At 39.2% G+C, this 72,089-nt stretch overlaps 2 pseudogenes, besides 1 other annotated feature; both read left to right on the plus strand.

Annotated features, from left to right (window-relative positions):
• The first annotated feature begins 35,473 nt into the window (after window positions 1-35,473).
• Window positions 35,474-37,370, plus strand: CR42653 (annotated as a pseudogene).
• A 1,754-nt stretch (window positions 37,371-39,124) lies between these two features.
• On the plus strand, window positions 39,125-41,724 carry CR40190 (annotated as a pseudogene).
• Window positions 41,725-56,217: 14,493 nt separating this feature from the next.
• Window positions 56,218-57,310: a mobile genetic element.
• Between the last annotated feature and the right edge of the window lie 14,779 nt (window positions 57,311-72,089).

Genomic DNA, 72,089 nt, shown 5'->3' on the forward strand with positions numbered 1-72,089 from the left:
AACTTACCATCGAGATACCACCAATGGAACGAATAGAAAATAACAAAACATTGAAAGTCCTATCACTCGAAAAACTGCACCTGGAGGCATTGGCAACAACCGGGAAAATGGACTACATAACTCAACAATACTTTACCGCTACGTACCTTGCATTGAGCATAGTACTAATACTTGTGATCTGTCTCCGAACCTGTAAAAGGCAGAAAACGATTTTTACCCAGCAACCCACCCACACACCTCACGTTGTCGAGTCGGCTATCCCTTCGTTATGGCCATCTCTCCGCACTAGGGGGGGAGGAGTTACCATGCCCAGCATTAACCCCCCTCAACAACCACCTCCGCCTATGAAGCCCGCCCGGTAGGCGACATCAGCAAAGTGCCAACGCTGTATATATATATATTGATCACGAGCTACCATGCCAGCATAGCCTCGTCCCCCGCTACCTGAAACTCTGTTGCACCCGATGATGAAATCGGCATGAACACACACACACACACATATTCACACATACTGCGTGGTGGCGACGCTCTCGACGTTGAAATTAACATGAACCTACACACACACATACACACTGCGTAATCGCGACGTCCTCGTCTAGACTCGCTATCTAGAACTAACGGGATCAAAAGCACTGCTGCTTGCCCGTGCGTATACATTAAGAATAAAGCTTTCATCATTCTTGATCTTGACACCAAACCGAGCAGTTGATTTATTTAAACCTGGGCAGCAACTAACTAAGAGTAGAGAAAGGAGGACCCCCGATCCAACGGAGGCACCCGTAACTGGCGCAGCCGGACTAGAACTAAAAGGATTAACAACGCCTTTCACGTTCTTCGTTCCACTTCTGTAAACGGGTAAGTAAGTGAACAAGTGGCAGAAAAAAAAAAACACAAGTTTGAGGAGCCAAGTGTAAATATATGGTTCTCAAAAAAAGAGAAGAAAAGGAAAAACTTCACACAAACAAGTTCAACAGTGACATACAGTATAATTACAAACTATTGTGACCGAATATGTGCACATCAATCGCTGAAAGGGCACCGGGATCACACATAAAAAAAATGTCTTTACATTCAAAGTGACCGAATATGTGCACATCAATCGCTGAAAGGGCACCGGGATCACTTATGACATACATAAAAAGTTAACATCATTCAGTGCTATGGCCAAATATGTGTACATCAATCGCTGATGAGACACCGGGACCATACATAAATAAGCAAAACAAATAAATCTAGTGTGACCGAATATGTGCACATCAATCGCTGAAAGGGCACCGGGATCACACATAAAAAAAAAAAATGTCTTTACATTCAAAGTGACCGAATATGTGCACATCAATCGCTGAAAGGGCACCGGGATCACTTATGACATACATAAAAAGTTAACATCATTCAGTGCTATGGCCAAATATGTGTACATCAATCGCTGATGAGACACCGGGACCATACATAAATAAGCAAAACAAATAAATCTAGTTCAATGTTGTGGCCGAATATGTGTACATCAATCGCTGAAAAGGCACCGGGACCACAACATTGAAAGAAATTAAACAATAAATCAGTAATAAAATCACTATGTGTGTCAGGTTGAACCTTTCCTGAAAAGCCATATACTTGTTCGCGAATGCTCCCAATTGAGAAACATTTGTCAAATTACAAATACACTCAACTTACTACTTCGGATTGTGTTACTGCCATGTGTTCATTTACTTATACAAACTGAATATAAATTTTTTATACTTACTAATGTACATAATATATTACAGTCAAACATTGGAGCCGACACTACAGGCAAAGAAAAATGGCGGTTGGTAATAGATTTTCGAAAATTAAACGAAAAAACCATCTCCGACCGTTATCCGATACCTAACATAGCAGACATACTGGACCGAATAGGTAGAACAAAATACTTCACAACAATAGACTTGGCAAGTGGATTCCATCAAATTGAGATGAATCCACAAGACGCGAACAAAACAGCTTTCACAGTCGAAAATGGGCATTACGAATTCACAAGAATGCCCTTCGGTCTGAAGAACGCACCAGCCACTTTTCAACGTGTGATGGACAACGTTCTAGGAGACCTTATAGGTAATGTTTGTCTGGTTTACCTAGACGACATTATTATATTCTCACCCTCACTGCAGAAACACATTAGCGACATTAAACTTGTTTTCTCTAAGCTACTGAATGCGAATCTAAAAATCCAACCTGCTAAGTGTAACTTCTTAAGGAAAGAAATTGACTTTTTGGGACACATTGTTACTCAGGAGGGAGTCAAGCCCAACCCAAACAAAATACAAGCTATTAAAGACTTTCCCTGCCCCAAAACCATCAGGGAAATCAAGTCATTTTTGGGATTACTTGGGTACTATAGGAAGTTTATCAAAGATTTCGCAAAAATAACAAAACCTATAACAAGACAATTAAAAGGAAAAAAATCAATAGTAATAGACGACGAATTTAGGAAAGCAGTCGAAATTTCAAAGAATTTATTATGCAACGACCCAATACTTATATTCCCCGACTTTACAAAACCATTCACGTTGACGACCGACGCAAACAACTACGCCATAGGGTCAGTGCTATCACAAGGCCCCGATACCAACGACAGACCCATATCCTTCGCTAGTAGAACGCTATCAGACACAGAGGTTCGATATTCCACCATAGAAAAAGAAATGCTAGCTATTATTTGGTCAGTAAGTCATTTTAGGCCATACCTTTTTGGCCAGAAATTTAAAATAGTCACAGATCACAAACCATTAGTCTGGTTAGAAAGCTTTAATGGTCAAAACCCTAAACTACTTCGGTGGAAAACTACCCTAGCCGCATACGATTACGAAGTAGTGTATAAAAAAGGCAAACAAAACGTGGTCGCTGATGCGCTTAGTCGAATAGAACCAAATTTAAACATAAACGAAGACCCACAAAAAATCCCAGTTGTCCAACAACCATTAAATCATTTCAATACACAAATTGTGTTCCACATTGGGGAAAAGTCTTCAGTACAAATCACAACACCATTTACGTACAAAACAAGACAAGTCATTTCAGAACCTACATATACCTTTGACACTATTTCTAACATCTTGCAATCAATTCTTAAACCAAACAAAATGACTGCAATATTTGCCCCAGATCAAATCTTTTTGCTCATAGAGGAAGCGTATAACAACTACTTCTCGGTGAACGACTCATATAAAATCTCCCGTTGCAAACTGTTCTTACCCGAAATAACCGAAACGGAAGACCAAAAAACAAGAATACTTACATACCACTTAAAGAACAACCACAGAGGTATCGACGAAACCTTTCAACACCTAAAAAGAGATATTTATTTCCCCCCCATGAAAGATATTATTACGCAAGTAATAAAAGACTGTGACATTTGCCTTACACTTAAATACGACAGGCAACCCCATAAACCAGCTATGCAATCACCACCTGCCCCACCAGGACCTTTAGAGGTGATCCACATAGATATTTACTTCGTCAATGGTACTTATAATCTAACTGTCATTGACAAATTTTCAAAGTTCGCACAAGCATACCCGCTTGATAACAGAAACTCCATAAAAATCATTGCCGCCTTGTCTCAGTTCATGAGCAACTTTGGCATACCCAAAAAACTTGTTTTCGATCAGGGAACAGAATTTTCCGGAAACCTGTTTAACGATTTCCTTGCTCAATACGATATACTCCAACATACTACTTCATTCCAACAATCGACTGGTAATTCACCCGTCGAAAGACTTCACTCTACGTTAACAGAATTGTACAGAATAGTTATGAACCGTCGAAAAGAATTACACCTACAGTGCGAACATACCGAAATACTTAGCGAAGTATTAACAACCTACAATAACGCGAAACATTCTAGCACAAATCACACCCCTTTCGAACTCTTTCACGGCAGGACACACATATTTGGAAAAACCATAACTTATGACAATCATCATGACTACCTCTCAAAACTAAATCAATTCAGACAAACACTATACCCCCAAATACAACAACACCTACAAAACACCACCGATAAGAGATTGGCTAAGTTAAATAAGGACAGGGAACCGCCAATTCTAGTTGAGGAAAATAATACTATATATAGGAAGGAAAACAGAAGAAACAAAATAACACCTAGATTTTCTCTACACAAGGTAGAAAGAGACAGAGGGATAACACTAATAACTACCAGAGGTCAGAAATTACATAAACAAAAAATTAGGAAACACATTAAAAGAACTGTGAACACCCAGTCCCAATCAAACACTAACACTTAATGAATTCAACTAAACATGAAAATGTAACAATTAAAAGACAAATTTGATAAACAGACAGGGACATTATTATCAGGATCATATATAAAATAGAACACGTAAATAACAAACAAGTTTCGATATAGAAATTTTTCGAAAATTACCAGAACCAAATTTTTAAAGAGCAATAACGTGGCCGAAAGCTTACTTGCTAGTAAGTTAGGCCTCATTTTCAAATTTATGTTTAATACACAACAATTAGAAGACATACGAATTTTATTTAATAAGCAAAATATAACCATAGAATTGGATGAACACATTAACAACTTTTGTAACCATCCTGTTAAACTCTTACTTGCAACACCAAACTATTATTTAAGGTTAAAAATCCATTTTTCAACTAGCAAATGTATCATTTCATTCAAACAATTCCCTTACCTATACATTGTTCATACTTCATTGTCTCCCACGACAAACTTACCATCGAGATACCACCAATGGAACGAATAGAAAATAACAAAACATTGAAAGTCCTATCACTCGAAAAACTGCACCTGGAGGCATTGGCAACAACCGGGAAAATGGACTACATAACTCAACAATACTTTACCGCTACGTACCTTGCATTGAGCATAGTACTAATACTTGTGATCTGTCTCCGAACCTGTAAAAGGCAGAAAACGATTTTTACCCAGCAACCCACCCACACACCTCACGTTGTCGAGTCGGCTATCCCTTCGTTATGGCCATCTCTCCGCACTAGGGGGGGAGGAGTTACCATGCCCAGCATTAACCCCCCTCAACAACCACCTCCGCCTATGAAGCCCGCCCGGTAGGCGACATCAGCAAAGTGCCAACGCTGTATATATATATATTGATCACGAGCTACCATGCCAGCATAGCCTCGTCCCCCGCTACCTGAAACTCTGTTGCACCCGATGATGAAATCGGCATGAACACACACACACACACACACATATTCACACATACTGCGTGGTGGCGACGCTCTCGACGTTGAAATTAACATGAACCTACACACACACATACACACTGCGTAATCGCGACGTCCTCGTCTAGACTCGCTATCTAGAACTAACGGGATCAAAAGCACTGCTGCTTGCCCGTGCGTATACATTAAGAATAAAGCTTTCATCATTCTTGATCTTGACACCAAACCGAGCAGTTGATTTATTTAAACCTGGGCAGCAACTAACTAAGAGTAGAGAAAGGAGGACCCCCGATCCAACGGAGGCACCCGTAACTCGCGCATGATTCGCGCCGGGTCCGTTCGCAGAACGTGTGGTGTGTGGTCTCAATGCATCCTGTGACCGCGAAAGTGTCATCTTTACATTCATCCAGTGTGTCGTCGAGGCGTATGGGACTCGGACAGTTTTTGTGTTTCGTCTATCATGATAGCGTACTCGGAAAGGTTACTTGAATGTTTCAAAAGGTCGCTCTGTTCAAACACCAGCACATCCCCATCTAAGACGAGTGTATAACCTCAATTGCCCTCTCACGAGTGACCGAGTGCACGGTTTTGTTATATTCTACCGTTGCCCTCAGGATTCAGACATCTGGCAATTTCTGCCAGTGTGCTGTGGAACCGTTCAACTTGTCCATTGGACGAGCTGTGGAGTGGAGGCGCATGTCAATGTCGAAGCTGTTCTTGAGCATTGAGGTGAGTTTCTGAGTTGAATGCGGGTTCGTTGTCGCAATATACCGTTTTGATATTGGGAAAAAAGTTGACAACCTGCAGCAGGGGTGCTGTGATGTCCACTGTTGTTCTGGACACCACTGGTTGCACTATTGCAAATTTGGAAAATTTGTTAATGCAAGTCAGGAATAGCTTCCTGTCGGTTGAGAAAATGTCAATATGCACCATTTCACCAGTATAACTGGGGATAGGTGTTTCCCCGAGCTCTTGCTTCTTCGGGTGCCTGTAATACTTTGCTTGGGTGCAGACCCTGCAATTAGCTACCACTTCCTTTGCTAAACTGCCCATTTTAGGAAAATAATAGTCACGAAGTCGACGTCAGGGTTAACGACTTCTTTTAGGGCTTGCAATAAATGACTCTTGTCAGTGAAGCTGATCAAGTGGCGAGTTTTGCTTCGGAACAGGACTAAGTTTCGCTTGAGCGGAAACCGTGCTGCTTCCAGAATGATCTCGTTCCTGAAGCAATTCAAGAGTTTGTCAGTGGTTTCGACCGTGCAGGTCAGGGGCAGCTCGCTGTGGATGGTCGCGGCGTCTGATCGGGTTTCGTTTTGAGAGGCATTCAGATTCTGCCTAGATAGGGCATCCGCCACGAAATTTTCTTTGGCAGGTTTGTAAAAAACCTTGGCATTATGCTGCTCTATATAAGATTTCCACCTTTTAATTTTGGCATTCGTGTTTCTATCGGCAACAGCGAATGTGGGAGGTTGGTGGTCGGTAAAAATATTGATTTCCCTCGACCCATACAGGAAGTTCTGCAGCATACCTAAGGCCCATACAATCGCCAGCAATTCCCTTTCGTTTTTTGCATAGTTCTGGTCGGGCGGCTTAAGGGTACGAGAAATCATGGTGATCGGCTTGCCCTCTTGATCTGTGGTGAGGTCAAAGGGCTCCTTAAAATCGGGGTATTTGAGTATAACATCCTCGGATGCGAGAATGTTTCCTTGTAAATTAACCTTGTAGACGCTGTCTGGTTCAGGGTATTTCTGAATGGCCTTCACCTTTTCCGGATCGGATTTGGTTTCGTCCTTGCTTACTATAAAGCCGAGGTATTCTACACTTTCTTTAAATAACCTAGTCTTTTCCTGGCTTACTCTCTTATTGGCATCGATTAGGCATTTCAGCACAGTATCGATGTGGCGGACGTGGTCGAATTCGTTTTCTGAGAAGATTATTACATCATCTACATAGACGTAACATATCTTCCCAATCTGTTCTCTTAATACGTCGTCTAAGGCTCTTTGAAAAATGCTTCTTACATTTCTTAGGCCGAACGGCAAACGGCAAAATTCGTATTTGCCCCCATTAACCCAGAACGACGTCTTTTCACGGTCATTCTCCGCAAGGTATATTTGGTATTACCCTGACTTAATATCAAGGGTAGTAAAGAATTTTGTCTTGCCAGATTCGCTAGAATCATGGGAATGCTAGGCATGGGGTAACGATCCGGGATGGTTCGCTCATTGAGGTTCCTGAAATCTATGACCAACCTCTTTTTCGGGTTACCGAAGGCGTCGGTGCCCTTTTTGTCAGCAACCCACGTCGGGCTGTTGTAGGGTGACCGTGATGGGCTGATAATGCCATCCTTTAGCAGTTGTTTGATTTCGTTGTTCACGAAGTCAGAAACACCGATGGGGTTTGGGTTATCTCTCGAGTACACCGGTTCGTTGTCTACTGTACGAATTGTGTCGGTGACCGCAGTGTTCGTAAGAAGTCAATTAACATCTTTAAAGTTCTCCCAGCCAACCGTCGTTCAATGAACGGCAACCGGGAGCGTCCCCTAAAAAATTCAGGGAGTCATCGCTTAAAGCGTACTTATTGTCACTGTCGATATCCTCGACTGCAGCCTTTGCTGCATTCTCATACTCCTGCTTGGGGTCTTTTGCGTTAGGGTCTTTAGTCTTGGGGTTTTCTTGCACAACAATATTGATGCGCTGGCGTCTTAGACCTGTCGAACGGTCCGAGGAATTTCTCCTTTTATAAGTATTGGGCTCATTAGGGTTATTCCTAATGTATTCGGTTCGCTGCCTGAACCTGGAAGACGCGTCGACCTCCATAGGTTGAGGTGCTTGCGCTTGGTTGTCATTATTATAATTCATACTGGTATTACCTTTTGGTCGCCTGACAAAGTGTGGGTTTATGTCCTGGCGTTGTTCTTCTCGGTTGTCTTTTCCTTGTGAAGCGGCTCTTGCCGGGAAGACCACAGCTCTGAGGGACTTTTTGAGGCCCGAAGTAAAGGCATGCAGGGCATAGGCTCTTACTTCAGCGTTGAGTAAGTCAGCGCCCTCTTGCACGTGTGTCGTCACAATTTTGTTGGTGACGAGCGTCAATTTTTTTTCGACTTCGTCGTAGTATTGCATCAATGGCAGTTCCCCTTGCCTGACCATCTCTAACCCCTGCCTCAGTAGGCGTAGGGATGTCTTGTCTGAGTACCTGCAGTCTAACCTAGCCAAAATGGCATCGAAATTCTTACGTTTTGCCTTGCGGCGTCTAAATTGGGATGCAAACCGTATATTCAAACCTCCTTATTCCAGTAGACTACTTTTAATTAATTTACCTTCCCTAGCTAACCGTAGAACTATGCTTGGAACAGTCTTTATTTGTAAGCTTATTCGTGGGGATGTTGAGAGTCCCGACTTGATTAGTCGGCTTAACTTCTCAGTTCCAAGTAGATTCACTAGAAACTATATACCCCTTATTTTAAATCATTATAGATCTAACTAACTATATTCATTTCCTCGTTCATGTTCTCTTTTTTATATCGCGTCTATATCTTCTCGCGAATCGAGCCGTACAATACTCGGCAGCGCCCCTCAGTCGGTTGGGCGGGAGGTGTGGCCGTGGGACCCGTGCGAAAAAAAAAAATTCAACACAGTATTGTGAGATACGAGTAGGGCTCAGGCTGCGCCTCGAATTTTGTTTCGTAGGATGGCTACGGTTTGGTAATGAGCACTGCTACCGTTATAGGGCTTGAATAGGTCATAAGCGTATATGGCTGATTGCCTCCAGCCCACATACTCATCTTAGGTGCCACTAAATTCTGGCACCGACTTGATAATGTCTAATGGTAAGTCACACCTAACCTCAGGATTCACAGTAACCTTTTCGTACGTGATGATTTGCGGTGCTTCCACCTGCAAACTATGCACTCGAGCAGCTAGGGAGTTTATCTGCGTTTGAAACTGGGACTGTTGTTGTGCTAATGCCTGTCTGACGGCATTTTCTCATTCCTCACTCTCGTAATAAACTTTTATGTCTCTGTAAATACACGCCCAACTCATTGGTTGGTTGACACAACACAAATATATGCTTTCGCCGAGCACTTATTATTATTAAATATGGCAAGAAACGGTATGCAATATAATAAGTTTGTTGGGTATGCAACGAAAATTTATTTCGTCAAGGTATGCAGTATTTTTTTATGAGTTAGGCAATACAAGTTTTTTTTTTTTTTTAATTTTAATTAATTTATTTATTAAGGCATACGGGGAAATCTTAGAGCCCCTTTGTGTCCTTTTTTTTCTATTAATTCTGCCCATTTGGGCGCGCCGGCTAACTATAGTTAGCTTTTTCTAGTTTACAATAATAATACAATACATAACAATCACATATAACAAATAGGTTTTATGATAAGCGTCAGCTTCTGCTGACCCTTGTCAAAGGAGATCGGGAAATGAGATCCCTCGGTTGCCTTCTATTGAGCCTCCTTGGTGGGTGAAATCTGTTAAGAGCTCTGGCCAGCCGATTTCTGTGGCGCTCCAGCCTATCATGGTATCTGTATCTAGAGCCACGGCGAAAAAATCGTATGCCACAAAATCGTATGGCGTTACGCATCTTGTTATTCTTTGTTTGACCATTAACGAAATATTATTGTTTAGCAAAACACAATTGCTTAGCACCATTTGCTTCATTAATAAATAAGAATTCGCTTTGCAATTCAGCAACTAAAATAAATTGCTTCTCTTTGTTTTTTATAACCGCACTTTTATTTTCAAATTTCACTTGAAAACTATGTTCAATTGCTCGTGATACTTAGTGATGGCAACTCATCTTGTGTTTCTAGAGCAATCACGAAGCCTTCAAACGACTGAGGCAAACTTGACAATAGTATAAGAGTTAGGATTTCTTCTTGAACTAGAAAACCCACTTCTTTTAATTTTTCCATAATGTCATAAAATTTTATCATATGCGCCCCCACTGTTCCCGTTTTACAAATTTTAATTTGTAACAACTGCTTTAATAAGCAAGATTCATTCTCATTTCATACCTCAAACCGCTCAGTTGTTTTTTTTTGAACCTTTCCTATCTCGACCACAGGATTGTAACTCGCGCTGGCCTGGGCCCATAACCTATTCACTTGCGTACTTTATTAGAACTAAAGTTGTAGGTTACAACGTGACTGCACGCAGGCAGTTGACAGCATAAGAGATAAAATATAAGATAGTCTCGCTTCAGTGTGACTTCAAATTAAAGAGTTGTTCTCATGCTAAGAGTTTTGCCGTTGTCTTGCATAAATCATAAATAAATTTAACAAGCCTGATGTCACACCCAATCAAGTTGCGAATGCACTTTACGAAAAGGGATTTAATAACGTTAAATCAGTTCTTAATATTCTTAATAAAGATAAGAAGCCCCAACCGCTCTTCAAAGTCGAGCTAGACCCAACTAGCCAAAAACTCAAGCGAAATGAAGTGCACCCAATTTACAATCTCAAATTCGTATTACACCGCAATATTACTGTAGAATATGGACACACCAAGACATATTGTACCCTTCCTACCGTTTGCGTCGCCTGCGGGGATCTGCACGAATCTGGCACTTGCCGGCTAATAAACTTGATCCAAAAGTGTATATTGTGTGCTAATTTACGGGGATGCCCTGTTTCCAAAGATCGTAAAAATCGCATGAACAAATTAATTGCTACCCAATTGATACCCCCTTCCTCCAGTAAGCACCGTACCTGGTATTTCATTTCCTAGTGCCCTAAAATCGGGAACGTAAAGTCCTGCGTCCACAACAGAGTTCTCAAAAGCGTCGCAACCTCGAGCCGTGCCAGACGACCTGCAACAACCCATAAGTGCCATCGAAAAAATGATGCTATCATTCCAAGCAACGATGACGGAATTTATGTCGTTCATGAGAACAACAATGCAGGATCTTACACGACCCTTAGTACATGTACTTGCATCCAACATTCAAAATAAAAAAATGTCCTCCCTTCATATATGTTTATGGAATGCGAATGGCGTCTCCCGCCATAAGCTTGAACTCGCAAGGTTCTTGAAAGATAAAGAACTTGATATTATGTTATGATATGTTTGAAAAAATGCTACTCCTTCGGATTAGCCCTCATCTTAGAATAAACAACACACTTCCAACACATCAATTTGGCTTTAGAGAAAAACATGGAACCATCGAACAGGTCAACCGAATCACGTCAGAAATTCGTACTGCTTTTGAACATCGAGAATACTGCACAGCCATTTTTCTAGACGTCGCGCAGGCATTTGACAGAGTGTGGCTCGATGGACTTTTGTTTAAAATAATCAAGCTGTTGCCCCAAAACACACATAAGCTACTGAAGTCATACCTATATAACAGAGTGTTTGCAATAAGATGCGATACAAACACTTCACGCTCAAATGTTCAAAAATGCAAGCAGGTTACCTTTACCTTAAACAAACAAACATGCCCACCACTGGTCTTGAATAACATATGCATTCCACAAGCCGACGAGGTAACATATCTTGGGTGTTCATCTGGACAGGCGGCTCACTTGGCGCAAACATATAGAAGCCAAATCGAAACATCTTAAACTTAAAGCAAGGAACCTCCACTGGCTCATAAATGCTCGCTCTCCACTTAGTCTGGAGTTCAAAGCTCTTCTATACAACTCCGTCTTAAAACCTATCTGGACTTATGGCTCCGAGCTGTGGGGCAACGCATCCAGAAGTAACATAGACATTATTCAGCGAGCACAGTCAAGAATTCTGAGAATTATCACTGGAGCGCCGTGGTACCTTCGGAACGAAAACATACACAGAGACCTAAAAATCAAATTAGTAATCGAAGTAATAGCTGAGAAAAAAATGAAGTATAACGAAAAGCTGACCACCCATACAAATCCCCTCGCAAGAAAACTAATCTGAGTATGCAGTCAAAGCCGGCTGCACCGCAACGACCTCCCAGCCCAGCAATAAACTTATTAGGGCATTAATGAAAAAAAAAAAACTATCACTAAGTGAAAGTTAATTAAGTTAGATTAAGATTTGAACACTTATTGTTAGTCTCTTAACACAAAGGGAAGATTCAATAAATAATAAAAATTAAAAAAAAAAAAAAAAAGATATTATGTTGCTCTCAAAGACCCATCTAACCAGCAAGTACACTTTTCAAATAAATTGCTACATGTTCTACGCCATTAATCACCCCGATTGAAAAGCACATGGAGGAACCGGCATCTTGATCAGTAGTCGCAATAAACATAACTTCCTTGATCAATCCGATCCGATCACCTGGGAAACCCACATATTGAAAAGAAAAATTCCTTTAGTGCTTCTTGACGCTGTAACACTTGAAGATCTCTCATCTGAGAGTACTCACCCGTACTCTTCAACATTTTTCGGCAGCCAGAAATTAAAGAAAGGCCGCGTCATCTAACAACATCAGCCCCAAACTGGTTTAAGTATAAAAAATATGTCAACACACACTTAGAACTCAAACCTATGATAGACACAAATTTAGATATTGAAAGTTCTGTAAAGACATTTGAGTCGATAACAACAAATGCTGCTAGTGCTGCAACACCTCAAATGACTTTTAAGCAACACTTATGATATGGGACTACGAACAAATCGAGAACTTAGTGATAGAAAAACGACGTTTTCGACGAGAGTGGCAAACCCACAGATCACCAGCCACAAAGCAACGGCTGAAGACAGCAACACGCGCCCTAACGAAAGCTCTTAAGAATGAGACGGATACATAACATCGCCGGTATATTGAGAAACTATCGCCGAAAAACACAAGGCAGTCATTGTGGAAGCCAAATCTTTGCCTAATCATGCTTATGGAAGCAGAGAGGTATAACACTGGGAAATGGGCCAGTTGTGATGCAGAAAGGGCAAATGTATTTGCTGCACACAAAAGGTGTTTCAGCCGAACCCACCCGCTCCCGCACGTTTCCGGCGGACAACTTACTGATCCACTGAATTTTTCTCCGAACGAAATTGAAAATGTTATCAAAGAACAACTGAATCCAAAAAAGCAAAGAGTAAGTCAGCGCCCTCTTGCTCGTGTGTCATCACAATTTCGTTGGTGACGAGCGTCAATTTTTTTTCGACTTCGTCGTAGTATTGCATCAATGGCAGGTCCCCTTGCCTGACCATCTCTAATCCCTGCCTCAGTAGGCGTAGGGATGTCTTGTCTGAGTACCTGCAGTCTAACCTAGCCAAAATGGCACCGAAATTCTTACTTTTTGCCTTGCGGCGCTTAAATTGGGATGCAAACCGTATATTACCTCCTTATTCCAGTAGACTACTTTTAATTAATTTACCTTCCCTAGCTAACCGTAGAACTATGCTTGGAACAGTCTTTATTTGTAAGCTTATTCGTGGGGATGTTGAGAGTCCCGACTTGATTAGTCGGCTTAACTTCTCGGTTCCAAGTAGATTCACTAGAACCTATATACCCCTTATCTTAAATCATTATAGATCTAACTATGAGTTCCATGACCCTTACAGAAATTTATGTTCTGACTATAATAGACTTTGTCCTATTATCTGTAATCTTGACTCTCTGCCGCTCTTAAAGCAATCGATTATAACTTTTTTATTACATAATTAGATCCTACTAACAGTAGTATTTAATATAGTTATTTTACATTATATTCATTTCCTCCTGTTCTCTTTTTTATATCGCGTCTATATTTTCTCGCGAATCGAGCCGTACTATACACGGCAGCGCCCCTCAGTCGGTTGGGCGGGAGGTGTGGCCGTGGGACCCGTGCGAAAAAAAAAAATTCAACACAGTATTGTGAGATACGAGTAGGGCTCAGGCTGCGCCTCGAATTTTGTTTCGTAGGATGGCTACGGTTTGGTAATGAGCACTGCTACCGTTATAGGGCTTGAATAGGTCATAGCGTATATGGCTGATTGCCTCCAGCCCACATACTCATCTTAGGTGCCACTAAATTCTGGCACCGACTTGATAATGTCTAATGGTAAGTCACACCTAACCTCAGGATTCACAGTAACCTTTTCGTACGTGATGATTTGCGGTGCTTCCACCTGCAAACTATGCACTCGAGCAGCTAGGGAGTTTATCTGCGTTTGAAACTGGGACTGTTGTTGTGCTAATGCCTGTCTGACGGCATTTTCTCATTCCTCACTCTCGTAATAAACTTTTATGTCTCTGTAAATACACGCCCAACTCATTGGTTGGTTGACACAACACAAATATATGCTTTCGCCGAGCACTTATTATTATTATCCTGCCGGATCATCAGTTTGGCTTTCGTCAGGGACACAGTACTGTGGAGCAGGTACACAGACTGACAAAACATATCCTTCAGGCCTTTGATGATAAGGAATACTGCAATGCTGTGTTCACTGACATGCAACAGGCATTCGATAGGGTCTGGCATGACGGCCTTATCAGCAAAGTTAAAAAGTTATTCCCAGCACCATACTATGGAGTCCTAAAATCATACTTGGAAGATCGGAGATTCATGGTCAGGGTCAGAAACTCCTACTCGATTCCCCGCGTTATGAGAGCTGGAGTTCCGCAGGGCAGCGTACTGGGACCGTTGCTCTACTCAGTATTTACTGCAGATCTGCCCTGCCCAAACGCCTATCATATGGCAGATCCCAGGAAGGCCCTTCTTGCTACGTACGCTGACGATATTGCCCTGCTGTACAGCTCTAATTGTTGCAACGAGGCAGCAAGGGGTCTCCAAGAGTACCTCACCACTCTGGCTGCATGGTGCAAAAGATGGAATTTAAAGGTCAATCCGCAAAAGACCATCAATCCCTGCTTCACCTTGAAGACCTTAAGTCCCGTCACCGCACCCATAGAGCTGGAAGGTGTAATCCTAGATCAACCTTCACAGGCTAAGTACCTCGGGATTACCCTTGATAAACGGTTGACTTTCGGCCCGCACCTGAAAGCTACGACTCGGAGATGTTATCAAAGGATGCAACAACTTCGATGGCTGTTAAACAGAAAAAGCACCATGACACTGAGAGCCAAAAGAGCAGTCTACGTCCACTGCGTAGCCCCGATCTGGCTGTACGGAATACAGATCTGGGGTATTGCAGCAAAATCCAACTACAACCGCATTCAGGTATTGCAAAATCGTGCCATGCGTGCAATTACAGACTGCCCATACTATGTACGTGGCACTACCCTTCACCGTGATCTGAATCTTCATACAGTGGAAGAGCAGATCTCCAGGCACACCAGCAGATATAGTGATAGACTAAGACGACACCACAGTATACTTGCTAGACGCTTACTCCCTGCTAGGCCTCTAAGGAGATTAAAAAGGAAGGGTTTCGCCAAAACACTTGGACAACCCTAAAGACCCCCTCGAAATATGAGACATAGTTGTAAGTCCTCACATGATTAGTGAGAGGTTTGGTTTTATCTTTTATATGTTAATTGCGCTGTTATGTTACTGTTACTGCATTGTATTGATTCATCGCTTCTAAATAAATAAATATATAAAATATATAAAAAAAACTTATTATTATTAAATATGGCAAGAAACGGTATGCAATATAATAAGTTTGTTGGGTATGCAACGAAAATTTATTTCGTCAAGGTATGCAGTATTTTTTTATGAGTTAGGCAATAAAATTTTTTCTTTTTTAATTTTAATTAATTTATTTATTAAGGCATACGGGGAAATCTTAGAGCCCCTTTGTGTCCTTTTTTTCTATTAATTCTGCCCATTTGGGCGCGCCGGCTAACTATAGTTAGCTTTTTCTAGTTTACAATAATAATACAATACATAACAATCACATATAACAAATAGGTTTTATGATAAGCGTCAGCTTCTGCTGACCCTTGTCAAAGGAGATCGGGAAATGAGATCCCTCGGTTGCCTTCTATTGAGCCACCTTGGTGGGTGAAATCTGTTAAGAGCGCTGGCCAGCCGATTTCTGTGGCGCTCCAGCCTATCATGGTATCTGTATCTAGAGCCACGGCGAAAAAATCGTATGCCACAAAATCGTATGGCGTTACGCATCTTGTTATTCTTTGTTTGACCATTAACGAAATATTATTGTTTAGCAAAACACAATTGCTTAGCACCATTTGCTTCATTAATAAATAAGAATTCGCTTTGCAATTCAGCAACTAAAATAAATTGCTTCTCTTTGTTTTTTATAACCGCACTTTTATTTTCAAATTTCACTTGAAAACTATGTTCAAATGCTCGTGTTACTGACATAGAATTGCATTGCAAGTTTTTTACATACAGTACGTTAATCGGTTCTATAGTGGAATTTTTTCACTTTTAAATAACTGTTCCGCGACCATCCGCTTCAATGTAATTGTTTACAACCAAGAGAATGCGCTCTTTATATTCTCTTATATTTTTAAAGAATGATCTCTCAGAGCACAAATGAGCAGTATCACCCGAGTCCACACACCACATATTTTTCGGCAAATTGTCTAGCTGGGCGACAGAGCAGAATGCTGAATATGATTTCGGATTTGCTTTCTATCTCTCTTGCGATTTTTTATTCGCTTTGCACTCGCAGCTTTGTGGCCACTACCTCCACATTTCCAGCATGTAACTATTCTTTTACCGTTTGCTGTTTGCTTGTGTTCTTTTTGTCCGTTTCTTTTATTATCGCTCTTCTCATTTTCGTTCGCGGACCGAATTCCAAAAACCGTTTGCTTACATTTTTCTACTTGATCTTGTACTTTTCGCCTTTGTCTTTCTTGCAATTTTATTTTCAGCATACTTAGTGATGGCAACTCATCTTGTGTTTCTAGAGCAATCACGAAGCCTTCAAACGACTGAGGCAAACTTGACAATAGTATAAGAGTTAGGATTTCTTCTTGAACTATAAAACCCACTTCTTTTAATTTTTCCATAATGTCATAAAATTTTATCATATGTGCCCCCACTGTTCCCGTTTTACAAACAACTGCTTTAATAAGCAAGATTCATTCTCATTTCATACCTCAAACCGCTCAGTTGTTTTTTTTTTAACCTTTCCTATCTCGACCACAGGATTGTAACTCGCGCTGGCCTGGGCCCATAACCTATTCACTTGAGTACTTTATTAGAACTAAAGTAGTAGGTTACAACGTGACTGCACGCAGGCAGTTGACAGCATAAGAGATAAAATATAAGATAGTCTCGCTTCAGTGTGACTTCAAATTAAAGATTTGTTCTCATGCTAAGAGTTTTGCCGTTGTCTTGCATAAATCATAAATAAATTTAACAAGCCTGATGTCACACCCAATCAAGTTGCGAATGCACTTTACGAAAAGGGATTTAATAACGTTAAATCAGTTCTTAATATTCTTAATAAAGATAAGAAGCCCCAACCGCTCTTCAAAGTCGAGCTAGACCCAACTAGCCAAAAACTCAAGCGAAATGAAGTGCACCCAATTTACAATCTCAAATTCGTATTACACCGCAATATTACTGTAGAATATGGACACACCAAGACATATTGTACCCTTCCTACCGTTTGCGTCGCCTGCGGGGATCTGCACGAATCAGGCACTTGCCCGGCTAATAAACTTGATCCAAATGTGTATATTGTGTGCTAATTTTCGGGGATACCCTGTTTCCAAAGATCGTAAAAATCGCATGAACAAATTAATTGCTACCCAATTGATACCCCCTTCCTCCAGTAAGCACCATACCTGGTATTTCATTTCCTAGTGCCCTAAAATCGGGAACGTAAAGTCCTGCGTCCACAACAGAGTTCTCAAAAGCGTCGCAACCTCGAGCCGTGCCAGACGACCTGCAACAACCCATAAGTGCCATCGAAAAAATGATGCTATCATTCCAAGCAACGATGACGGAATTTATGTCGTTCATGAGAACAACAATGCAGGATCTTACACGACCCTTAGTACATGTACTTGCATCCAACATTCAAAATAAAAAAATGTCCTCCCTTCATATATGTTTATGGAATGCGAATGGCGTCTCCCGCCATAAGCTTGAACTCGCAAGGTTCTTGAAAGATAAAGAACTTGATATTATGTTATGATATGTTTGAAAAAATGCTACTCCTTCGGATTAGCCCTCATCTTAGAATAAACAACACACTTCCAACACATCAATTTGGCTTTAGAGAAAAACATGGATCCATCGAACAGGTCAACCGAATCACGTCAGAAATTCGTACTGCTTTTGAACATCGAGAATACTGCACAGCCATTTTTCTAGACGTCGCGCAGGCATTTGACAGAGTGTGGCTCGATGGACTTTTGTTTAAAATAATCAAGCTGTTGCCCCAAAACACACATAAGCTACTGAAGTCATACCTATATAACAGAGTGTTTGCAATAAGATGCGATACAAACACTTCACGCTCAAATGTTCAAAAATGCAAGCAGGTTACCTTTACCTTAAACAAACAAACATGCCCACCACTGGTCTTGAATAACATATGCATTCCACAAGCCGACGAGGTAACATATCTGGGTGTTCATCTGGACAGGCGGCTCACTTGGCGCAAACATATAGAAGCCAAATCGAAACATCTTAAACTTAAAGCAAGGAACCTCCACTGGCTCATAAATGCTCGCTCTCCACTTAGTCTGGAGTTCAAAGCTCTTCTATACAACTCCGTCTTAAAACCTATCTGGACTTATGGCTCCGAGCTGTGGGGCAACGCATCCAGAAGTAACATAGACATTATTCAGCGAGCACAGTCAAGAATTCTGAGAATTATCACTGGAGCGCCGTGGTACCTTCGGAACGAAAACATACACAGAGACCTAAAAATCAAATTAGTAATCGAAGTAATAGCTGAGAAAAAAATGAAGTATAACGAAAAGCTGACCACCCATACAAATCCCCTCGCAAGAAAACTAATCTGAGTATGCAGTCAAAGCCGGCTGCACCGCAACGACCTCCCAGCCCAGCAATAAACTTATTAGGGCATTAATGAAAAAAAAAAAACTATCACTAAGTGAAAGTTAATTAAGTTAGATTAAGATTTGAACACTTATTGTTAGTCTCTTAACACAAAGGGAAGATTCAATAAATAATAAAAATTAAAAAAAAAAAAAAAGATATTATGTTGCTCTCAAAGACCCATCTAACCAGCAAGTACACTTTTCAAATAAATTGCTACATGTTCTACGCCATTAATCACCCCGATTGAAAAGCACATGGAGGAACCGGCATCTTGATCAGTAGTCGCAATAAACATAACTTCCTTGATCAATCCGATCCGATCACCTGGGAAACCCACATATTGGCCTACAGACCCCCGAAAACTACCAGATCTGATTGATTTTGCGATGATAGACACAAATTTAGTTATTGAAAGTTCTGTAAAGACATTTGAGTCGATAATAACAAATGCTGCTAGTGCTGCAACACCTCAAATGACTTTTAAGCAACACTTATGGTATGGGACTACGAACAAATCGAGAACTTGATAGAAAAACGACGTTTTCGACGAGAGTGGCAAACCCACAGATCACCAGCCAGAAAGCAACGGCTGAAGACAGCAACACGCGCCCTAACGAAAGCTCTTAAGAATGAGAAGGATACATAACATCGCCGGTATATTGAGAATCTATCGCCGAAAAACACAAGGCAGTCATTGTGGAAGCCAAATCTTTGCCTAATCATGCTTATGGAAGCAGAGAGGGATAACACTGGGAAATGGGCCAGTTGTGATGCAGAAAGGGCAAATGTATTTACTGCTCACAAAAGGTGTTTCAGCTGAACCCACCTGCTCCCGCACGTTTCCGGCGAACAACTTACTGATCCACTGAATTTTTCTCCGAACGAAATTGAAAATGTTATCAAAGAACAACTGAATCCAAAAAAAGCAACTGGGCATGACTTACTATATCCAAAAGTGATTATGGAGCTACCAAACTGTGCTGTACGATATATCAGCACATTGTTTAATGCCACAGCTAAAAACAATTATTTTCCCATCAATGGAAAAAATCCACCATAATTATGATTTCCAAAGCCAGGAAAAGATAGAACGCAGCCATCATCCTATAGACCAATAAGTCTTCTTTCATGCATCTCTATTAAAATTACTCATCATTCGAATACAAGCACACCTGCAAACTCGTAACACAGTTCTATCGCATCAATTTGGATTCCGTCAAAAGTGAACAGAATAACAACAGAGATCAGATCATCTTTTGAGCACAAGGATATTGCACAGCCGTATTCCTAGACGTCTACTAAGCATTCGACCGAGTGTGGTTGGAAGGCCTTATGTATAAAATAAAAACACTCCTAACACCAAATACACACAAGCTGCTTGAACCTTATCTTTTCAAAAGAAAATTTGCTGTAAGGTGCACTGCGAATACCTCCGAGGACCATATCATCGAAGCGGGAACCCCTCAGGGTATCGTTCTTGGTACGACACTGTATCTCCTATACACAGCTGACATCCCTTCAAGTGATCGGTGATAGGTTCAACAAGTAGTACGGTATTTTGGTAGTTGATGAAATAGACTTGGCTCTGGAGCTCAGAGCTTCTGCTCTGCTTGAAACGGTTTATTCGAATAATCAAAGTGTGCTGAAGTTGGGTTCAGCTAACCCGCACATACATTGCTTATATTTGTGTATTCTTACTTACATTTATACATATACATATGTATGCAGAAGGCATTGACCACTTGAGCTGCAAAGTGCATGCTCAGCATTCCCACGCTCCGCGATCGGCTTATGTATAAGCGTTAGATCGTATTACTGGGGCGCTGGAGTGCTTACGTAGTTTTTGGTGGTCTTTTTGTATATTTGTATATTTATATTTATTATGACAAAGTGTCACAATGTATTGACGCTATGTTATACCCAATCATTTATTGTATTCTTAGGGTAGATTAGAAATTGATTTTTCTTATTAATTATTAGCAATGTTTTGTCTCAAAGCATTTTTGTATAATGACAGAATAATACAAAAAATGTATGTTGAATTACGATGTTTTTGGATTTATGGATTTATGGATTGGATTTATGTTTAACTTTCTCAGTCTCAATTCGATTCGAACTGAGATCGGACGTGTTCTTTCAAGCTACGAATAGCAAGTTCTAAAAACTACAACAGTATAGTGAAAGTTAAACACAAAGTGTAAAGTGCAGTTTGCACAACTAACAATTATTGACTATAGTAATTATTTACTAAAATAAATAATTATTCCATATTGTTCTGGTAATTGTTATATGTGGACTTAGAACAATGAATCAAAACGACATACGTTCTCAGCGACAATGTGAACAAGACGAGCGCCGGCTCTCTTTACAACGCAACAATGCATACTTTTCTTTCGTCTCACCGCAAATCGGTGATCGAGCACCCTCATCTTCAACTAACTCGAAACTTTTGCCCTCAGAGAACGACAGACCGCGTTCTTGCTCTCCCTCTCTGCCTGCTTCGGCTCACAAGTCGTGGAGCGAAGAGACCGCCTCTCCTACCCCGCTCCTCTCGCAGCGCCAAACGACCGTCCCGGGTAACTGTAACACTGCAATAACGAGTGCAGTGACCTCACTGGCAACTGCCACTGCTACCACAACATCAACTTCGTCAGCGGCCCAACTAATTATCGCTGTGCCAGCTGTAAATAATTCAGCAGCACTGACCGTTTGCAACAACAATAATGCACGTAAAGAAGAATCAAAACAAAAGCAGAAGTCGATTTCGACTGTGCAGACTGGCATGGATCGCTACATCCAAATCAAGAGAAAGCTCAGCCCTCAAAACAATAAGGCAGGTAATCAACCCAAAATCAATCGAACCAACAACGGCAATGAAAACTCTGCAGTAAATAATTCAAACCGATATGCTATCTTGGCTGATTTTGCGACCGAACAACCCAACGAAAAAACGGTAGGGGAACCAAAAAAGACCAGGCCTCCACCAATTTTCATACGAGAACAAAGTACAAATGCACTTGTAAATAAACTCGTTGCTTTGATTGGTGACAGCAAATTCCACATTATCCCACTTAAAAAAGGAAATATTCATGAAATAAAACTACAGATCCAAACAGAAGCAGACCACCGTATAGTGACTAAATACCTAAATGATGCTGGTAAAAACTACTACACATACCAATTAAAAAGTTGCAAAGGGCTACAGGTAGTACTTAAGGGCATTGAAGCAACAGTGACACCAGCTGAGATAATTGAGGCTCTGAAGGCCAAAAACTTTTCTGCAAAGACAGCTATTAATATTTTAAACAAAGACAAAGTTCCGCAGCCACTATTCAAAATAGAACTCGAACCAGAGCTCCAGGCACTAAAGAAAAACGAAGTGCACCCAATATACAATTTACAGTACTTGCTACATCGGAGGATCACCGTGGAGGAGCCGCACAAACGTATCAATCCAGTTCAATGTACTAATTGCCAAGAATACGGCCACACCAAGGCATACTGCACCCTTAAGTCCGTATGTGTTGTCTGTAGCGGGCATTAGCGGGCATATTAGGGCATTAATGAAAAAAAAAAAACTATCACTAAGTGAAAGTTAATTAAGTTAGATTAAGATTTGAACACTTATTGTTAGTCTCTTAACACAAAGGGAAGATTCAATAAATAATAAAAATTAAATTAAAAAAAAAAAAAAAAAAAAATGTTTAACTTTCTTAGAAGGAAAAATAATTAAATTTTTTTTTTTGTGGTTTTTTTTTTTGTTTTGAGGTTGATCAGACCTTTTCTTAAGTGAAATGAAACGTTTCATTGATTATATATTTTTAGTCTATCCTTATGTACTTTTTGCTTCTTTTGTTTTGTATCTCTAATTACTATGTTATCTCTGTCTTCTATGGTTTCTACAGTATAAGGGCCTATATATACTGGATCTAACTTATGACCCGATTCGTTCCTTAGTATAACTTTATCTTCTATTTTTAATTGAAAATCTGAAGTTTTCTTATCATAAAGTTGTTTTCTATAAGACTTAGCTTTTTCTAACAAAAGTCTAGCTCTTTTATATGCTATTTCTAATCTAAATTTTATTTCCTTTGAGTAATCTTCTATATTATACAGTGGTTCTATTCTATCTGTTTTATTAAAATTTGCTAACTGCCTTGGTAATCTTCCAAAGACTAGTTCATATGGACAGTAATTATGCATGACTGATGGTGTTGTGTTGAAACAATATGTAAAGTATTGTATCCAAACGTCCCAATCAGTTTTATCTGCAGAGATGTATGAACGAATGTATTCATTGAATGTTCTATGACTTCGTTCGATTGTCCCTAAAGTCTGGTGGTGATATGTAGTGGATGTAAGATTTTCAATTTTCATATATTTACACATATCTTGAATTACATTGTTTTTATACTCGGTACCCATGTCCGAAATGAACGTCTTCATTGGACCGTACTTTAGTATAAAATTTTCGAATATAGCTTTTGCGACAGTATTTGCGCTCTTATTCGCAACAGGTATGGTTACTAGATACTTCGTCAAATCACATATTAGTGTGACGATGTATTCGTTGCCATATTCTGATTTCGGTAGTGGACCAACAGTGTCCACTATCACTATATCAAAAGCATTTGTTGGGGTTTCTGTGTGAGTCATTGGGGTCTTTGTATGTGTCGTTGTTTTTGACATTTGGCATTTATGACATCTACGTATGTACTCTTTTATATGACGAGTCATATTTTTCCAATAATAGTGTCTTTTTATTTTCGCTAGCGTTCTTGTAATGCCTGTATGACCTCCTTGAATTGGATCGTCATGATATGTAGACAGTATCGATTGTATCTCTTTTTCAGTTTTTATAATGGTCACCGGCTGGAGTAGCGCAGCGCTACTCTTAATGATTTCAATTTTATATTGCCCATATTTTTGAAATTATCTATTGAAATGGTTTCAAAGATTTTTTCACTCGGTGCCAATTTGAGTTGGCTGATTTTTAGTATACCGGCTTGCATTTCAAGCCTTTGGAAGAACTGACCTAAATCAAAAATTCCATTGGTATATAAATCGTCAACATCAATTCTTGCAATAACTTTATTTCCTCGTTTTAGTAAACAAATAGATTCAGTTATTCGCAAGGTCACTACTTTTCGTACTTCATCATTTGTTATGACTTCGTGTACTTTGGGCTTAGATACATTTTGGATACTTTGCCTAGGCAATAGTTCCTTATTTGTTACTGTACAGTTTTCTTGTCTACTTTGTTGCCTGGTAGTGACTTTCAGGACTTTATGTTGCATGTCTTTGAGTTCCTTTATATTTATACGTGAGAGTGCGTCTGCTACAAAATTATCTTTCCCCCTTAGGTATTCTACTGTGAAGTCGTATTCTTCAAGTTCTAGCCGCATGCGAGTTAATTTAGAACTGGGATTAGTCATAGAAAATAGGTACGTTAATGGTCTGTGGTCCGTTTTAATGGTGAAATGTTTGCCATAAATGTATGGTCTAAAATGGGTAATTGCCCAATGAATTGCCGCTAGTTCTTGTTCCGTTGTACTCTTATTGCTTTCTCCTTTTGTAAATGAACGTGATGCATAAGCTATTGGGAGCTGAATCCCGTTTCGGTTCTGAGTTAGAACCGCTCCGCAAGCTTGTTTACTAGCATCCGTTATAATGCAAAATTCTTTGCGAAAATCAGGATATTGTAATAGTGTGGGGTGCATAAGATTTTCTTTTAGGTATTCGAATGCGTTCTGGCATTCGCTTGACCATTCAAAAGGGACATTCTTTTTACATAATCTAGTTATGTGCCGTGAATAGTCGGCGAAGTTCCTTATAAATCGACGATAATAGTTGCAGAATGCTACAAATCGTCTTGCACTGTCCGCATCATGAGGGACAGGATAATTTTTGATGACGTCATATTTCTTGTCATCTGGCAATACTCCTTTGTCTGTGCATTTGTGACCTAGGAATGTCACTTCGTGCATGAAAAATTAACATTTTTCTGGATGCAACTTTAGGTTATATTTCCTACATACATTAAAAACGTCAGTTAAGTTTTTAATCATGTGTTTTTCGGAACATCCTATCACCATTAAGTCATCCATGTAAAGGAATGCCTGAGAGGGTTCTAATCCCGAGAATGATATAGTCATCATCCTCTGAAATGAATTTGGTGCTATTTTAAGACCAAATGGTAATCGCGTGAAGCGATATGAGCCATTCCTCGTTGAAAAGGATGTTATATTCCTAGAGTTTTCCTCAAGTTCTATTTGATGGAAACCTGACATCAAGTCAAGGCATGAAAATTATTTAGCTCGACCTAGTTGATCTAAAATGTCATCAATTCTAGGGAGTGGAAATTTGTCAGAAAGAAGTTTTTTGTTTATTTGACGATAGTCAATTACTAATCGCCATTTTTTCTCTTGTGAATTTGGTAATGATTTTTTTGGAACTAGCAAGAGTGGGCTGTTATACTCAGATACAGACGGTTCGACGATTTTGTCGCTTATTAATTTCCCTACTTGTTTTTGAATTTCGTCAATATGGCTATGCGGGCTTCTATAGTGCAGAAGTAAAGGCTCTCGAAAATGCGTGTAAAGTTAAGGGATTTAAAGATTGGGGATTTGGACGTGATCTTGAGGGCTCATGATCTCCAAGTCAAAGGAAACAAAACGGCAAAGATCAATGAGTTGATGACGAAACTGGAAAGTGATGAAATTGAGACAGACGACTACGATATAATGGAACAAAACGCAAGTACAAGTATGCAAGCCCAAATCAACGAACTTAAGGAGATGGTGGCAAACTTGGCAACGATGGTCCAAACGGCATGATGCAGCAACAAAGTCAAGCACAAGGGACTGTGGAACAAGAAACGACACGCTTACGTCAGACGCTGAATGGATCGAGACACACACATGCGCCAAACGGGATGCAACCGGAAAATGTGCTCTCATCGCCACAGCTAGAAGCTCAAGGTCAAGGTTTTACAAGCATCAAAGAAATGATAGGAATTCTGCCGGATTTTGATCCAATCAAGGGATCTATCACATCGGAGCAATTCATCGCAAAGGTAGAGCAACTACAAAGCGTATAAATGTGGACAAGTGACGCTGTGCTGTTTGCAGTGCAGCATAAGATGCGTGGAGTAGCAAAAACATGGTTGGATGTACAGCAGGTATATCGATCATGGGATCAATTCAAATCGGCATTCGCTCTTGATTTTCCATGTTTAGTGAGTACAGCCGATGTGCACAGAGAATTGATGCGTCGCAAGCGACGCAATAGCGAGTGATTAATTGAATACTTTTATGCGATGGTAGCTATTGGACGGCGTGCGAGTGTCGATGAACCATCAATAAATTCGTATATCATCAACGGGCTTAATTCAAAAGAACTCACGAAATCATTATTAGCGATGAACATACGCACTTGTTCAGAGCTGCTAAAGTCGTTGAAAAATTTGAGATTTTCACAAGAGATACATCAACAACAATACAACGCGTCAACGATCAATGAAAAGCAATACAACGATGCTGATGGCAAGATGAAAACAGTTAAATGTTATAATTGCAATAATTTCGGGCACTTTGCAGCAACATGCACAGTGCCACAGCGAAAGGAAAGATGTTCCAAATGCTCTAAGATTGGGCATAATGAAAAGGATTGCAAGGTGAAAACATCGTCAACGGTGGCTCAAGTGAATGAGTCGCATCACAAGGAGTATCCGCCAATAATGAAAACAGTTCTCATTGGAGGCCAACAGTTTGAAGCATTCATCGACACGGGCAGTGATAACACCTAATGAAAGAAGCAGCAGTGCCAGATGGAGCAATACGGCATCCGAGAGTCAAACGTCTGAAAGGCTTTGGAGGATCTGTGGTCGAATCGAAGGAGTGCATTCTTTCAGAGTTTGCATATGGCAAACTGAGACTCCTCACGCAAATTCAGGTGGTACCAAACGAAGCCCTACCATATGATGTCCTCGTGGGCAGAGATATCATCTGCCACGATCAGGAAATGCTGGTTGCCGAAGATTCAGGATCAACGTTGACAGCAGCGGAGCAGGTCGGGTTTAATGTTAACACGGACATTGACCCCGACCACCAGGAACAGGTGAGCGATCTATTAAAGAGCTATAAAGAGTGTTTTGCCGAAGATTTGTCAAATATTGGCAGGTGCAAAACCACGAAGATGGATATAGAGGTATCCACTACGAAAGCCATCTTGGGGCGGCGATATCAAGTGCCGTTTGCCCAAAGGGAGATGATGACTACGATAATAGGTGACTTACTGAAGTACGGGATAATTGAAAGGAGCAAGTAAACGCATGCAGCATCAGCAATATTGGTGCCAAAGACAAATGGAGAACGGAGGCTATGCGTGGACTATCGGGCTCTAAACGCAGTCACTATAAAGAAGCGATATCCGATGCCGATTGTAGAGGAGCAATTGGCAAAGCTATCCGGAAATGTATACTTCACGACGCTGGATATGACATCCGGTTATTACCAGGTTCCGATGGACAAGAAAAGCAAAAATTTGACGGCATTTATGGCACCAGATGGACTGTACGAATTTAATGTCATGCCCTTTGGTCTGGTGAATGCACCGATGGTCTTCCAAGAAGTCATTACTGAGATCATACGAGAGCTGAAACACCAACGGAATATTATCAATTATGTGGACGAAGTCATAATTGCATCCAAGACGGTCGAAGAAGGACTCATTATATTAAAGGAATTCCTGGATGCTGTTAAGTTGGCGGGCTTAACGCTGCGCCCATCCAAATGCGCTTTTATGAAAACGAAGGTGACCTTTTTGGGTCATGTGATCACGGGCAACGGGATTCAGCCAGGCAATGAGAAGACTGACTGCATCAATGAATATCAAAGGCCATGTAACGAAACAGAAGTACGCAGATTCCTGGGAGTTACAGGATTCTTCAGAAAATTTGTCAAGGAGTACAGTATGATTGCGTATCCATTGAGCAAATTATTGAAAAAGGATGTGGACTTTATATGGGGAGAAGATCAGGAACAGGCATTTCAACGACTAAAGGATGCTTTAACATCGAAGCCGGTGTTGACTTTATACGACCCCACAAAATATCATGAAATATACACTGATGCTAGTAAGCTGGGAATAGCAGGAATTATGTTTCAAAGAGAAGAAGACGGAACGAAGCCTGTATTTTATTACAGCCGGCTATGCAGCGACGCAGAAAGCAGATACTCAAGCTATGCTCTAGAAATATTGGCAATTACGGAGACACTGGTTAGATTCCGGATATATTTACTAGGATCTCCATTTCTGGTGGTGACAGATTGCAACGCGGTGGCGACGCTGAAGGAATCAACAGAGCTACAACCACCAATAGCAAGATGGTGGCTCAAACTACAAGAGTTTAATTTCACATGCAAACATCGACCAGGAGCGGACATGCCACACGTGGATGGCATGAGCAGACAACCAGTGCTGCCACATGGAGAAACTTCGCACACAGTAGCAGACAATGTATTAGCGATTGTGCCTACCGACGAAGATTGGGTGTATGCAATGCAAAGGCAAGACCCAATACTGGCGCAGATATTTGAAGTATTTAGGACTAAGGAGAAGAGTTCACAATGGAGTAAAAGCAGACTACGTTGTTGAAGCGAGCAGACTTCTACGCAAAACGGCCAACGGCAACAAATTAGTTGTACCCCAAGCAATCCGCTGGCGTATAACAAAAGCAAACCACGATGACATAGGACATTACGGCACGGATAAGACAATTCAACGGATTCAACGGAACTTTTGGTTCCCACGCATGAGGAGATATGTGAAGTCGTACATATCTTCCTGCCCAGAGTGCTGCATTAACAAAGTAAAAGGAGGCAAACCTGAAGGGTCACTGCACGTATACGACACGTTACCTATACCATTCCGTACAATAAATATGGATCACATAGGCCCATTCCCAAAGAGCAAAAGTGGAAATCTTCACATTTTGGTTATTGTATGCGCATTCACCAAATACACATTTTTGGCAGCAACACGAACGACGAAGACAACACCAGTAATTAAAGCACTTCAGCAGTTGTTTGCAGTATTTGGTCAGCCGAGTCGCATAATTTCTGATCGCGGAACAGCCTTTACGTCGAAGGAATTTGAAAATTTTACAAAAGAGCAGGGTATTCAACATATCAAAACGGCAGTCAGAACACCCAGAGCTAACGGGCAAGCTGAAAGAATGAATAAAACTTTATTAAATGCTCTAAAGACCAGCACAGAAAAGACTAAAGAATGGGACCAGCAGTTATTCAAGATACAGTGGAGCATTAATTCACACATAAATGCCACCACTAAATTTTCTCCAAACGATTTAGTCTTCAACTTTAACCCAAGAGACGTGACGAACAACCGTCTAATACAGGCACTATCAGACAATTCCATTTCAGAATCGGATATTGAAATGAAAAGACAGCAAGCAGCAGCAAATATTACAAACGAGCAGAAGAAATGGAAAATTAGGTTCGACGCAAAACACGCACAACCAACAAAATACGAAGTTAACGATTTAGTCGTCATTACCTTCGTACCATCGGCTACAGGAGAGTCACATAAATTGGATGCTGCTTATAAGGGACCTTATATAGTAACAAAGGTCCTCAACAACGATCGGTATATGGTGGAAGATCTGCCAGACCACAATGTTACTCAGCGACGCTATTGTAACGTGATGTCAAGCGACCATATGAGGCCAATGTGTGCCTTAATTCCAAACCTGGATATAGATGAGCCGATATATGAATATAACGACGACGCAGGAATGTCAGGAGAGGCCGGATGTCAAGAGGAAGAGCATGAGAGAGGGGGAGTTGCTTGCGAGATGCCAGGGAGTGCGGACGTGTGCTCGCTGCGTGAACGATGAAGGAGATGTATACTGAAGACTTATAACTATTGTAACACATTAATAAAAGAAAAGAATAAACATGAAGATCAACCTGACACACTATACTGTGTGCATAATTCTGTTAATTGATTTTTAAATTGGTCTGAAAAATTTTTCTTTAGTTTTGAAAGTATTTGTTCGCTTCTATTTCCAGTGTCGGTATTATGAATGTCATAATCTTTTAGATTTTCATATTGTATTTTATTTACTTTGACCACTTGGTCGAAATTAGTTGTATTTAGAAGTCGAACGTATACATGTTTGGATGCTGCTATTGTATTTGCAACATAAATCCCATTGTGTATTTCTTGATTAGGAACAAATATGAAATCATTTACAACATTAATGTCTATTTTCCGAATAACTTGTGATCTGGCTGGCAGAAGAACTGTATTGTTGCCAGCGCTATATGTTATCGGAACATATATTGGATAATTTAAATTTTGGGGTCTAATTATAAACCAGTCTTCACTTGGTTTGAAATCTAGTTGACAATTGAATTTCTTTATAAAATCAATGCCTATTATTCCATCACATGGTATTGCAAAATTTGGGTTTACCAAATGAAATTCATGTGGGATAATATATTTTGTTGATTGGAGTTCTATTAAGGTTGTTCCTTGAGACTTTATCACACCTTGGCCTATGCCTTGGATGTTTATTATTTTTTCATTTTGAATTATGAAGTTATCAGAATTTACTTTCAAAAGTGAGATATCTGCACCAGTATCTATGAGAAATGTTAGTTTATTTTCAGTTGAATGATTATAGAAGGTTACGAATATATTAAGACTATAATTGATGGAATGAACTTTTACATTTATTGGTTGTTTCCTAAAGGGTTCTGTTAGTTTTCCGACGTATTTTGCTCGATTCTCACACTGCTATTATTATTATTACCATGGTTGTAGTTTCCGCGGCCTCTCCCTTGGTTTTGGCCTCGCCTACCTCCACGGTTATTATAGTTATTATTATTGTTGTTATTGCTGCCTCGGTTGTAATTGTTGTGGTAGTTATTTCTTCCACGATTATAACCCCGGGCGCCTCTATTATAATTATTTGCATTTGGCATCATTCATGTTTGTGAATGTGCCTGCTTGCATGATAAGTTTTACCTTATCAATGGAGCAATTCTGTGTCATTGCTTTTACAGCTGTTGTAGTGCTGTATTTATTTGCTAAGGACTGGCTGAGACCTTCACTGATATAGGCACCTTCAAGGGCCTTTGTCAGTTTCTCCACCTCTTGGGTGTATTGGTTAGCCGTTTTATTTCTCTGTTGTAGATTCAGAAGCTTGGCAGATATCACTTCTACTGATTCTCCTTTTACTGCACTTGACAGTTGGGTAATGATTGCAGCAATCGTCTGCTCATTACTTATAAGGTTTCTTACATGGCCTTTAAGTTTAGTTTTTATTAGGCTTATTGCTGTCGTTTCATGTGTGCTCTTTAAGCTATCTAGTAGACCTAGAGCATCCAAAAAACTTTGTAGATTTTCTGGTTTACCATCAAACTCTGGTATCAGAGATGTGGCTAGCCTGATAAATTCTATCAATGTCTGTGCCATCTCAGAAATTTTTATTGGTTCAGATTTAAATTCAATTCGGTCGCTTCCTTCTAGCGTTTCAATGTCACTATCGGACTCAGCGCCGCTTGATTGAACAGATTCGTCTAGTTCTTTGAACTGGTCTGTGTTGAATTCAACCAATTGACTTAGACTTTCTGGTACATCTATCAGAATATGCCTTCTTTTTCTGATGTTATTTAATCTTGTGTTTAGGGATTTTATAACCCTCAAACATTTGTTATTATGTTCAGATGTGAGCCTATTTGCATATTTATTTACTAATGTAACTATATTATTATATTCTCCTACTAATATCTCTATATGATTTTTCAAAGTTTCGGATTTTATTACTGCGTCTCTATTGATACATTTATAAGACTTATCGAACCTGAAGCGAAATTCGTCTATTCGTATCGCTATTTCGCTCCATTCCATTCTTGTCGTAAAAAAAAAGTTTTTATTAAGCTTTCTTCTAATCCATATTATTTTTTTTTTAAATCAGGTCTAAACGATTTGCCCTATTTATATAACGTCTTTTGATGATCTTGTTATGCTTGACATAAATTGTAAGCAGAAATTGTAAAAGTAGTACTATTGTAATGATCAGCAATAAGATCCACAACGCATTTATATCGTCTGTGTGATCTATAATTTTTACGTTATTAACTACGTTGGCAGTATTGTCCTTTGCCTCACTAGAATCGCTAAACCATCCCATTTTTTTTTTGTTTATTTTCAATGAAACGTTTTTTTTTTTTCTATTTATGAGTTTCTCATTATTATGATATTAATTTATTCTTCTAGAAAATCAAAAATAAAAAAAATGTTTACGTTTAATGAAGATAAGAATTGTTATATTCTGTCATTAAAAAAAATTTTTGCAGCTGAATATATATATACTCAGTAGCGGAGACGTGGAAATATTAGTTGTTAATAAATGTGGTTGGCTCACATATTTGTTTACAATATAAAAAAAAATTGTCCAACCGCATTGTTAGTAAAAAGCCTAACAGATATTAGTGTTTTTCAAGCAGCGGTTTCCCGCATCGGCTTGGGTTTAGAAATTAAAATTAAGGCAAATTGGGGCATTGGCATTTATTTATGCAGCCCGTTTGCGTTGTTTCGCACCTTGCGAAATCTTGCTTTCGATGTCCTCAAGACGCTCTTTGTAGCGTTGTTGGGATGCCTCGTCTCTGGCCAACTGGGTCATTTCCTTAACCAGTCGGCGTTGTTTAAGTAGCTTTACCCTTTTTCCGGAGCGTTTGTGCTTCTTTGGTTCCTTCCTTTTCTGCCTTGCCCGGTACTCAGCTATTGTGAGTGGGCGTGGTCCATCTGCAGGATTTTGCTGCAGAGCTTCTTCCAACGTTGGCAAGTCCCTTTGTGTCGTGGGCTGTGCGTTTGAGAATTGTGGCTCTTCCGCCATCAATTATTATGTTTTATAATGTTATTTGAATTTATTAATTTATTTAATTTATAGTCGAACTAAGATCAGTCGACTTTAATTATTAGCACAATACTTTAAACACTTCGTGTGCGTCCTGCAATGGTCCTGTCACGGTCGCCATGTGATAGGTTCAACAAGTAGTACGGTATTTTGGTAGTTGATGAAATAGACTTGGCTCTGGAGCTCAGAGCTTCTGCTCTGCTTGAAACGGTTTATTCGAATAATCAAAGTGTGCTGAAGTTGGGTTCAGCTAACCCGCACATACATTGCTTATATCTATGTATTCCTACTTACATTTATACATATACATATGTATGCAGAAGGCATTGACCACTTGAGCTGCAAAGTGCATGCTCAGCATTCCCACGCTCCGCGATCGGCTTATGTATAAGCGTTAGATCGTATTACTGGGGCGCTGGAGTGCTTACGTAGTTTTTTGTGGTCTTTTTGTATATTTGTATATTTATATTTATTATGACAAAGTGTCACAATGTATTGACGCTATGTTATACCCAATCATTTATTGTATTCTTAGGGTAGATTAGTCCAATATGCTACAGAACAACACTATCAACTTTTGCTGATGACACCGCAATTCTCAGCCGATCTAAATGCCCTCTGCAGGTGACCTGGCTGGTCGCCTAACTGTTGTGGATAATCGGCTGGCTAACTGGCGTATTGCAATCAACGAGCAGAAATGCAAACATGTCTAAACTCTCTCTAAACTCTAAATAACGTCCAAATTCCACGAAGTGATTCAGCCATTTACCTGGGAGTTGATCTAGACAGAAGATAAACTTGGCGTAAGCACATTGAAGCCAAGAAAACGCATTTGAAGCTGAAAGGTAGTAGGTTTCACTGGCTTATCAACTCACGCTCTCCACTGAGTTTGGACTACAAGGTGCTGTTATACAACACAGTTTTAAAACCAATATGGACATATGGATGGTCAACTATGGGGCAATGCATGCAACAGCAACATTGAAATAATACAACGAGCACAATCAAAAATCCTGCTGATGCGCCTTGGTACATCCGGAACTCGAACATCCACCAGGACCTACGGATTCCAGTTGTAAAAACTGAAATTGTCCAGCAAAAGGCTAAATACCTAAAGCGACTTGCAACGCGCCTCCAACGTAGCGGTTCACCTGCCCAAATGCCAAGACCTAGGGCCATTCAGTATAACTTTATAATTAAGGGAGTAGATTAAGATTTGTAAACTTATTGTTAGTCTCCATATACCAAGAGAAAATTCAATAAAATTTCGCCAGCCATAATAAAAATATGTACCATTTTTAAATTTAGAAAAGTCCCATGTAGTTAGTTCGTTAATACTTAAAATTATGTAATAATGTCGAAGAACAGCTACAAGAGTCGATGAAATTTTGATATTTCACTTCGCTCGATTTAAACAGCGGGAATTATCAAATTGCAATCGCTCCGGAAAGCAAAAGATTCACCGCATTCATCACCACGGACGGTCTCCTTGAATTGATGAGAATGCCGTTCGGACCTAAGAATGCCCCAGCCGCATCAGGCTACATCAAAACATGCGTAGGCGCTACCGTGTATTGTACGGCTCGATTAAGGACAAGATAGTCGCGACATAGGAAAGAGAAACAAGGAATTAAATATAATATAAAAAAATAATAATAAATGTAGTAAAATCTAATTTTAAAAAAAGTTAAAATTGATTGCTCTTAGAGCGGCAGAGAATCAAGATGACAGGTAATGGGTAAAAAGCACCCACTGAGAGTGTAAGTCGTGTGTATTCGGTTGGCACACGACTGAAGATCATAACTTTACACTTGGAGCCATTTAAGTTTAGTACGTTATCTCGGCACCATTTTTGAAAGCTATCTATTGTAGATCGGATCCTTAAACTGGAAGCATAATTTAACATCGTAGGCGTACATAAGTAAACTCGAATGTTTAATTACTAAGGGGGTAGGTCGTTCTTAAATAAGTTAAAAAGGAGCGGACGAAGATGGCTCCCTTGTGAGACCCCGTATGTGATTGGAGTATACAAAGAACTTTTAGAGAGGACCTGTTGCTTTTTGCCATTCAGGTAACTTTCAAAATACTCTTTCAATCCCTAAAATTCTATTCTCAACCACAAATTCCTTTACACAGATGGCTTGAAGGCCAATGGTACAAATAGTGTAACAAGCGAAACCAGCAAATTCAAATTTGGCCTTCTTCCCCCCCCCTACTGCAAACATGATATCTGCTATTGGGAATACGAACGCGAAATTTCATCATTTTTCTGGTATATTGGAAAATTAAATGAAAAAAAAATGTTGGCGTATCCAAAAGTTTTTATGAGAACACTTGCAAAAGTGTGGGCGCGGCAGATTTTCCTGTTTGTAGGCGTAGGAGTGGGCGTGGCAAAAAGTTTTTTCGCAAATCGATAGAAATTTATTATTGCTTACTATTTAACATATCAATATAATACAACATTTTATAGTTCAGACAAGTGTTTGAATGCTGACTAAACAAGTCTTCGTTATCGCACTAGGCTCTACAAATTGAACGTGTTGTTGTACAATTTTTGGTGTTCCCTCACAAATTTTATTTGGATTATCCATTGGAATTGGCAAATCAAATATTAATATTCAAAATAGGCAAAACAGGTTAATGTCAAGCAATAGGACAAGAGCGGGAGTAAAAATCTTTTAAAATAATCTTATAAGAATGATTCTAAAATTCTTGACGTTCATATGGACTATAAGATCGACTAGTCTAGTGATCCTGATGAATATACTTTAGAGTGAAAACGCTTACCTTTTACATATTTTCCTGACATACTTTACTGTAAAAATTTTATTTTCATTGGTCCTTTAATGAAAGACTAATGAATAGAACCAATAATCAAGCATGCAAATGGGTTGGAATGCAAAATGAAAACGTAATTATATTGGTTTAATTTATTTTATAGATTTGCGACTTTGGATTGGATCGTATTGCAGATCCCGAGCACGATCATACTGGCTTTCTCACAGAATACGTTGCTACCCGATGGTATAGAGCACCTGAAATAATGCTTAACTCAAAAGGATACACCAAATCTATAGACATATGGTCCGTTGGCTGCATTTTGGCTGAAATGTTAAGTAATCGGCCAATATTCCCTGGAAAACATTATCTGGATCAACTTAACCATATTCTTTGAGTGTTGGGTTCACCGTCGATGGAACGATTTAGAGTGTATTATTAATGAAAAGGCAAGTAAAACTATATTTTTAGTTTAAAATTGCTAACAATTTTTCGGACTTTAGGCACGGAACTATTTGGAATCTTTACCATTTAAGCCAAATGTACCCTGGGCGAAACTATTTCCAAATGCTGATGCGTTGGCTTTAGATCTCCTTGGAAAAATGTTAACATTTAACCCGCATAAACGGATTCCTGTCGAGGAAGCTCTTGCACATCCCTATTTAGAGCAATATTATGATCCTGGAGATGAGGTACTACATATAACCAACAAAGAAGACAGTTTTATAAAATTTACAATAATTTCCTTTGTTGTTGTTGTTGTTCAAGTAACTTATATTTTGTCAATTCTATTTTGTATTGTACTATAGAAGCCGGAGTGCCTCAAGGAAGTGTCCTGGGCCCAATTCTATACACCCTATACACGCCGGACATCCCATCAAACTACCAGCTAACGATATCCACATTCGCTGATGACACTGCAATACTAAGTCGATCCAGATGCCCAGTAAAAGCTACGATGCAACTAGCACGTGTAGAACAATGGCTTGCAAATTGGCGCATACGAGTAAATGAAGGAAAGTGCAAACAGGTAACATTTACCCTAAACAAACAAACCTGCCCACCCTTGGTAATGAACCACACGCGCATCACACAAGCCGATAACGTAACACCTGGCGGAAACACATAGATGCCAAGACGACGCACCTCAGACTAAAAGCAAGGGATCTACACTGGCTTATAACCGTTCACTCTCCAATAAGCTAAGTACAAAGTCCTCTTATATAACTCCGTTTTAAAACCCATATGGACCTATGGCTCCGAGCTATGGGGCAACGCATCGAGAAGCAACATCGACATAGTACAGCGAACACAGTCTAGGATTCTTGGAATCATTACTGGAGCTCCATGGTATCTTCGGAACGAGAATATACACAGAGACTTCCAAATAAAACGTGTCATTGAGACAATAGCAGAGAAGAAAGTAAAATACAATGAAAAACTACCCTCACATCCAAATCCTCTTGCAAGAAAACTTATTCGAGTATGCAGCCAAAACCCACTGCACCGGAACGACCAACCAGCTCAGCGTTAAATTTGTTAGGCCACACAGCACGAATCATTTCATAAAATTATATTTAGTTAGTTTAGAATAAGATTAGAAAACCTATTGTTAGTCTCTTAAGTAAAAGGGAAGATTCAATAAGCAAAACATGGAAAAAAAATTACATTTTCTTTGAAATTTATACTGAATATGTGGTTGCCAGGGCTTACTGGTTCAAGCTCTGAAACATGGTAAAGCTGCAGAGTGGGAAATGGACGTATACCCATTTGTCTTGTGACTTCAAATTTATCGAATTTATTTTTGCTTTTGCCAAATCCAGCGGTTGTTTTAAAAATTCTTGCTCGACTTGTCGTTGTGGCAAGTTAATTATCCATATCATAATACTTTTAAGGTAACAATCGACTTATGTAGGTACCGTAATAAAAGAGAAATCAGAGAAGTCAGCCAAGCGAATTCATTGTTTTCGCAATGCTAAATAACCTTATAGATGGCTTTAATTGGTCCGATCTTTACTCCTGCAACATAATGGCGGATGCCATAAATATTTTTTATACAGCAATTAAAACATTTTTACCTCTTGTGTTCCGATGTATTATCCGTCAATCTCTTACAAACCTCCTTGGTTAAACGATATTTTATATTAATATGTTTATCACGTTTATGACATAAGGGATTCATGGCTATACTAATGTATATCTGGTTTTCTTCGTAAATTTTGGTTGGGGCTTTAAGCTGGTTTTAGCTCAATCTTAAGTACTCTTGGGTTGCTTGCCTAGGGGTTGCGAACGAGATGAAATCGTCTTTACACCAAACTAAAGTTTCTGGCGTAGTCAGAGATAGTAAAATTTTCTTTCCACGCTAGATTCGCTGGTGGTAGGCTGCCAAAGGGGAACGCCCACAGCCACTGGCAAGTGATCAACAGGATTCCACAAACGAAAACCCCTCGCGGTGGTTCCCCTTGTTCAAGTTACGGGGTTTGGACTGTCACCCGCTCTCCGCTCCCTCTTACGCTCTCCCGCTCTTCACCACAGAGTCTCCAAGGAGTCTCCGCTGCGCTTGGGAGAGCCTAACTAATTAGAATAAGCGGCAGTGTAAAAACTAACCACACCGAATAAACATACGCCGGTCGCGCCCGCGCAATTACGAAAAGTCTAGAGTTTGCTTTTCTTTGAGTGTTTCTTTTCAGCATATTTGAATTCCAGGACAGCATACCCCTACATCCCAACATTTTGGTCCTTCGAGCCGGATCACCTGGATTTTCAAGTTTGTCCATCAGCGAACAAATTATAAGATAAGTACGAAATTTCCATTCCTTTTAATTGCCGGTCTGCAGCAAAAGGTTCGAAAATCCAATTTCGTTCAATTTGCTGTAAGATTTATTGTCAAATCTAACGGATTTCTCCGACAAAAGGCAATTAAAGAAAAGTACTTATCCATTCTCACGGGCGCCGCCATATTACCCACCGTTCTCCTTTCACCCTCATCCGTGAAAATTTCTAAGTCCAAATTTCCGAATATATTTCAATATTAATCCAGTCCGATAGTGCAAAATTCCAAATGTGAAAAAGTGAATAATTTGCGACAAGTTCAGTGAAAATTTCTAAGTCCAAAGCTCTGCCAAAATTGGCAAAAATTCTGTTCTCGTTTCACTGTGTCAAACGCAAGCCAAATTCTTTTTGCAACACATTTTTGCTTTAACTCCGCAGTCCACTTAATACAATTTGCTTTGCTATCGAAGAATACAACAACGAAACAAACAACACATACCCTCTGGCCATTCCAAATAAAATATTAATTAAACATTTACCCGCCAATTTCATATATATTACATCAACATACACTACATCCATATACATTGCATATATTACATCAACATATCCACATATTATCTGCATTCGTTTTAAACGTACCAAAGTTTAAATTGTTTCCCGTCGGCAAATCCAAACCACAAATAAAATTTATTCCAAGTGCCGACGCGGAAAATTAATTTCCGAGCAATAAATTAAAAGCGGGTTTAATTTTCTTTTTTTTCTTAACAAATAACTTTTTCAATATTTTTTAAATTATTTAAACAAAATTTTTTTTTTGAAAATTTTCATAAAATTATCCATAAATAAATAATACGACCGCCAAATACAAGTCGTTCACCCGACAAATATTTTTTCCTGTATTGCTTGGATATTAATTTGTGTTTGTTTTAGAAGTACTTACAACGCGGAGAAAAGACTCCAATTCCTCCATTCCATTTTCTCCGTTTCCAGTTGTAAACAAACAAAAAAAATTTTCTTCGTTCTTAATAAACATTTTATTTCACCGTGTTCTACATTCCAAAAGTTTTTATGAGAACACTTGCAAAAGTGTGGGCGCGGCAGATTTTCCTGTTTGTAGGCGTAGGAGTGGGCGTGGCAAAAAGTTTTTTCGCAAATCGATAGAAATTTATTATTGCTTACTATTTAACATATCAATATAATACAACATTTTATAGTTCAGACAAGTGTTTGAATGCTGACTAAACAAGTCTTCGTTATCGCACTAGGCTCTACAAATTGAACGTGTTGTTGTACAATTTTTGGTGTTCCCTCACAAATTTTATTTGGATTATCCATTGGAATTGGCAAATCAAATATTAATATTCAAAATAGGCAAAACAGGTTAATGTCAAGCAATAGGACAAGAGCGGGAGTAAAAATCTTTTAAAATAATCTTATAAGAATGATTCTAAAATTCTTGACGTTCATATGGACTATAAGATCGACTAGTCTAGTGATCCTGATGAATATACTTTAGAGTGAAAACGCTTACCTTTTACATATTTTCCTGACATACTTTACTGTAAAAATTTTATTTTCATTGGTCCTTTAATGAAAGACTAATGAATAGAACCAATAATCAAGCATACAAATGGGTTGGAATGCAAAATGAAAACGTAATTATATTGGTTTAATTTATTTTATAGATTTGCGACTTTGGATTGGATCGTATTGCAGATCCCGAGCACGATCATACTGGCTTTCTCACAGAATACGTTGCTACCCGATGGTATAGAGCACCTGAAATAATGCTTAACTCAAAAGGATACACCAAATCTATAGACATATGGTCCGTTGGCTGCATTTTGGCTGAAATGTTAAGTAATCGGCCAATATTCCCTGGAAAACATTATCTGGATCAACTTAACCATATTCTTGGAGTGTTGGGTTCACCGTCGATGGGACGATTTAGAGTGTATTATTAATGAAAAGGCAAGTAAAACTATATTTTTAGTTTAAAATTACTAACAATTTTTCGGACTTTAGGCACGGAACTATTTGGAATCTTTACCATTTAAGTCAAATGGACCCTGGGCGAAACTATTTCCAAATGCTGATGCGTTGGCTTTAGATCTCCTTAGAAAAATGTTAACATTTAACCCGCATAAACGGATTCCTGTCGAGGAAGCTCTTACACATCCCTATTTAGAGCAATATTATGATCCTGGAGATGAGGTACTACATATAACCAAAAATTTCCTTTGTTGTTGTTGTTGTTGTTCAAATAAATTATATTTTGTCAATTCTATTTTGTATTGTACTATAGAAGCCGGAGTGCCTCAAGGAAGTGTCCTGGGCCCAATTCTATACACCCTATACACGCCGGACATCCCATCAAACTACCAGCTAACGATATCCACATTCGCTGATGACACTGCAATACTAAGTCGATCCAGATGCCCAGTAAAAGCTACGATGCAACTAGCACGTGTAGAACAATGGCTTGCAAATTGGCGCATACGAGTAAATGAAGGAAAGTGCAAACAGGTAACATTTACCCTAAACAAACAAACCTGCCCACCCTTGGTAATGAACCACACGCGCATCACACAAGCCGATAACGTAACACCTGGCGGAAACACATAGATGCCAAGACGACGCACCTCAGACTAAAAGCAAGGGATCTACACTGGCTTATAACCGTTCACTCTCCAATAAGCTAAGTACAAAGTCCTCTTATATAACTCCGTTTTAAAACCCATATGGACCTATGGCTCCGAGCTATGGGGCAACGCATCGAGAAGCAACATCGACATAGTACAGCGAACACAGTCTAGGATTCTTGGAATCATTACTGGAGCTCCATGGTATCTTCGGAACGAGAATATACACAGAGACTTCCAAATAAAACGTGTCATTGAGACAATAGCAGAGAAGAAAGTAAAATACAATGAAAAACTACCCTCACATCCAAATCCTCTTGCAAGAAAACTTATTCGAGTATGCAGCCAAAACCCACTGCACCGGAACGACCAACCAGCTCAGCGTTAAATTTGTTAGGCCACACAGCACGAATCATTTCATAAAATTATATTTAGTTAGTTTAGAATAAGATTAGAAAACCTATTGTTAGTCTCTTAAGTAAAAGGGAAGATTCAATAAGCAAAACATGGAAAAAAAATTACATTTTCTTTGAAATTTATACTGAATATGTGGTTGCCAGGGCTTACTGGTTCAAGCTCTGAAACATGGTAAAGCTGCAGAGTGGGAAATGGACGTATACCCATTTGTCTTGTGACTTCAAATTTATCGAATTTATTTTTGCTTTTGCCAAATCCAGCGGTTGTTTTAAAAATTCTTGCTCGACTTGTCGTTGTGGCAAGTTAATTATCCATATCATAATACTTTTAAGGTAACAATCGACTTATGTAGGTACCGTAATAAAAGAGAAATCAGAGAAGTCAGCCAAGCGAATTCATTGTTTTCGCAATGCTAAATAACCTTATAGATGGCTTTAATTGGTCCGATCTTTACTCCTGCAACATAATGGCGGATGCCATAAATATTTTTTATACAGCAATTAAAACATTTTTACCTCTTGTGTTCCGATGTATTATCCGTCAATCTCTTACAAACCTCCTTGGTTAAACGATATTTTATATTAATATGTTTATCACGTTTATGACATAAGGGATTCATGGCTATACTAATGTATATCTGGTTTTCTTCGTAAATTTTGGTTGGGGCTTTAAGCTGGTTTTAGCTCAATCTTAAGTACTCTTGGGTTGCTTGCCTAGGGGTTGCGAACGAGATGAAATCGTCTTTACACCAAACTAAAGTTTCTGGCGTAGTCAGAGATAGTAAAATTTTCTTTCCGCGATAGATTCGCTGGTGGTAGGCTGCCAAAGGGGAACGCCCACAGCCACTGGCAAGTGATCAACAGGATTCCACAAACGAAAACCCCTCGCGGTGGTTCCCCTTGTTCAAGTTACGGGGTTTGGACTGTCACCCGCTCTCCGCTCCCTCTTACGCTCTCCCGCTCTTCACCACAGAGTCTCCAAGGAGTCTCCGCTGCGCTTGGGAGAGCCTAACTAATTAGAATAAGCGGCAGTGTAAAAACTAACCACACCGAATAAACATACGCCGGTCGCGCCCGCGCAATTACGAAAAGTCTAGAGTTTGCTTTTCTTTGAGTGTTTCTTTTCAGCATATTTGAATTCCAGGACAGCATACCCCTACATCCCAACATTTTGGTCCTTCGAGCCGGATCACCTGGATTTTCAAGTTTGTCCATCAGCGAACAAATTATAAGATAAGTACGAAATTTCCATTCCTTTTAATTGCCGGTCTGCAGCAAAAGGTTCGAAAATCCAATTTCGTTCAATTTGCTGTAAGATTTATTGTCAAATCTAACGGATTTCTCCGACAAAAGGCAATTAAAGAAAAGTACTTATCCATTCTCACGGGCGCCGCCATATTACCCACCGTTCTCCTTTCACCCTCATCCGTGAAAATTTCTAAGTCCAAATTTCCGAATATATTTCAATATTAATCCAGTCCGATAGTGCAAAATTCCAAATGTGAAAAAGTGAATAATTTGCGACAAGTTCAGTGAAAATTTCTAAGTCCAAAGCTCTGCCAAAATTGGCAAAAATTCTGTTCTCGTTTCACTGTGTCAAACGCAAGCCAAATTCTTTTTGCAACACATTTTTGCTTTAACTCCGCAGTCCACTTAATACAATTTGCTTTGCTATCGAAGAATACAACAACGAAACAAACAACACATACCCTCTGGCCATTCCAAATAAAATATTAAACATTTACCCGCCAGTTCCATATATATTACATCAACATACACTACATCCATATACATTGCATATATTACATCAACATATCCACATATTATCTGCATTCGTTTTAAACGTATACCAAAGTTTAAATTGTTTTCCGTCGGCAAATCCAAACCACAAATAAAATTTATTCCAAGTGCCGACGCGGAAAAAGCGTTTTGTTTTCCATCAATTTTTTCTGTAAATTTCCAAATTAATTTCCGAGCAATAAATTAAAAGCGGTTTTATTTTCTTTTTTTTTTAACAAATAACTTTTTCAATATTTTTTAAATTATTTAAAAATAATTTTTTTTTTTTTGAAAATTTTCAAAAAATTATCCATAAATAAATAATACGACCGCCAAATACAAGTCGTTCACCCGACAAATATTTTTTCCTGTATTGCTTGGATATTAATTTGTGTTTGTTTTAGAAGTACTTACAACGCGGAGAAAAGACTCCAATTCCACCAGTCCATTTTCTCCGTTTCCAGTTGTAAACAAACAAAAAAAATTTTCTTCGTTCTTAATAAACATTTTATTTCACCGTGTTCTACATTCCAAGTGTTCCAACCGTAAATAAGGTGGACCTAATTACCATAAATCACAGGTCATTTATACAATTCGCTGTTCACTCCGAGTCACCTGTCCAATTAGTCTAAACTACGGCGTTTCCACTTCGCAATTTCTACACCACTTTCTCACCCATTACATCCTATACGGTCTTTTTCCGCTGCTTTATACCATTCACGGCGGCAAGCTTAAATTTATTAAGTGCAGTCTGAGGAATCTGTCTACTTTTTCAAAAGTGTGACCGGGCTCCAAAACCGCTTCCCTTCCATTTCGTATTTCTTCGATTATGCCCATGGGGGACGATAAGAACAAATTTTCCGCTGACAAACCCAGGTCTATTTTTGCACCACAAGGGCCCAAGAGTCCAAGAATCCCGAGCATTTCGGTGAAAACGCCTGCGCAGATTTCCGACGACTGTGCCACTCCATCCAAAGCCACAGTACAGCGCACAGCTAAAAATATGGCTGCTTCCGATATAGCGCTAGCCAAATTCATTTCGGTTTCTGACCGCTTAAGCGAATTTGAGGCTCAGATCAACACTCCGGAATCCGCAGCTCCAACCGTCACGATGCTTAGCGTCCGTCGCGATCAATTCCGAACCCTATGGGACAAGGTTGAAAAGGAATTCGACCTTTGCTCAGAGTGCCTTGTGTCAGCAGGCGAAACGGCAGCAAAAACATGCCTATTCTCAGGGCTAAATACAGTTATTGCTATTCAGTCTATGAAAGGTGTGTTGCCCAGCTCGTTGATAAAATCGAGCAGGGCACGTCTCAGTCCATCCCAGACGCGAACGCTGCGCCCAAGGCCTACATTTCCTCTGGCTGACGGTTGCCTCCATGCGATACAGAAGTTTTCGCAGGCGACTATCTTCGCTGGCCGACTTTCCGGGATCTTTTCACAGCCATTTATATCAATAATCCACGGCTGACTCCGGTTGAAAAGTTATTCCATTTAAATGGCAAAACAAGTGGCGACGCGCATGCCATAGTTTCGATTTCGCCTATCACCAACGAGGGTTTCCGCTCTGCGTGGGAAAACCTAATAGAGCGTTTCGAAAATAAACGATTGTTGGTAAACAGTCAATTGAAAATACTGTTTAATGTGCAGTCGATACCACAGGAATCTGGGGCGGCCTTGAAGGTACTGCAAAGTACTGTTCAAGGTTGCTTGACTGCCTTAGAACTGTCAGGCATCAACACTGAGAACTGGGACTGCCTGCTGGTATATCTGTGTTCATCCAAGCTCCCGAAGATAACTCTCTCCTTATGGGAGCAGTCGCTACATAAGAAAGCCGACATCCCGACATGGGGAGAGCTGAACACCTTCCTCACAGAACGTCATCGAACCCTAGAGGCCATCGATCATGTGAGACCGTCCGTACCAAGTCAGTCGCACTCCAAAGCGATGAACTCAAGTGGGCCCTTTAGAAAACTAAATTCCTATGAGACGAAAGTGGCTCCAAAATCGAAAAGTTGCGACTGGTGCAACAAGGAAAACCATCCTGTCCGTGTATGTCCGCGCGAGCAAAAACCGAATCTCCTTTCGACATTCAACTACGCGCAGCATGGCCCCTCGTCAACAAAACGCACGCAGTGCTCGTGCCTTGGAGAGCAGACGTACCCGAGGTATTTAATCCTACCGATCCATCCTCTTCGGAAGTGCGCGAGGTTCCTAAAGCTCAGCGCTGAAAAGCGTTTGCGAGCAGTCCTCATTAACAAATACTGCACCAATTGCCTTGCTCACGAGCATTCCACGGGAGACTGCCGAAGCGGTGATCGTTGCAAGAAGTGCGACCGATCCCACCACACGCTGCTCCACATGCACGAGCAGGTTAGCTCGTTGTCGCGGTCGCGAGCGCGCTCGCGTCTCCAACCGGTGCCAACCCGGCAAGCAGCTTCGGCCTCGTCCCAACGTTCCCGCCGGCAAAATCCGCCAACTCAGCGTAGGAGTTCACCGCCACGACGCCCGGAATCGGCCACGCCTGGCCCATCGCTCTCGTCGTTGCTGCAACGCCACAGCGTGAACATCCTTCCGACAGCGCTGGTCAAGTTGGAGACCGGGACGAAGACCTTCGAGACCGCAGCACTTATCGATCCGTGCACCCCCATGAGCTGCATCGACACTTCGTTGGCGTCAGCCTTTACGCTTCCGATGACCAATGTTGGCGACGAGAAGATCTGCACGACGACGATTCGCTCCAGGATCGACGCGAACACTAAGCTGGAAGTCGTGCTCAAGATCGAGCCCAATGTGCGGATCCGCACACCTGTCCGGGCATTGAGCGACACCGTGGTGTCCAAGTTCCGGGACATCATGCTGGCTGATGACCAGTTCCATCGGCCTGCTACCGTCTCCATGGTCTTAGGAGCAGATGTTTATCCAAAGGTTATCCAATCCGGATTCCTGACCTTCGACGAGGGAATGCCGGTCGCTCAGAAAACGGTTTTTGGGTGGATCGTGTCCGGTGCCTGCAGCCTGCAGTAGGATGGCTGTGTTGCAACCCCAGTGATTGCAAGGGGGCAGAATGTTCAAGTTACGGGGTTTGGACTGTCACCCGCTCTCCGCTCCCTCTTACGCTCTCCCGCTCTTCACCACAGAGTCTCCAAGGAGTCTCCGCTGCGCTTGGAAAAGCCTAACTAATTAGAATAAGCGGCAGTGTAAAAACTAACCACACCGAATAAACATACGCCGGTCGCGCCCGCGCAATTACGAAAAGTCTAGAGTTCGCTTTTCTTCGAGTGTTTCTTTTCAGCATATTTGAATTCCAGAAAAGCATCCCCCTACATCCCAACACCACTAAAGATATACATTTTCGTTTATTGGCTTTCCCATGATCAAACATCATCTGATGTATTGTCATATATATATATAAATATATATATATTTATATATTTTATATATATATTTATATTATATATATATATTTATATACATTATATTGGGGAATGAAATGGAAAAACAAATTACAAGTTGTTTATAAGTGTGGGCGTGACTGTTTTGTGCGTTTTGTAGGTAAAAAAAGGAGAGTGGCCACAATATTTTTGGTATATAGATAAAAATTGGCAAGACAAACAATAAAACGAAGTTGATTTAATTTCAGGTGGCAACTCAATTTCTGAGGTTGAGGTTCTGAGGTTCTGAGGTAAACAAAATGCAACAAACTTCCGCATACATGAATGATCGTACCTTTACGGGGAGTTGGAGTCTTAATTGCGGTGAGGTCTACCTTCACGTCAGACGAGTTACTTTTTGTCAAGTCCCGTAACCTAGAATTCATATACGTAAAGCTGTCATTTTCCGATAGATCTGTTTATATTACGTGCCTTTACAATCCGCCGTCTTGTGAATTCCTAGAATATCTAAATCATTTGTCCGTTATCCAATCCGTCTCAAGTAGACTGTAGAATAGGCACCAATTGGTGGTTCAAGGTTATTTTAATGTACCTTTCCATATAGCACAACGTGACTTTATTGACGGCTCTCTCGACTTATCGTTGTCGCAAGCTAATTTTTTCGAATCTCTATTGGTCGATTATTGGATATATGTCTTGTAACAAGTACTGAAAGTGTGTTTCTGTCCAGAGTAGCACCTCTTACTCAACCTGAATATCCTTTTGATAATAAGCTTTTTATATGAAAAACTATAATTTTAATGTATAAAAATTGAGGATTATCAAATTTGTTTCAGCCATTTAGAATATATTAAAAAGCTTAAAAACAATTGAATATGAAAAATTGCAATGTATTTATTGCACCTCTACCAAGCAAATTAAATTAAGGGGCATTTTAAGCTGAAGAATACTGTGAAGTACGATGTAGGACTTTGATTGGTTTTTTAATACATAATGCTGTGAACAGGATAGTACGCCAATAAAGTATCTTAAGCCGATATACTAAGAATAAATTATGTCTTAAATGGAATACCACTGTAATTAATATTCCTATGGGGTATGCTGATTCGGATTGAGCTGGAAATTAGATTGACAGAAGAAGTTTTACAGAAATGTTCGAAAATTATTCAATATTCTGGAGTAATATGAAACAAAAATCTGTTTCTGCATTACTACTGAAGCAGAATCAATGGTCATATTTGAAGGTGTAAGAGAGACATTGCGGCTAAAGTCATTGACAAATGGAGTTAAATTAAAATTAAATGGTTCGACACAATAGAAAGATGGAAGTGGGAAGATCTAAAAGATAGAAAGATCTCTCTCATTGTTCTCTTAACAACTTTTTGATATAGTGCAGATCATCCATTCACCTGCAGACGACGAGTGCGTGCGGTTGTGTAAATAAATCAAAACAACATTTAATGTGTTTTTAGTATTTGATATTTTTTTTATTTATTTACTCAAAGCTTACTTAAAGTTTACAACTAATATCATTCACCCGCCCCACAGTATTGTAATGTTTGATATTTAGGAGATGTTAGTATTTTGCTAAAGTACACTTTAAATAACAAGGGAAGAGCTTCTGCTCTTTATGAGGTTCTTTATTCAACTGTTCAAAGTGTGTTCTGTTGGGTGCTTATATCTATGTATTCTTTATTACATATATATATACACATATGTATGCAGAAGGCATGCATATGTTATGTATAGCTTGACCACTTGAGCTGCAAAGTGCATGCTCAGCATTCCCACGCTCCGCGATCGGCTTATGTATAAGCGTTAGATCGTATTACTCGGACGCTGGAATGCTTATGTAGTCATTGGTGGTCTTTTGGGTATTTGTATATTTACGTTTACTATGACAAAGTGTCACAATGTATTTATGCAAAGTTACACCCATTCTTTATTTGATAGGTGGGGTAGATATGCTACAAATGCAAAGGTTCATTCCATCAATTACAGTCTTAATATATTCGTAACTTTTTATAATCATTCAACTGAAAATAAACTAACATTTCTCATAGACACTGGTGCAGATATCTGACTTTAAAAAATAAATTCTGATAACTTCAAAATTCAGGATGAAAAAATAATAAACATCCAAGGCATAGGCCAAGGTGTAATAAAGTCTCAAGGAACAACCTCAATAGAACTTCAATCAACAAAATATATTATTCCACATGAATTTCATTTGGTAGACTCACATTTTTCAATACCATGTGATGGAATAGAATAATAGGCATTGATTTTATAAAAAAAATCAATTGTCAGCTAGATTTCAAACCAAGTGAAGACTGGTTTATAATTAGACCCCAAATTTTAAATTATCCAATATATGTTCCGATAACATATAGCCCTGGCAACAATACAGTTCTTCTGCCAGCCAGATCACAAGTTATTCGGAAAATAGACATTAATAGCGTAAATGATTACATATTTGTTCCTAATCAGGAAATACATAGTGGAATTTACGTTGCGAATACAATAGCAGCATCCAAACATGTATACAATTCGACTTCTAAATACAACAAATTTCGACCAATTGGTCAAAGTAAACAAAATCCAATATGAAAATTTAAAAGATTATGACATTCATAACACCAATCCAGAAAATAGAAGCGAACAAGTACTTTCAAAACTAATGAAAAATTTTCCAGAGCAACTTAAAAGTCAATTAACTGAATTATGCACAAAGTATAGTGATGTGTTCGGACTGGAAACCGAACCAATATCAACAAACAATTTCTATAAACAGACATTAAGACTTAAAGATGATGAACCCATTTATATAAAAAACTACAGAAGCCCGCAAAGCCATGTTGAAGAAATCCAAAAACAAGTAGGGAAATTAATAAACGACAAAATCGTAGAACCGTCTGTATCCGAGTACAACAGCCCACTCTTGTTAGTTCCGAAAAAATCATTACCGAATTCAGAACAAAAGAAATGGCGATTAGTAATTGACTATCGTCAAATCAATAAAAAACTACTTTCTGATAAATTTCCACTCCCTAGAATTGATGACATCTTAGATCAACTAGGTAGAGCTAAATACTTTTCATGCCTTGACTTGATGTCAGGTTTCCATCAAATAGAACTTGAAGAAAACTCAAGAAACATAACATCTTTTTCAACGAGCAATGGCTCATATCGCTTCACGCGATTACCATTTGGTCTTAAAATAGCACCAAATTCATTTCAGAGAATGATGACTATATCATTCTCTGGTTTGGAACCTTCTCAGGCATTCCTTTATATGGATGACTTAATGGTGATAGGATATTCCGAAAAACACATGATTAAAAACCTAACTGATGTTTTTAATGTATGTAGGAAGTATAACCTAAAATTGCATCCAGAAAAATGTTCGTTTTTCATGCATGAATTGACATTTCTAGGTCACAAATGCACCGATAAGGGAGTATTGCCAGATGACAAGAAATTTGACGTCATCAAAAATTATCCTGTCCCTCATGATGCGGACAGCGCAAGACGATTTGTAGCATTCTGCAACTATTATCGTCGATTTATAAGAAACTTCGCCGATTATTCACGGCACATAACTAGATTATGTAAAAAGAATGTTCCTTTTGAATGGTCAAGCGAATGCCAAAACGCATTCGAATACCTTAAAGAAAAGCTTATGCACCCCACATTATTACAATATCCTGATTTTCGCAAAGAATTTTGCATTATAACAGATGCTAGTAAACAAGCTTGCGGAGCGGTTCTAACTCAGAACCGTGACGGGATTCAGCTCCCAATAGCTTATGCATCTCGTTCATTTACAAAAGGGGAAAGCAATAAGAGTACAACCGAACAAGAGCTAGCGGCAATTCATTGGGCAATTACCCATTTTAGACCATACATTTATGGCAAACATTTCACTATTAAAACGGACCACAGACCATTAACGTATCTATTTTCTATGACTAATCCCAGTTCTAAATTAACTCGCATGCGGCTAGAGCTTGAAGAATACGACTTCACAGTAGAATACCTAAAGGGAAAAGATAATTTCGTAGCAGACGTACTTTCGCGTACAAATATAAAAGAACTCAAAGACATGCAACATAAAGTCCTGAAAGTCACTACCAGGCAGCAAAGTAGACATGATAAAAACTGTGCAGTAAGGAATAAGGAACTATTGCCTGGGCAAAGTATCCAAAATGTATCTAAGCCCAACGTATATGAAGTCATAACAAATTATGAAGTACGAAAAGTAGTGACCTTGCGAATAACTGAATCTACTTGTTTACTAAAAGAATTGATGTTGACGATTTATATACCAATGGAATTTTTGATTTAGGTCAGTTCTTCCAAAGGTTTGACATGCAAGCCGGTATGCTAAAAATCAGCCAACTCAAATTGGCACCGAGCGAAAAAATCTTTGAATCCATTTCAATAGATTCTTTCAAACATATGGGCAACAAGAAATTAAAATCATCAAGAGTAGCGCTACTCAAGCCAGTGACCTTTATACAAACTGAAAAAGAGATACAATTAATACTGTCTACATTTCATGACGATCCAATTCAAGGAGGTCATACAGGCATTAGAAGAACGCTAGCAAAAATAAAAAGACACTATTATTGGAAAAATATGACTCGTCATATAAAAGAGTACATACGTAGATGTCATAAATGCCAAATGTCGAAAACAACGACACATACAAAGACCCCAACAAATTCTTTCGATATAGTGATAGTGGATACCGTTGGTCCACTACCCAAATCAGAATATGGCAATGAATACATCGTCACACTAATATGTGATTTAACAAAATATCTAGTAGCCATTCCAATTGAAAACAAAAGCGCAAATACTGTCGCAAAAGCTATATTCGAAAATTTTATACTAAAGTACGGTCCAATGAAGACGTTCATTTCGGAAATGGGTACCGAGTATAAAAACAAGGTAATTTTGGATATGTGTAAATATATGAAGATTGAAAATCTTACATCAACCGCATATCATCACCAGACCTTAGGGACAATAGAACGAAGTCATAGAACGTTCAATGAATACATTCGTTCATACATTTCTGCAGACAAAGCTGATTGGGACGTTTGGATACAATATTTTACCTATTGTTTCAACACAACACCATCAGTCATGCACGAATACTGTCCATATGAACTAGTCTTTGGAAGATTACCAAGATAGTTCGTCGATTTTAATAAAACAGATAGAATAGAACCACTATACAATGTAGAAGATTACTCTAAGGAAATAAAATTTAAACTATAAATAGCCTATAAAAGAGCTAGGATTATGTTAGAAAAAGCTAAGTCTTATAGGAAACAACATTACGATAAGAAAACATCAGATTTTGAATTAAAAATAGGAGATAAAGTTACATTAAGAAACGAAGCAGGTCATAAGTTAGATCCAGTATATTTAGGTCCATATACCGTAGAAACCATAGAAGATAGAGATAACATTATAATTAGAGATAAAAAACAAAAGAAACAGAAAGTACATAAGGATAGGTTAAAAATATATAATCAATGAAACGTTTCATTTAAGAAAAGGTCTGATCAACCCAAAAAAAAAAAAACCAAAAAACATATTCTTCTAAGAAAATTAAACATGAAACAAAACATAACGTAATATAATATAAAAAATATAAAAAAAATTTTTTTTTGTCATTAAACACAAATGCATCGAGACAAACAATTTCTAAGTAAATAATAAGAAACAAATCAATACGATTTCAAAAAAAAAAGTATATTTTGTAACACAATATATTAACACTAAAACTTAATGACTACATGTATTACGTCATTTCTTTAAAAAGGGAGGTGTAGCATATCTACCCCACCTATCAAATAAATGTGGACGCCGAAAAATGAATATATGTACTCAATCCTTTAAATAATTTCACAATGCCTTTATTCGACTTTTCCCTTTAAGCACACGCCACCGAATGCCGCGTCCCGCGTATTCCTCTTTTCTTATGCTCTCTGAAGTGTGTATGCGTTTGTGAGTGAGCTAGGTGTACATTCTTATCTCTTAATGCTAACTTATAAGTAAGAGCGAGATAACAATAATATTCTTATTCCTAACGGGGATATGATCGTATGCTTCTCTATGGGCTTCATACCTAAGACTATGCTACTACATGGTACAGTGGGCCTTATGAGTGTTCATCCTACCACATTTAGAATGGGTATAACTTTGCATAAATACATTGTGACACTTTGTCATAGTAAACGTAAATATACAAATACCCAAAAGACCACCAATGACTACATAAGCATTCCAGCGTCCGAGTAATACGATCTAACGCTCATACATAAGCCGATCGCGGAGCGTGGGAATGCTGAGCATGCACTTTGCAGCTCAAGTGGTCAAGCTATACATAACATATACATGCCTTCTGCATACATATGTATATGTATATATGTAATAAAGAATACATAGATATAAGCACCCAACAGAACACATTTTGAACAGTTGAATAAAGAACCTCATAAAGAGCAGAAGCTCTTCTCTTGTTATTTAAAGTGTACTTTAGAAAAATACTAACATCTCCTAAATATCAAACATTACACATTTATTGATTGTTTCCTAAAGGGTTCTGTGAGTTTTCTGACGTGTTTTGCGCCATTCTCACATTGTTGTTATTGTTGCCCTGGTTGAAGTTACCTCGGCCTCTTCCTTGGTTTTGGCCCCTTCTTCCTCCACGGGTAAAGTTATGATTATTGTTATTGTTGTAATTGCTGCCTCGGTTGTAATTGTTGTGGTTGATATTTCTACCACGATTATAACCTCGGCCTCCTCTATTATTGTTACCTCTTCGATAAAACAGTACAGTGTTGCTTTGACCTGTTATCTCTGTGCAACTGTTTACAAATTTTGAAATGGCATCATTCATGTTTGTGAATGTGCCTGCTTGCATGATAAGTTTTACCTTATCAATGGAGCAATTCTGAGTCATTGCTTTTACAGCTGTTGTAGTGCTGCATTTATTTGCAAGGGATTGGCTGAGACCTTCACTGATATAGGCGCCTTCAAGGGCCTTTGTCAGTTTCTCCACCTCTTGGGTGTATTGGTTGGCCGTTTTATGTTTCTGTTGCAGATTGAGAAGTTTGGCAGATATAACTTCTACCGATTCTCCTTTTACTGCACTTGACAGTTGGATAATGATTGCAGCGATTGTCTGCTCATTACTTATAAGATTCCTTGCATGGCCTTTAAGTTTAGTTTTTATAAGGCTTATCGCTGTTGTCTCATGCGTGCCTTTTAAGGTGTCTAATAGACCTAGAGCATCTATAAAACTTTGTAAATTTTCGTGCCTACCATCAAACTCTGGTATCAGAGATGTGGCTAGCTTGATAAATTCTGTCAATGTCTGTGCCATTTCAGAAATTGTTATTGTTTCTGGCTTATATTCAATTCGATCGCTTCCTTCTAGTGTTTCAATGTCACTATCGGATTCAGCGTCACTTGATTGAATAGATTCGTCCAGTCTTTTAAACTGGTCGGTATCGAAGTCCACCAATTGACTTCGACTTTCTGGCACGTTAATTAGAATATGTCTTCTTTTCCTGATATTAATTAATCTTGTGTTTAGGGATTTTATTACGCGTATACATTTGTTAAGGTGCTCAGCTGTGAATCTATTTGTATACTTGTTTACTAAGGTAACTATATTATTGTATTCCCTTACTACTATCTCTGTATGGTTTTTCAACGTTTCTGCTTTTATTACTGCATCTTTATTTATGCATTTATAAGATTTGTCAAACTCATAGCGAAATTCGTCTATACGTTTCGCTATTTCTCTCCATTCCATTCTTGCAATGGAATTTGTTATTCATTGTTTCTTTTTCTTCAAATCTGATCTAAATGATTCGCCCTGCCCATGTATCTTTTCTTAATGATTTTATTATGTTTTACATAAATAGTAAGCAAGAATTGCAAGACTAATACTATTGTTATTATCAATAGTAGGATCCACAACGCATTTATATCGTCTGTGTGATCAATTATTCTAACATTATTTACTACATTGGCAGTATTATCCTTTGCCTCACTAGAATCACTAAACCATCCCATTTTATCTATATTCAATGAAACGGATCTTTAAAAAAAGGAAAAAAAATAAGATATTCTATTTGGAGCTTAAAGGAAGGAAAAATATTTTCTTCTTGAAAATCGAAAAAATGAAATGAATATTTTCTTTTATATTAGTCAAAATAAGAACTTTTTCATTGTTGTCATTTTACACAAATAAAATTTTGCAGCTGAGTATATAAGATATGATTTAATGATGGACGCGGCAAGGTAGTTGCCCGCGAACTCCTCCGCCTGCACCGTTGTTGCAAGGGGATGTCAACGTGGCACGTTGCTGCTCACGTGGTAGCTGAAGTGTGTTGCGACACGTTGCTGCCCACAACACAGTCACCTCGTTGTCGCCTCTGTAGCTGTGGTGTGGTGCAGAGTGCGGATCGGGATCAGGTGGTGTCCACGATCGGTGACTATAGCTGAAGTGACCAACTGGAATAAGCCGGTAGCAGGGTCGTAGCTCCGACTTGATATTCACGGCAGGTATCTTACGATAACATCACTTTATTTCGGCTGTCAGTTTAGAACTAAGTAATACAAAGAAAGGAAGCTTAAGATTACCCTATCTCGCACAGATCACGGCCGCCGACCAGCATCCGAAGTATAGCTTCGTGTGTCGTTCGTCGTCACACGCAGCTTTTCCTGATGTTACTTGTTAACTTATATGTATACTCAGTGCCAGAGACGTGGAAATATTAATGGTTAATATATGTGGTTGTCTCACATAGTCGTTTACAATAATTAAAAAAAAAATTCTCCAACCACATTGTTAGTGAAAAAGCAGATTTTAGTATTTTCCAAGCAGCGGTTTCCCGCCTCGGCTTGCGGTAGAAATTAAATCTAAAGCAAATTGGGGCATTGGCATTTATGCAGCCCGTTTGCGTTGTTTCGCACCTTTGCAAAACTTATTTCCTGTGTTTGAAGACGCTCTTTGTAGCGTTGTCGGGATGCATCTGATTGAAGTTTAGGCAAATTGGGGCATTGGCATTTATGCAGCCCGTTTGCGTTGTTTCGCACCTTTGCGAAGCTTAGCCTCTATTTCTTGAAGACGCTCTATGTAGCGTTGTCGGGATTCCTCGTCTTTTGCCGACTTGGTCATGTCCTTGACCAGTCGCCGTTGCTGAAGTAGCTTAATTCTTTGACCGCTTCTTTTATGTTTATTTTGCGGTTTTTTCTGCTGCCTGGCCCTGTACTCATTTATCGTGAGTGGGCGTGGTCCATTAGCTGGATTCTCTTGTAGGGCCTCTTCCAGAGTTGGCAAGCCCCTTTGCTTAGTGGGTACTGCCAAAGACACTAGAATAACAAGATGCGTAACGGCCATACATTGGTTTGGCACTATGCAGCCACTTTTTTGGTGACGGCCAAAATTACTCTCTTTCCGCTCGCTCCCGCTGAGAGCATAAGAAATCTAAAAATAGAATTTGCTTGCTTGTGTGAGTAAAAACAAGAGACGAGAACGCGTATATGTGTGCGTGTTGTGCTAGAAGACGATTTTCGGGCCGAAATCGATTCTGATCGAAGAAACAAATTTACATTTTACATATTGTACCAATTTCGTAGCAATATAATAAAATAAAATAATTTTTAAAAATTCGCGCCCTGACTATTATAATTTTAAAGCTTTTTAAATTTGTTTGTTAAAATCGCCGCTCGAATTAGCTACCGTTTACACATTTAAATTTATGTTTAATTCTAATTTGTCTCTCATCTGACAATTTTTTAAAAGCGAAATATTTTTTTTGAAACACTTTTAATGTTAATGTTGCATCATATTAAGTCAAATGATTTAATAAATATACTAAATAATTAAATATGATAACTGTTTATTGCAAAAGTAATATCAAAGAAACTAGAATTATTCTAGTGTCTTTGCTTTGTTCATAATTTGAGGCCCGAAGTGCGGACACAAGCACTCAACAATCAGCCTTATTAATTTTTCACACGCCGCAAGATGAATACTCTAATGACAAATATTCTTATATAAAGTCATTTTTGAAATTTATTTTTGTGATAATATGTACATAGATTTGGCAATTTCTAATCTATTTTCAAATAATAATAACGTTAAGGCAATGCAAAACAAGAATTTTTCTCATGGTGCCAATTGATCAAAAATAATATAGATTTAAAGTCTAAGAACTTCTGAGGTGAAGGGCATATTTTGTCAAATTTACAATGCATGAGCATACGTGTGCACACATACAGATGTCTGCTATCACTTTGTGCGTTGAAAAGAGCTGTTCGCTGTAGCGCTCTTCGCTCTCTCGCTCTCTAACAACAATTCGAGAGAGCCTGGAGCCACCTCTAGAGCCACGGCCAAAAAATCGTGTGCCAAAAAATCGTATGGCGTTACGCATCTTTTTATTCTAGGGTCTTTGGTACTGCCTTCGAGAATTGTGGCTCCTCTGCCATTTATGTTCAAAAGCTTTTTAAGAAGATTTGTCCTTTCTGCATTTCTATGTATGTAATGCATTTATCCATGTAATGTTTGAATTTATTGTTTTTATTTCTTTGGCCACGAACACTTCATGCTTTTGTAATGTTTGAATTTATTCATTTTATTTCTTTTGGCCACGGACACTTCAAGCTTTTATTATAATCGTTAACTTCATGCCCACGTGAACACTGTCACGGTTGCCATGTAATGTTTGATATTTAGGAGATGTTAGTATTTTGCTAAAGTACACTTTAAATAACAAGGGAAGAGCTTCTGCTCTTTATGAGGTTCTTTATTTAACTGTTCAAAGTGTGTTCTGTTGGGTGCTTATATCTATATATTCTTTATTACATATATACATATACATATGTATGCAGAAGGCATGCATATGTTATGTATAGATTGACCACTTGAGCTGCAAAGTGCATGCTCAGCATTCCCACGCTCCGCGATCGGCTTATGTATAAGCGTTAGATCGTATTACTCGGACGCTGGAATGCTTATGTAGTCATTGGTGGTCTTTTGGGTATTTGTATATTTACGTTTACTATGACAAAGTGTCACAATGTATTTATGCAAAGTTATACCCATTCTTTATTTGATAGGTGGGGTAGATATGCTACAGTATAAATCAATGGTGAACTTACTCAGGTGGGTCCATTTCAATAGACCAATGTCAAGTCCTTAATATATGTCGTAAACACAAATGCAAACCAAAAATTGAAACCGGCACTATAAAAATTCAGCAACCAATAGCAAAAAAATCCTAGGTGTAGCCCTGAACAATAGATTTAACTGGGCAACTCACATAGGCAATCTAAGAGACAGCCTCTGTAAACCTCATCATGAAAAAAATACAACACCAACACTTCCCTTATACAAATAACAAATTCGATCTTAATCTCCAAATCTCTATGCAACTCCAACCAACAACCTAATAATCGAAGGAGGGAACTTCTAACAGGCAATCTTTCCCCAAAAACGTACACTCTTACGACAAACCCCTCAGAAAACTTGTTAAAACACCCAATAAAAAATTTAAACAACCCATCCCTATAGACCGGATAACGCATCACTCTGAAAATACAAGAAATCCAGCACACACGCCATAACTTTTAAACAAGTTTTTCAATTTCTAAAAAATCCTAACCGATTCCCTTCTATTCCTCTGCCCTAAAATCCTTCATCAATACCAATAACAACTCATACCCGACAATCATTAGAAACCTGTTTTTGAAACACTTCTCTAAAAAACTCATCTGGATCCCAAGTCACATTGGAATTACAGAAAACGAAAACGTCGATAAAACAGCTAAAGATGTCCACATGTACCCCCTTGTATACTGTCCAAATTACAACTCCAACGACATCTCACAGAATATTACAAAATACGTTTTCTCCAAACAAACAGAACTAGACATCAACATTACTCCTTGGTACAAGCGTGTCCTTTCTAACCACATCAAATTTCTCTTACAACACCACATTACACAATAGGAAAAGTCAAATCCTTATAAACCGGCTCATGCTTGGACACACCAACTTCACTAATGCGCCTTCCAGTTTGAAAGATCCCTACCCAACCCATGGTACCATCATCACCAGTTAGACATTAAACACATCATCTCGTTACAAAGAACATTTTCTGCTCATTCAATTAGCCCACACAATGCCATTGCTAACCCAACAATCAAAAACATCCAAAAATTATAAAAATTACAAATTACAACTTATCACAACAAAATTTTAAAATTGTAAAAGCATTGTCTGCTAATGCTCCTAGATCCTAGTTTGCTCCAAGTAAGCTTTATAAAAATAAACATGAGAGACTGCTATAGTCGAGGTCTCCGACGGAAGAGGACAGGAAGAGACCTGTTACTCAGCTAGTGTGAATGGGAACGCGAAATTTCATAAATTTTCTGGGATATGAAATCTCGACGTTCATATCTGAACTAGTCTTCTGCATGAATGTAGTAATTTCTAACTTAACAAAACTGTACGGTAGTGCATTGTTCTCAAAACTACTAACTAAACTAAAGGGTAGTCCCCGGATCGCAACGACCCTTTCAGGAGGAACTCCAGGCTTTCGAGATCCCCCACTAGTGTAGTCGGTAACCCGAGGGGTGAGCAAGCAGGCCCCCAGCCGCCTTTAACTAGAGACTGCAGTGCTGCTGTAGAAGTGGAAAACCTGGATCCAGCTTCTACCACCGCGACAAGCTAGAAGATGATGAAACACATCACCGTGCCATCGCAAAAGGCGGGAGTGAAGTCCCCAGCTGGCAGATAAACCTCCTGCTACCAGCTTTTGAGACTCAACGGCACGTCACAAGAGAGACCAATGGCGTATTTTCTGAACCCTCTACTCTTAACAACAGGGCGATAGAGTTGCACGAAGGGGCCGCTGGCAAGCACCGCATGACGAGCTGTGCTACCCAGGCAGAGGTCCAAAAGCCTACCAAAAGGCTTTTCACTATGAGCAGGTGCCAAAGGTTTAGTGCTGATGAGCGCAAAAGATTAGCGGTCCTAAAATAGGGCGCTTTAACCGTTGGATGGTCAAGGTGTCGCATAACTCAGGACACCCAGCCCACGAGAAGCTACAGGTGTCTGGGCTACGGACATCGACCTGCAAGTCGATTGATAGGGCTGACAGCTGTCTACGATGCGGTGAGCGTGGGCACGACATACAGAGCGAGCCGAAAAAAAAGCTAAGAGCCACCATAATATACGCCCATATTAACGTAATCCAACTCAATGTTTATCATTGAGTAGAGCTCAGAGTTTCATGGCCCAGACTGCTGCGGAGCGCAATGTAGATATCATGCTCCTAAGTGAGCCATATGTCATTGGAAGGGGACAATATGCTGCTAGTACATATACCCCTATATATAGGGGACTATATCCGAACACGCGGCACTAGTTTTGGCAGGCTTGCCGCCAATCGATTTGGAGACCAAGGCTGCCAGCCTAATGCGGGGTGGCGCTCCCAGAGTAGAGGCCCACGAGTGGCTGCTGGGTGAGTGGCAGAACAGATGGAAAACGTCGCGACGGGGAAGGTGGTCTTACCAGCTCATCCCTGAGTTGGGAATGCATGAACTACCACCGAACTCAGATCCTCATGGACAATGGCTGCTTTCGGGCCTATATACTCCGGTTCCGCCACGAAGAGTATCCCAATGCCTGTTCTGCGTCGATTGTGACGAAAAAGCAGAGCATGTACTAATGCACTGCTCCCGGTTTGCGGCGGATTTGGAGCAGCTAAAGACGCTGTCAGGTACCCTGTTCAGCCCTAGTGGCTCGTTGGGGGTATGTTTGTCCGATCAGACGAGATTGTGAGAAGTCTTGAAGCTCCCCACAAATCTCGTGTAGGGGAGTGGCCTAGCAACAGCCACGATGCAAGGCGGCCAGGGCAAAGCGGAGAGACCGTGAATTAACGGTACCCCGGTAGGCCGTGGAGGACGCAAAGAGGACGCACCGAGAAGTAACGGCACAATATGTGGACCTTGTACCCGAGCGGGCCGTGCGCAAAAAGGGGAAAAAAACCATGGGATTCCCGTGGCCTATAAAGGGACAGCGCAAGTGGAAGCGGGGGGCAGTCAGTCTCAACACGCGAGGAGCCGTACGTACGCGAGGATAGTCGAGGAGAGTACCGGCGCAAGTCGCGCGGTCAGAACGGAGTCTGAAGGCAGAGGTCTAGGAGGCATTCAGTTGGACAGCAAGATCGCACGTGGAAGGAGATAGTGCGTCGGAGCGTTACCAGAAGGAGTTCGGGAGTGAGAACGCGCGGTCAAGTCGGAAATAACAAACAGTGGAAGCGTCGGGCGGCAAGAAGCCCGAAGGACACGGAAGGAAGATCACTACAAGCGAGTAGAGATCCTGGGAGTGGAGGAGAAGGATCTGGCGTGTCGTAAGGTTCAGTGGCCAGCCAAGGTGGTCCCAGGCCGAGCGTTGCCTCGCCCGTGGACGATACACCCTGCCCCATAACATCCTAAACCCATACCGACCGGCAGGTAGTCTTCCAGCGGAGACGACAGCGACATAGCAGGTTCGAGAGGGACAGTGGAGTCAGTGGTCGGCAAAGGTGGTCCCATTATGATTATGATTATGATTATTTGTTGACTGAAACTTGGAAAAACGGATTTTGCCAAAAAGTTGATTTTACAAACGGAATTTTCGTCATAACTTGGCTAAAAATGGTCATATAGATGTAAGAATAGCTTTTTTGAGCAATTAGCTGCTCCAGCGCTAAAAATGGGAAAGCAATTTTCGCATTTTTTGTAAGGGGGCATAAAATTTTCGAAATATGGCCAAAAAATTTAATTTCCATTCTTGAACACAGTTTGATTGGAAATTTGATTACGAGTTCAGCGAGGTATGACATTCCATATTCAGACAATTATTTTTAAAGTTGTGGCAAAAAACTGATTATTTGTTGACCGAAATTTGGAAAAACGGATTTTGCCAAAAAGTTGATTTTACAAACGGAATATTCGTCATAACTTGGCTAAGAATACTCATTTAGATGTAAGAATAACTGTTTTGAGCAATTAGCTGCTCCAGCGCTAACGATCCCTATCAATTTTTGAATGATGTGGAGAAAGCAATTTTTGAATGAAAGCAATTTTCGCATTTTTTGTAAGGGGGCATAAGAATTTGCGAAATATGGCCAAAATATTTCATTTCCATTTTTGAACACAGTTTGATTGAAAATTTGATTACGAGCTCAGCGAGGTATGACATTCCATATTCAGACAATTATTTTTAAAGTTCTGGCAAAAAAATGATTATTTGTTGACCGAAAGTGGGAAAAACGGATTTTGCCAAATATTTGATTTTACAAACGGAATATTTGTCATAACTTGGCTAAGAATACTCATTTAGATGTAAGAATAACTGTTTTGAGCAATTAGCTGCTCCAGCGCTAACGATCTCTATTAATTTTTGAATGATTTGGAGAAAGCAATTTTTGAATGATTTAGGGAAAGCAATTTTCGCATTTTTTGTAAGGGGGCATAAGAATTTGCGAAATATGGCCAAAATATTTAATTTCCATTTTTGAACACAGTTTGATTGGAAATTTGATTACGAGCTCAGCGAGGTATGACATTCCATATTCAGACAATTATTTTTAAAGTTCTGTCAAAAAAATGATTATTTGTTGACCGAAATTGGGAAAAACGGATTTAGCCAAAAAATTGATTTTAGAAACGGAATATTCGTCATAACTTGGCTAAGAATGCTCATATAGATGTAAGAATAACGTTTTGAGAAATTAGCTGCTCCAGCGCTAACGATCCCTATCAATTTTTGAATGATTTAGCGAAAGCAATTTTCGCATTTTTTTTCATCAAAATTTGCAAAATTGGGTAAAAACATTCTGTATTAGGCTAGAGGTACACATACAAGTTAACACACAATAATTCTTAGCAACTAAGTAGCTCTACATGAAGAGTGCTGACACGCCAGAAGTAAGTTCAGCTCTCTGCGCAAAGAACGTCCGGCAGCGGAAAGCTGACACTTCTTATTCGGAGTGTAGCTTCACGCTGCAAGGAATGCTGAGTCGGCTCTGCCGACTCGTCTTGGTGGCGCGATGCACTGCTGGTAGGGTAAACTTAGCTCTTTACTTTGTAAACCCTTCAGTCTTAGTCTGTTGCTGAAATAAAGAACAGCTTGCTCCGGCGCACTGCCGATAAACCACTATTGTTCTTATTACAATCAAATCTCTTGTAATAAACCAATATATGCCACCAATTGAGAACACGTGTTTTTCTTGCAGTTGGGTGCAGCCGTCAGGCCACCTTTTCATTTCTTCTTATCTCTTCGAGTAGCAGAAACGGTTCTGCCCGCTTAACCTCTACAGAGTGTCTAATCTTACCTAAATACTGCGACTGCGCCGCCGTCGACAGCGGCAGAAGAGCAGCGTATATATATATGTATAAGAGAGAGAGAGAGAGAGCTTATGCGCATATATGGCCAGCGGCCAGCGTGGGGATGCTGACTTAGCTTAAAGCATAAATGGGTGATCTTATATCACGCTCACTTGAGACATTTATTTATGCAATGCAACTAAGTGTTGCTGTGTACTTATAGGTACAGTGTACCCTCGATATATGCACATACTACACCTCCCCTCTTTTTTAAAATAACGTAAAGAAATGAAGTTATTTTCTATCAACTATATTACCATTATAAAATAAAAATTACTTAAATATTATTTTTAATGAATTAACATTATTTATGATATAGAATTTTTAAATGAATAAAGAAAAAATATGTATGTATTTTGAATTAATAAAAATTCGATTATATCTATGTCTTTGTTATATTGTTTTGGCTGATCAGGCCGTTATTTAAGTTTTATTATGAAAGGTTTGGCATTGATTGCCCTTTTTTTTTTTCATTCTATTTGTGCTTTTTTAGCCTATCTTTATGTACTATTTGTTGTTTCTTACTTCCTGTTTTAATGGTTATATTGTCATTTATTCCTATATCTACTACGTCATAAGGACCTTCATATCTTTTATCTAACTTATGACCTGTTTCTTTTCTAAGTAATACTTTATCTCCTATTTTTAATTCGAAATTATTTGTATTCCTATCATATCTTAATTTTCTATCCGCTTTTGCTTTTTCTAACATTCTTCTTGCTCTGTTGTACGACAATTCTAGTCTGCATTTAAGCTCTTTAGAGTAGTCGTCTAAGTTGTATATTGGGTCTATTTTGTTTATCTTACTGAAATCTTTGAATTGTCTGGGTAGTCTGCCAAATACTAGTTCGTATGGGCAATAGTCATGGACTATTGAGGGTGTTGTATTGAAGCAATAAGTGAAATATGGTAACCAAATGTCCCAATCACTTTTGTTAACCGATATGTATGAACGTATATATTCATTAAAAGTTCGGTGGCTTCTTTCTATTGTTCCTAAAGTTTGATGATGGTGAGCGCTAGATGTTAGATTTTCTATATGCATATATTTGCATAATTCATTCATAAGTGAATTTTTGTATTCCGTACCTTGATCTGTAATGAACGTCTTCATTGGACCGTACTTCAGTACAAATAATTCAAATATAGCCTTTGCAACTGTTTTAGCACTTTTATTTGGTGTTGGAATAGTTACTAAAAACTTGGTTAGATCGCATATGATTGTAACTGCATACTCATTTCCGTCTTCCGATTTCGGTAGTGGACCAATGGTATCAATTAAAACAGTATCAAATGCTGTTGCTGGCGTTGGCATCAATGTTAATGGAGTTTTCGTATGTGTTGTAATTTTGGCTTGTTGACATTTCAAACAAGTCTTTACATACTTTGAGATTGTCTTGGTCATCTGGGGCCAATAATAAAATCTTTTGATTTTTGACTGGGTTCGCGAAATACCAGTGTGGCCTCCTTCTATAGGATCATCATGGAATTTTGTCAAAATTTCTTTAATCTGAGCTTCGTCATTTTTGTCTATAATTATCACCTTTTGTAGAATAGCTAGTTCTACTTTTTCGAGTACTCGGTTGCCCTTTATTTTAAATTCATTTAGTGATACAAATTGGAACATCTGTTCGCTTGGTGATATTCGCATTTTTGTTATTTTATGCATTCCGGCTTTTGAAATAAGCCTTTGAAAGAATTGATTTAGATCAAATGTTTCATTAGAATACAAGTCATCAACATCAAAGCGTGAAACAATTGTTTTTCCTCGTTTTAATAAACACTTGTGTTTATCTATTTTGATTAAAACATATTTCTTTGTGTCATTATTATTGACAACTTCATAGACTTTGGGCTTTTCTATTGTTTGCTCTTTTTCCTCTTGTATTTTGACTATTGCTTCGTCCTTACAGGAATTTTCCTGTTTAGCTTTTGATCTGGTGGTAACTTTTAATATTTCTCTGTTGATTGTTTTCAGATCTTTTATTGTTATGCGAGACAAGGCGTCCGCAATATGGTTATCTTTCCCCTTAAGATATTCTACAGTAAAGTCATACTCTTCTAAATCCAGCCTCATACGAGTGAGTTTTGAACTTGGATTTTTCATAGAGAATAGGTATGACAATGGTCTATGATCGCTTTTTACCATGAAATGCTTGCCATATATGTATGGTCGAAAATGATTTATGGCCCAATGAATGGCCGTTAATTCTTGTTCTGTAGTGGACTTATTACTTTCACCTTGAGTGAACATTCTTGAAGCGTATGCCACTGGAAGTTGTTGACCATTGTGATCTTGTGTAAGTACCGCTCCGCATGCCTGTTTACTAGCATCGGTTGTTATGCAAAATTCTTTACCGAAATCTGGGTACTGTAGTAATGTTGGTTTCATTAATTCTGTTTTAAGGTATTCGAATGCATCATTGCATTCTGCTGTCCATTCGAATTGAACATTCTTTTTACAAAGCCTCGTTAAGTGGCGTGAATGATCAGAAAAATTTTTAATGAAACGTCTGTAATAATTACAGAAGGCTACGAAACGCCTAGCACTGTCGGCATCTGTTGGTATAGGATATTTTTCTATAACTTCATATTTGGTGTCATCTGGGAGTATACCTTTATCGGTACATTTGTGACCCAAATATGTTACTTCTTTCATAAAGAAAGAACATTTCCCTGGATGTAGTTTCAAATTATGTCGTCTACATAGCTCGAATACGTTAGTCAAATTTTTGAGCATATGTTTTTCTGAACAACCTATTACTACTAAGTCATCCATATATAGAAATGCTTGCGATGGTTCAAGACCAGAAAATGCAAGTGTCATCATACGTTGGAAGGAGTTTGGTGCTACTTTCAGTCCGTATGGTAATCGCGTGAAGCGATATGAGCCATTGGCTGTTGAAAATGACGTTATATCTCTATACCTTTTTTCTAGTTCTATCTGGTGGAATCCAGACATTAGGTCGAGACATGAAAAATACTTTGCTCTTCCTAATTGATCAAGAATATCTTCTATTCTTGGAAGTGGAAATTTGTCTGATAATAGTTTCTTATTTATTTGACGATAGTCAACTGCTAATCGCCATCTTTTTTCCGTGGAATTCGGAAGTGGTTTCTTTGGAACCAAAAGTAATGGACTATTATATTCAGACATTGATGGTTCAACTATTCCATCATCTATTAATTTTTTTACCTGTCTGGCGATTTCTGGTTTTTGGCTATCTGCCATGCGATAGTTTTTTATATAGACCGGTGTTTTTTCCCCTAATCTGAGTTTTTGTTTGTAGAAATTGTTAGCCGATATTGGTTCTGTTTCTAGACCAAAAATATCGCTAAACTCGGTGCATAACTTAGTTAGTTCATTATTGAATTGTTTAGGGAATCTTAATTGTTTTAAAATTTCTTCAGTTCTATTTTCCTTTTCTACTGGTGTTGTAAAAATGTCATAGTCTTTCATTGATTCGCATTTGATCTTCGCGCTATCTATTATGGCGTCTTTATTATTTGTATTTATAATGCGAATCAATGCGTTTTTGCTATCGGCAATGGTGCTTGCTACTATTATACCTGGTTGCAGCTCCTGATTTGGTACTACCACCGTTTTTTCGTTAGTGAGTAATTTGACTTGTCTGATTACTTCGCATCTAGCTGGCAATAAGAGTGTGTTGGAGTCTAAGTTATGTGTAATTGGTACACTAATCTGTCTACTGAAGTTATTGGGTCTTATTGTGAACCAGTCTTTGTTATTTTGAAACTCTAATACGCAATTGTATTTCTTGATAAAATCTATTCCGATTATGCCATCGCATGGTATCGGAAAATTCTCAGGTACTACATGAAATTCATGTGGCACTAGAACATCCTGAATGCGTATGTCAAGATCTACTGTACCTATAGACTGTATGGTTCCTTGCCCAATACCTGTAATATTTGATATATTACTGAAATTTATATTATTATATTCCTTTGCTTTGGCTTTTAGCAATGAAATTTCTGCACCTGTGTCTATTAGTAATGTAAGAACTGTGTTTGTTTCATGGTTTTTTGTCTTAATGAAAATACTCAGATTTAGGTTTACTTTAAACACTTTTACTGTTGATCGCTTAAGGGGGTCTGGCTGTTTTCCGATTGTACGTTACGCACATTTCGGTTGTTATTATTATTCTGACTTTGGTTACCCCTTCGGTTACCTCCGTCTCTGTTATTACCGTGGCCGCGGTAGCCTCCGCGACCTCTGTTGTTATTATTATAACCTTGGTTATAATTCTGGTTATAATTATGGTTATAATTATTTCTGCCTCTACCACGATAGTAGGCATTATAATTACCACGTCTATTATTCCCATTATAGAATAAGACTGTATTTGAATTGCCGGTTATTTCTGTACTGCAATGTAGGTATTTTTCCATTGCGTCGTTGAATGTACTAAATGTACCTGCAGTTAAGATCATTTTAAGTGCCTCGTTGGCACAGTTTTTGGTCATTGCTGATATCGACTCTTTAGTCGCGAATTTGTCAGCATTATCGGCGTCTAATCCGCCGTCTATGTAAGCTGCCTCGAGCTGCTTACGCATACTGTCTATTTCTGTAACATACTGAGACGCGGTCTTGCCTCTTTGTTGGGCATTTATTAATTTGGCCTTTATAACGTCAGGCGATTCGCCTTTTACGTTTGCCTGCAATATGGTAATTATTGCCTGTATCGTTGTCGCATGTTCTACTTTATAGTTTAATGGGCCAATAATTTTGGTCTTTATGACCTCTACTGCTAAAGTTTCTTGATCTCCTTTAGTTAGATCCGTCAACTTAAGTGCTGTCACAAACCTGTTTAAATGGAGTTTCTTACCATCGAATTCAGGTACTGTGGCAGATACCTGTTTAACGTATGCTCTCTGAGCTTCTAATGCGTTGGCCATGTTTCTTGTATTTGGTTGTACGGTATTAAATTTTAATTCTTCTATTGATTCGATATCGCTTTCGATATCTAAATCTTCTAACGGCTGCGACTCGTCCAAGTCTCTTAACTGGCTTTCGTCGAATTCTGCTATTTTGGTTAGTTCTGTTGGGACTTCTATTATAATACTGTGTCTAACGCTGGTATTATGTAGTCTTTTACCAAATGAACTGAGAACTTTGAAGCATTGGACTTTATGTTCTTCAGTGAGTTTGCTTTTGTTTGTTACTATTAGGTTTTGTAATGTGTTGTATTGTGTTATCAATACCTTTATGTGAAAAATAAGCGTCTGAGTTTTGATCAGCGCGGTTTTATTAATACATTTATAGGATTTATCAAAAGCATCTCTAATATTGTTTATGGATATGGTTAAGTTTAGCCATTCCATGTATGTACCTTTTAGCGATGTAATCGCACTTGTACCTTTTTGGTGTAGTTTCTATTAGATTTTGTCTAAATCATTGGCTCGACTCATGTAAGTCTTTTCAACGATCTTTTGTGAAACTGATAAAGTTTTAAGGCCAGGTTAAAAGGCTGATAGGATAACTAAAATCAAAAATAGTAAGTACATTGAATTTAACTGTGGGGTTGTATCCACGACTTATGTCCCATTTTGATATGGGGAAAATTAGTCTTTATTTGTATATCAAAAGTACAAATAGAATTTTAACTTTGAGAATTGGTCAATTATTGTTATCTCGATCAGATATAAATATAGCTCGAAATTTTAATAGGTCTAAACTGTTGTTAAACATATTTTTACTTGATAGATGAATTCATTATACTCAGTTTACATCGGTTGCAATTTGCAATTTTACAATATTATTACTTATTTTAAGTTTAGGACTGAGTATAATGTGTTAGTTATGAAATGGGTCCCTGATAAGTTAGTAATTTTGTTGCAGCGGAAACCGCATCGACAACATTAATATAATATTTGGGCGGTTGAGGCTATGGCGTATAACGCAGCCCGCCGCTTTACTTCGCACCACGAAGTTGTTGATTGATGGCTGCAAGGCGCTCTTTGTAGCGCTGCCGGTCTTCCTCATTAGTTGCCGTCTTCAGTAGTTCGATGTTGAGCCTCCGGGCGCTGAGCAACTTAATCCGGCGGCCACCCCTCTTCTTTTTAGGTGGCTGCTCCCTCGCTGCAGTCCGTGCCTTGTACTCTTGTATGGTCAAGGGCTTTGGTCCCGCGGACGGATCTACCTCTATTACCTCTTTGATACTTGGCAGATCCCTTTGCTCGACAGGAGCAGGGTGTTCGAACGTCTGCTTGGTAGACATTCGCTGTTGTCATGTGCGGCGCGCCGGTGGAATCCTTTATCCTTTATCCTAATCCTACCCTCGCAGGATGCCGTGCTAATTGCTGTTGCGGCTTACAATGGTCGAGGGCAGTCGTTCATGCAGACGTCGGGTCTTTTCGGCTTGGGTGATGTTGAATTTTCAGTTATTTCTTCATTGATTATTTCTATTTTTGCTGAGTGAGTTGTGGTATTCGGCTTTCTTTGCTGGAGGTTTTCTTTCAGAAAGTCTAATTCGGCAGTTAATTTCTGTGCCGTTGCCCATGGGGGCGGTGTTTTATTTGTATATCATAGCCACTTAATATGTGCTATACCTTTATTTTTGATTTCCTGACATCCGCGTTTGCCCATTACCACACTCTACTCACTCAGTATTTTTGTTTCTTTTTTTTTCATCAGTGTCCCGTCTCTAGGTCTCCCGCACTGGTGTAAGGGGCGGCCTGCCTCTCACACCTGTTGTCGCTGTTTAGAATTCCCAAATCAAATCGGCAATATTAGCAGCATTTCCTCAGTAGTCCTCAGATCGCAGGCTCCTGCCTCACGGTCGCCATGTAATAAACCAATATATGCCACCAATTGAGAACACGTGTTTTTCTTGCAGTTGGGTGCAGCCGTCAGGCCACCTTTTCATTTCTTCTTATCTCTTCGAGTAGCAGAAACGGTTCTGCCCGCTTAACCTCTACAGAGTGTCTAATCTTACCTAAATACTGCGACTGCGCCGCCGTCGACAGCGGCAGAAGAGCAGCGTATATATATATGTATAAGAGAGAGAGAGAGAGAGCTTATGCGCATATATGGCCAGCGGCCAGCGTGGGGATGCTGACTTAGCTTAAAGCATAAATGGGTGATCTTATATCACGCTCACTTGAGACATTTATTTATGCAATGCAACTAAGTGTTGCTGTGTACTTATAGGTACAGTGTACCCTCGATATATGCACATACTACACTCTACGCCACAAGGCTAGAGACAACCACTAAGGGGGCGAAGTCAAGCCCTCCAACATAATCTTCCTAATTCAGTGTTCATAGGCCGACTACCAATAATAAGAAGGAAGACCTCTGGACTGTCTGGAATTTCATAATTTACATAAGTTCAGTATAGCAACATAGTATATAAACATTAAGTCATTGTTCGCTTTCGGGTGGCATTCTCTCTGTTTCGCAACATCGGCTTTGTAGCAACAAGCATAGAGGCAGATCGCAAACGGAGAGGGTGTCAGTCGTATGCTAAAGCTGAACACGTCAAATATCAAATAAACCAAAGAGGCCAACTCCTGCGTTTGTGTTTTATTTAAATAAGAGGATATATAAGTTAACACACAATAATTCCTAGCAACTAAGTAGTTCCACATGACACGCCAGAAGTAAGTTCAGCGCTCTGCGCAAAGAACGTCCGGCAGCGGAAAGCTGACGCTTCTCATTCGGAGTGTAGCTTCACGCTGCAAGGAATGCTGAGTCGGCTCTGCCGACTCGTCTTGGTGGCGCGATGCACTGCTGTTAGGGTAAACTTAGCTCTCTACTTTGTAAACCCTTCAGTCTCAGTTTTGTGTCCAAATAAATCAGAACGTGCTCCGGCTTACAGCCGCAAATAATAATTGTACTTATTATCTACATTGCTACACCACAAGGCTAGTCAATAAACCTAAGGGGGCGAAGTCAAGCCCTCCTACGTAATCTTCAGAAGAAGACTCTACAGACGCAAACGTCTAACCACCGGTACCGACCGCCGACCACCAATAATAAGAAGGAAGACCTCTGGACGGTCGGAATCCCATAATTGGCGCCCAACTGCAATTCAAACTCAGCAACTGATTTAACAGGATAGTTAAGTTAGAAATCATGTAGGTTTTACATTTGACTTCTTCGACACGACTCAAGAAATCTCATAAAAAAAGAACTCGTTTAACTGGCCACGTAATAGTTGTGCTTTGTGTAAATCAGTGTCAAAAGCATTGCATATTTTCGGCAGAGCAAGTTCTTATTGCATATCTTATAAAAAACTAAGTATTGCATACTTTTGAAAAACTGAAAAATTTCATTGCATACCCTCTTAAGAAAAACTATTGCATACCTTATGAAATAAGTGCTGCATACTTTTGTAAAACCAAAAATTTTCATTGCATACCCCTTTAAGGAAAACTATTGCATACCTTATGAAATAAGTGCTGCATACTTTTGCAAAACCAAAAATTTTCATTGCATACACCTTGTAATAAAAACTATTGCATACCTTTTATCAAAATATTATTGCATACTTTTAACAAACAAATAATTGTTGCATACCCTACAAATAGTTTTGCATACTTTGATATAATTTTACCGCATACTTTTTCTTGCCACTTCACTTAGCCGATCAATTGTGCTCGGCAACAGTATATTTGGGGTGTGCCAACCAACAACCAATGAGCTGGGCAGATAATTACAGAAGTGCTAAAGTCGAATACGAAAGCGAGGATAGCTGGGAGGAGGAGCAAATAGGCCAAGCGTTAGGTCAGTCGGTAGATAGGGCCCCTGTAGATAATACTATGGACCCC

Source organism: Drosophila melanogaster, chromosome 2R (assembly GCF_000001215.4).
Source record: "Drosophila melanogaster chromosome 2R".
Classification (NCBI taxonomy): domain Eukaryota; kingdom Metazoa; phylum Arthropoda; class Insecta; order Diptera; family Drosophilidae; genus Drosophila; species Drosophila melanogaster.